The sequence below is a fragment of the Mytilus trossulus genome, chromosome 11 (genome assembly GCF_036588685.1).
Source record: "Mytilus trossulus isolate FHL-02 chromosome 11, PNRI_Mtr1.1.1.hap1, whole genome shotgun sequence".
In the NCBI taxonomy this organism is placed as follows: Eukaryota; Metazoa; Mollusca; class Bivalvia; order Mytilida; family Mytilidae; genus Mytilus; species Mytilus trossulus.
Genome location: NC_086383.1, coordinates 24,017,774 through 24,089,862, shown reverse-complemented (window position 1 = coordinate 24,089,862; position 72,089 = coordinate 24,017,774). Strand labels below are relative to the sequence as shown.

The window sequence follows — 72,089 nt, the reverse complement described above, 5'->3', positions numbered from 1 at the left end:
TTAACTTAAACAAAAGTTATAGTGCGAAAACCAAGAAAATGCTTATTTGGGCCCTTTTTGGCCCCTAATTCCTAAAATATTGGGACCAAAACTCCCAAAATCAATCCCAACCTTCCTTTTGTGGTCCTAAACCTTGTGTTAAAATTTCATAGATGTCTATTCACTTTTACTTAAGTTAGAGTGCGAAAACTAAAAATATTCGGACGACGACGACGACGACGCAGACGACGACGCCAACGTGATAGCAATATACGACGAATTTTTTTTCAAATTTTGCGGTCGTATAAAAACGGATGAAATTTATCAGCAAATAATGCTTTTTCGAATACAATAACTTTCATTAAGATATTGAGGGAAAACAACTAAAAATCATTTTATATTCTTATAACTTCCATATACATGTATTACCACATCATGTAAAAATCATGACGTCTAACAGAACGTTAAACTACACATTCACCAGGCTACTAGTAAGATATTTCAGTTTTACATTGTGAAAATAACAATTTACATTAGCAACGTCATTACCTTCCCTTTAACTGTATTGTATGACCTTACCAATGAGAAGATCATGCAATTTCAAAAGTCGTCACAGATAACAAATGGACATTCTTTCTCATTTAACACTAAAATAAAAATGATTTTTAGAAAAACATCAGTTTGAAACATACATATTTAAATTCTATCTGAAAATGAAACATCTATGAATCATTTCAAAATACTTACTATTTGTTCCTAAAGGCATAGGATGAAAATGTTGAGGCCATATTGTTCCTGGAATACCTCGTAGTTTGTCGAACTGGACTGCATTTATTATTTTCCAATTGAATAAATTGATAATGGCAGGTACATGACTATTGATAGTTTGAGCTAAGTTTGTTGGTGGGAAGACCTTGTCGAAGAATCGATTGACAATTTCAGCTGATACTTTAAAGTTAAGGAAGAAAAATCTAGCAAAGTTTTTTTCTTCTTCTTTAAGTTGTGACATTGAAGTCATGATTAAATTTCAAAGCCTCATTGGAAAAAACTTAATCCAATAATTCATTTTTTTTCAAATGATGCCAGCACCAATGACCTGTTACAAACATAAACAAAAGTTAATATTTAAAACATTGTTTAGATATGAGTTATATAATGATGTTGTCATCTTGTCTACATGTATAGCCTCTGCCTAAGAATTTGTTTATTCCATCCTGTTCTCTTTTTGATTGAAGATAAAAAAAAAAAGAACTGTGAAAATGTGCTGATATGAACACCAACTATAACTATATCCTCTTAGAGTCATTACCAATATTTATTTATTGTATTTACATTAAAGAAGTGATGTATCCATGGTATACAGATAATATGCCCCTGCTTGCATACAATGTAATAAAGGACTTAACTCAAGAACTGTTAAAGTGATACTTTTCAAATCTGTACTTTGTGGTAATTAGTATGCTGTATACGTTTCATAACAAGTGGTTGAGGCAAAACTACAGTTAGAGAAATTAAACGAAAAAATCAGCATGTTTTCTGTTTGTAAAGGGGTATATAACTCGAGAAAGTGGTAAAAATGACGCTACCTAAAATGAGGAAAACTAAAGTCAGAGAAAGAAACCAATTTATTATACGTACGTAAAGACAGACTTAAGACAAACCTTGATGCCCCCCTCCCCCCCCCCCCGCTACGACGGGGGCATATCCAGATGGTTTCTGCGCTCCGTAGACTTACGGTTTCAGATATCATTAATTGATCATCATCAATAATGTCAGTTTCTTGTAAAATATTTGTATTTCCATCTTGATTGTCACCTTCTTTTGTACGTTTTTTACCTGATTGGTCAACGTTGATTACGTTGATTTAGGGTTCTTTTTCATTCATCAAATAACAACTTTATTTGGAAGCTCAAGGTCAGTAATAAAAGAATGGAATGTAATTGGTCATACCTTTAATTAAAGATCATTAAAATCCATTAAATAATCACAATCTTCTTTGCGTACCCGAATCTGGTTTTATAGTAAAATGGCATCTTTCAGTCATGCAAGATGCATTAAACTTTAATATATCTAGTGCCAGGCCTTAAACTTTCCAATCTGCACAGGTAAGTCTGTACACATAGCAGGTTTTTTGGGGGTGAAAATACAGCCATATTTACCCATATGTTATCATGGTTATGATGAACCTTTAGCATAATTTCAAAATAATAACATATTAAATCACAATATAGCTACATTATATAATGAGACCTCAGTCTACAGGCTTCACATATTTCTGGAATTTCTGGAAGTTAAACTTATTCACGTAATCAGTATTTTTTTTATTTTTTTTGGGGGTGTTAATGAGTATTCGTGTTCAAAACCTTTACGGTTACAAGAGCGCAATTATTTGTAATGCATTTTCCATAGGACCCCAGTGGTATTCAAAAATTTATTTCTTGAAGAATAAACAAACAAGAAAAAAAAGGGAAGCAGTTCCTGAGACTATAGATGTCAGCCTTTTATTACAGCAAAAAAAAAGTATATGGTCATGCGGCACAAAGTGCCGTAAAATGCAGTTGTTATGGAGGCTTCCTAATTCCGCACTTAATTGGAAAGGCTAATTTTGAATGGATCCTCAGTTAATACAAACATTCTATCTTCTACACATTGTGAATTATGAATTTAATTTTCACCAATTTTCAAACCTAAATGGATAAGCTTTCAAATAAAAATTAATTCAAACTTGCATCATCCAATCAGGAGCTTCAAAGTTTTTTTTCTGAGTACCATCTTGGGGTAAAAAAGTTGCCGGTTGAATGTAAACAAATAATTGCGCTCTTGTAACCTATAGAAAGAATAAAATGGACTCAAATCATGACAAAAATGCATCTGTTTAACACAGACCTTATATTAGGAAGAAATACCAAGTTTGGAAGAAATAAATTGAGGTTCTTAAGAGAAATAACCAGATGAAGGAGCAACTCGTGCCTTGTGGCCACAGAGAAATATCATCTACAGATTTCAAGAATGCTTTTATGAAAATAAAAAAAATACAATTAAATAACATTAAAAATTCATTTGTTTAGTGTTTTTGTTTATAAAATTAACATGTCTCTTTCTGCATGTACAAGTTGAATCAAATATTCATTCAGGGTGGAATCTACCCTTACTTTTCTGAAAGTTGTCAAAATTAGCAAAATTTTGGACTTTTCCTCATATATTTTTTGAAAATAAAGTTTACTAAAGATGCACTCTGGATCTTTATAATTTATATTTTTATTACTGAAGATAAGAGATACAGGAATGATAGCAATTAAAAATGGTTGTCTGCATAGTGGCTATAAAAAAATCCAAAGTTCATCATATGGCCTGATTAGAGAATATGTCAAATTCTGAGGGAGGCATGTGGTTATTCTCATTTTTTTTAATTACTGAATGAACTTTTCTTTCAACTTGTATTGCAAAAAGATAAAATACTGTCCTAATTAACAAGGGTATATAAAAACTTTACAAACACTACAAAATTAAATAGAAAACTGTAAAATTCCAATATGTCTGGGTTCAAAAAAGGAAATATCTTTAAATTTAAGGCTGGAAGTATACCTCATAACAAACAAAGGACTAAACTATTACCAGTGAAAAGTGACTATGACACACCTAAATATACAAGACTTACCATGAAAAAGTACAATTTAGTAGTAAATGATCCATACACTGATCAAGAGGAAAAAGCCAGGCGGTCTGCTCGTGCGGCCAAACTACTGCGACCAAAGTCTGAGGAGGTCTCTGTTCCCAAAAAAAACAGGAATCCTGCTGTAAAAGACAAAAGGTAAGGCAAACAAATAAAATCTAGCTTTTAAATACAGAAAACAGTAACAGATGAACAATTAAGGGATATCACAGTACCAAATATGTCTAAAACTGCTAAAAAATACTGAAAATTCATAAAATTTTACAGTTCTTACACTAAAAATATATTAAACCAGAACTTACTTTGCCTTTTCCTTCTAAAATTAAGTAATTTAATGTTTTGTTTATATGAAACAAAGATAATTAGCCATATAAAACTATGTGAAAGTGTCCAACAGTCAGTTTAAACTAATTCATACCAAAGCAAGGGGCAGGTAACTCTAATTCAGAAAAACTATTTGTTGAAAATATCCTTGATACAAGTGTAAATGTGCATTTTTTTGGTGTTTTTTCAGGCCTGACTTCAATTTTTATCGTACGGTGTGTGTGTATAAGATGGAAGAAATGTGGAACAAGGCCTTTAGGGAACACCAGCAAAAAAGTCCTGCCTGTGAGGGTAAATTGTCCTGTGATTTACAGAAAGAGGAGAAAAGAGGATTATCTTCGCGTCAAACATTAATTTGTGAAAGATACAGCTATATATCCAATAAGTATAGCCTTTATGAAGAGTAAGACACAGGAAAACCAGGCAGAAAACCCTCAAAACTTGATACAGCTGTACATGTAGGCCCGAGTCAGACACCAATAGCCTCTTCCAGTATGCGCAAAATCATTCTGAGTGGTAATATGCAGGCACCAGCAGCATCCAGTCTACAAAGAAGAGCAAATAAAGTGCTGAAAAACATTATAGATGTGAATAAAATGGACCTGCGAAAAAGAAAAAATGAAATTATTGAAATCAATAGGCTCAGAGGCAAGGAAGATCCAAATACAATCAGTGTACAGATGGACGGGATGTATAATAATCCACTGTATTCCGGTGTTCGACGCACTCCATTTCAGCCAGCAACACAAACAGTCTACACCGCAGCTGAAAATATAACAACAGATCATAATATACTGAGCATCAATATAAAAAAATAAGCTTTGTTCCAAACATTCAAGTCTTGAAGTGGATCCTGACTCAGGCCGCCTACATGCAGAGTGTACAGATGAAGGTAGTGCCCACATTCCAATGGTCAAAAGTATTGGGGATGAATATACTTGGGCCAAAGAATGTATTCAAGATCTAAAGGCAGACAACACTGAGGTTGAGCACCTGGTGACTAATCCTGACAGCTCTGCATACAGGGCTGCACAAGACTTGTACGAAGAAGGCACAACCAGTACTCAGCCTGAACATTTCCTGGATCCAAGACATGTGTCTGAGAACATACGTAAACGTACCAAGAATGATAAGAACCTATTACAGATCATGCCAGCAAGAACTCAAGTTAAAAGACAAAAACTACTGAATTGTTTTTCAGTGGATTTGACAGAAAGATGAAATGCAGAGCTGGCTCAGGCAAGGAAATATTACAGCAAAAACTTTCTTAAAATCAAATGTAAAATTTCACATCTCGTTGACGCAATCGTCAATTGTTACACAGGAAATCATTTGTTGGGTAAAAAGCATTCATTTTTATGTAATGGATTACAGAAAGCATGGCTCAGAGGAAGGTCACTACTACCACAAACATTCAAAATTGCACATTCACAGCAAAATATAGACTTTATAGGAAAAACAGTCAACCTGCGTCTTGGTCCAAATATGCTAGAGAAGACAAGACTAAATATGAACAATAATTTTGTTGAGGGATTTAACTGTAGCCTGAGGTGTTCTTTACCGTCAAATGTAACCTTTAAAAGAAATGTTACCGGTCGTGCTCATTCAGCAGCCCACAGTGTTAATTTTGGTCCAGGGGAATCAGTTTTAGAACATTGTACTGCTCTTCATTGTGAAGTCCCAGTTGTAGAATCTGCATATAAGGCTCTAAAAGAAATACAAAAAGTGGACATTTTACAAAAACAGCACAAAAAGACTAAGCAATATAAGCAATTTAGAAGTGATAAAAGGGCTAAACTTTACAAACTGTATGAAAAACTAAGTGAAATAATAGAATATGAAAAAAAATATGTTGCTAAAAAGTGATGAAGGACTGAAATATACGCCGAAGAAACATAGTGACCATTCATACAGTAGAAATGACCGAAAGCGGAAAAGATCTGTCAGAAAATAAATATTTATTTATTAAATTACATATTAAACAATATGGCTTCTGACTTTTAGAGCAATGGCCCTGATTTTTACAATGAAGGCGGTCTTGGTTTATAGCATGAGGTTCAATAAGTATGTGTTCAGGATTGACACAGAGAGTTTGGTGACAAATATGGCTACATTCTACTTTATTGTTGTTCTCATCTATTTGTGGCATATCATATCGTGTCAATCTATGCTCAATCATGTATGCCAGTCTATGTGCAGTCTCCCTTTTTTCCTCTCCCCCTGGCCATTTCACAACCTGTATGCCATAACCAGATTTCCCCTTTTTTGCTCCGACCCATTCAACACATCCCGTCCCATTCCCCATAACTTCAGTTTTCTTTAAAAATTTGAGTCCAATATTGTCCCAAAAGGCATTCATTGTGACAGAGTATTGATCCAAATCACTCGAGTGTTTAAAAAAGTTCCCAAAATAATTATTTTTCAAAAGTGAAAGTAAAAGTCCATTTTCAGTATAGGTTACAAGAGCGCAATTATTTGTATTGCATTTTTACATAGGAACCCAGTGGTATTCAAAAATCTATTTCTTGAAGAATAAACAAACTAGAAAAAAAAGGGAAGCAATTCCTGAGACTACAAAAAAAGTATATGGTCATGCGGCACAAAGTGCCCTAAAATGCAGTTGTTATGGAAGCTTCCTAATTCCGCACTTAATTGGAAAGGCTAATTTTGAATGGATCCTCAGTTAATAAAAAAATTCTATCTTCTACACATTGTGAATTATGAATTTAATTTTCACCAATGTTCAAACCTAAATGGATAAGCTTTCAAATAAAAAATAATTCAAACTTGCATCATCCAATCAGGAGCTTCAAAGGTTTTGTCTGAGTACCATCTTAAAAAAAGTTGCCGGTTGAATGTTAACAAATAATTGCGCTCTTGTAACCTTACGACTAAACTTCAATCAAACTTATCTCCCATGAACTAAGTACTTATAAAACTTATTCCGTAGTAAATATGATAAGTTCCGTAATTTAGTAGTGTTCTCTTTTTTAAACATTTAACCTTTTAATTACTTTCAAAACTGATATCTTTAAAACTTTTAACAACTCAAATGTAACATAAAACTTATTTACAGTTAACTTTAACATGTCAAGACTTATTCAAGAGAATAGATTCCTTTTGCATTTAAAAATATAATATAGTATTTGTCCTTAACGCCGTACGACAGATATTAAGAAATCTTGATTCAAATTAATTATGAATTTAGTATTAACTTATTTAATTCAAAATCATATATTAAATCAAATGTAACATTCATTCACCTAAAATAGACAGAATTAAGGTATGTAAGTTGAGATGTTTTATGTTCAGGTTCCAAAGATAAAGTGACGCTACAACATAATTTTGGATATTTGAAATTTTAGTCACAAATCATGACCTTTGGATTTAAGAACGTTTTCTATTTTCTCCAATCAAATGTCAAATATTTATCAAAACTACTTCACATACATACCCGAAGCAAGGGGGTGGGGTCGGGCGGACGATTCCCACTTGCAAACAAATAAGCACTGTTAAAGTCAACGTACTGTTCGAATTGAGATTGTAAAGGCCGAGTTCGTGAGTCCAAAATCCCCTCCCCTTTTCAAAATCCGCGACAATCAAAGCTTCTGTCAATCATTCTGTCTTAATTCTTAGAGCCCTATTAAACGGGATTATCTAACCTTATCTATTATTTACTTTATTAACAGTCTTGCTCGGACTTCTCTTGAACTAAATGTCAAATGTGCGTATTGTTATGCGTTTACTTTTATACATTTGCTAGAGGTATAGGGGAACGGAGGGTTGAGATCTCATAAACATGTTTAACCCCGCCTGTCTCAATTAAGGAGCCTCTGGCCTTTGTTAGTCTTGTATTATTCTAATTTTAGTTTCTTGTGTACCATTTGGAAATTAGTATGGCGTTCATTGTCATTGAACAAGTATATATTTGTTTAGGGGCCAGTTGAAGGACGCCTCCGGATGCGGGAAAATTTTCGCTACATTGAAGACCTGTTGGTGACCTTCTACTGATGTTTTTCTATGGTCGGGTTTTTGTCTCTATGACACATTCCCTATTTCTATTCTAAATTTTAGGTATAGCTAAAATTATTTGACATCTACTTCCAAAAGAGACGTAATTAACATGCTCTTTACATTGATACAAAACTTCACGCAATACTATGTACACAATATACATGTATGTGAAGTTATATAATTAACTTTCAATTATATCTACAAGTTTCCGACTTCAAGTTATATTTAAAATTATATTCGTTATCAAAAATCCTTTGCATAGAGTAACAGAAATTGTATTTAATTCTTTTTGTATGAATTTTCTTTATATGTTAAGTATTATAATGTCACTTTCTTTTAAAATCTACATCATTTTCTACTTTATTAAAATTAACCATTCTTTCTTTATCTTTCTTTTAATGAAAATATAAAAATTCCATATTTTCTTTATCTTTCTTTTAATGGAAATAAAAAAAATCTATATTTTGTGTATTTTTCTCTCACTATACAACAGTAAAACACGTTCTTACAAGTGTGAGGTTGTATTAAATAGTATATTGTAATTTGATCTCTGAATACAGTTTACATTGGAACTAATATCGATTTTGTCATTAGCAAATTAAAACATAACTAAATTGTATTTTCTTTTCAAGCAGGATGTATAGAGACACACACACACGTTAATCTCTATCTCTAAAAGAAGTCGCTACTCACTATCCTACTACCCGTCGATACATTTATTTTTGGCATTGTAACAGTCATGTTTTCTCTTACAGTTCATGACGTTAAAATACTAAAACCCTTGCATGTGTTTTAGTTTATTTTATTCTCTGATGCATGATGTTCTTTTGGCTTTAGCTAGCTGTCCGTAAATGAGAGTGCTCTCCAATCGTACTTTCTTTGTTTGTCCCTAATATTTTTTTTTACTGTGTTTTTGCATTCAGGTTTCGTAGATCAAATTTATTCGTTCCTTGTGTGTTAATTTACGTTTTTTGTTTGAGTGAAGCCTTCCAATTGATATGTTATGGTGTGTTTTCTATGTTGTGATGTTATGTTATTGTTTCAGAAAAACGGAGAAGGTTTGGTACTATTAAAACGTTTAATCCCTGCAAATGTTCGCACCTGACCCAAGTTAGGAATCTGATGAGCAATTATTTTCGTGTGTTTATGTAATTTATACGTGTTTCTTTTATATAGATTTTATAACTGTTGGTTTTCCCGTTTGAATGGTTTTACTAAATTTAGTCCTGGTATCTATGATGAGATTATTTACAACCACTGGGTCGATGCAACTACTGGTGGAGATTTATTTCCCCGAGGGTATCACAAGTCCAGTAGTCAGCACTTTTTGTGCTGACATGAATTGTCATTGATATGGTAATATTAATAAATTTATTGTTTACAAAGTTTAGAATTTTTTGAAATACTAAGACTTTTCTTCCTCAGGCATAGATTACCTTAGCTATAATTGGCAAAACTTTTAGGAATTTTGATTCTCAATGCTCTTCAGTTTCGTACTTTATTTGGCCTTTTTAACTTTTTGGGATTCGAGCTTCACTGATGAGTCTTTTCATAGACGAAACGCGCGTCTAGCGTATAGACTAAATTTAGTCCTGGTATCTTTGATGAGTTTATTTACATAAGAAATTTGGGGCCATTTAGCTTGTTGATCGGTGTGATCCAAGGCTCCGTATTGATCGATTGATTGTTGGTTGCTTTACGCCGCATTAGCACAAAAAGGCAGTGAGTCATATTGAAGGTCGTACCTTGACATACAATGTATAACGGTTTACTTTTATAAATTGTTATTTGGATACAATTTAATTTTGGATGTAACGCGTCTTCTGATTGGTTGACGTTATTTTGTTATCAGCCCATAGACATTATTTAGTCATGTGACCGTGACGTCATCAACGTTTTTTCGTGGTTTTCTACGGTTTAAAATGGAATTTACACTTAAAATTATAAGAAATGACTGTAATATTTTTTCTGTCGATTCGAACTAACATAACAAATGTGGTGCACACTGTTAAATAACCCGCTACGCGCGTTATTCAGTGTGCACCAAATTGTTTATGTTATTTCTTCATAAACAGAAAAAATATTACAGTCATTCCTTAAAGAACGTTGTCTCATTGGCACTTATACCACTTTCTATATCTAAATTAAAGGTGAAGGTGTCCTGAATATTATCTCATGATCAGTGTTCAATAGAAAAAAAAATTTGATCTAAACTATATTGCTATATTGTCGTTGTTAGGTAATGCTCTCGACAGTCCGGGCGTCTCTCGTTAGAACTGATATTTACAGTTAAAAAAGACATAATGTTCAACGTCCACAGCAGGTTTTTTTCCAAAAGGTCTTAAACCTATAAGGTTTATCCCAAAAACATGTTATTACATCCCTGCACCTTTGTTCTACCAGGAGTGATCTAAACCGGATCATCCCAACCACATCACCCTAGCTAGAGTTTTTCTTGTTCTGCATGTTTTCTTTTGTTGTGCAACTTTTAGGCGGGAATGTTAAATCCACCATGAACTAAGAAAATCAAATATCTATACGGAAAAGACTAACTTTCAAAATTTGTGTAGAAAAAATCCAATGTCTATGCTGATATTCTAACTCTTACACATACAAACCCACAAATCAAACCCCTACTCCATGATGATTGTATACAATCTCTCAGTAATTTAACAAGTTTAAAGGAAGCAAGATATGTTCAAAGTTAGGCGAGTTGGCAGACCTTTATTCAGTGAGATTTTATCCCTTTTCGTAAATAAGAATGGTTGTCAGGCTGGTCATTTTTTGCTGGTTGTTCGATGGGATTTTACCATTTTTAATAAGTGGGGCGATTTTTAGAACGTTGCGATTAAATATTGAACCGATTGTTCAATGGGACGAGTTGGCATGGTTTCATATTTAAACATCGTTTTCGCGGGTAATAAAGAGTATATATTATAAAGTGGTATATAAAGTATATATTAATGGTTGCGTGGCGTTCTCAACCAGATTTTACTGAATTGTACACGATTTTTCGTCTAATCTAAAACATGCTAAACAGCTGGTATGTAAAATAGTTATCCCCTTCTGACTTGGTCTGTTAGTGTAAGATAACCCTCTGGTCTCCGGTTAGATTTAAAAAAAATAATTTAAACAAAATATACCATAAGTATCTACAAGGGAAAGTCCTTTATCAAATGAAAAAAAGCACAAGCACATCACACGAATGGGAACCACATATCACATTCCTGACTAGGTACAGCCATTTTTTGGGAGAAAATAGTGAAACAAACCTAATTGTATACATGGTATAGCTAGCTACTAAGCCTCTCATTTATATGAAAGGATATATTTACAGCAATATATGAGTAAAATAAACAGACACATTAGCACACATTAGGTAAAAAAGTCGACGGAGATTTGGGTACAGCAAAAAACTATTTATTGTGCATGTCATTGTACTATGACTTAAAGATATTTAGTTGATTGTTACAGAGAAATTATTATTCAATGAAACAATGAAGGTTTAAAATATTTCGTAGAAGGAAAGCCTAGATATTTTTTTCAAAGTTGAAGCATAAGAAATCGGTATATACCCCAAGACGAAACGTAAATTTTAAAGGATTTTTTTGTTGTCATATATATAATGGACGTCACAGTAACATATATACAGGCGGCATCCGGCCATTTTCTTATTGTTTTCTCGAAACTAGGATGAGAACTTAATATGCTATACACTTGTTTCGTCTACAGAGAAACTTAATATTGTTCCTCGACAATGCTGGAATAAAAGAAGTTGAAAAGACCAACTACTTGTCGTTGAAGAGCATGTTTTTGATATTAATAAATATATTTCAGACTTCTGTTTCGTTAATCAAGTTCTTTGTGTTCAAGGTATCACTGTCATATTGGGATTGTGGTTTAAAATTGTAGTATCTACTTACATTTTTTCTACATAAATATTTTCACTAACTATGATCACTTCGTCAACTGTTGATAACATGGTCTACTTAGGAAACGCACATGTATTCATGTGTAGTAGCTGTTGTGTATTTGTATGTTAAATTACATCCTACTTATTTATATCATGTCAAGGATTAAGTTAATTATATTATACTAAGGTCCTTGACAAACTCGAAGTTTGTACATACTGTATAGGTCACAGGAAGTCAATACTTTTATAAACTTTAATTAAGACAACGGCGGAATCTTAGTTCTCAGTGTCAACACATGGATAAGAGAGCCGAATCGATAATGAGAGAGACAAATATTATATATTGGGATTGTTATTATTGCTATTTGTATATATAATAGGAAAAGTAATGTACATAAACATATTAAAACGCGATACAGATTATTATGCAAATGGGCAACCTCATATTCAAACATTGTTTTTCATTCGAATAAACATACATACAAACATAATATAACAGCTTTAAAAATCGGCTAAAAAGATAATGTTTCTTCTAACTTATAAATACATGAAATAAAAAAAATACCGAACCTCAACGAAAATTCCGAATGCAAAGTCTTTTCTCAAGAGAAAAGAAAAGTTCAAGCACATCAAATGGGAATCAACTGTTATAATCCTGACTAAGTACAACCATTTTCTTGTAAAAACTAGTGAACTAAACCAGGTAGTATAGCTTAACCAGATACTCCGCAGGGCGCAGCTTTATAAGACCGCAGAGGTTGAACCCTGAACGGTTGGGGCAAGTATGGACACAACATTCAAGCTGGATTCAGCTCTTAATTTGGATTGTGATTAAATAGTTGACACACCATAAGTTTCTGACACAGAATGAATGTGATCAAATGAACATAAATTTGTTTTTGCCTATGAGCAATTCACTATGCTGTTGAATATTAATCCTCTCAAAAAAATGTTTAAAGAAATTTTCTTTTTATTTATGAAATCTAAAATGAGAAAAATTAAACCCTCCCCCCTCTAATTTTTTTTTCACATCCCCCATTCCCTTATTCCAAAACTGATCACAATTCAAGTTTCTAATGGAGTTTGCAACAATAACTACTCACTAAAATACATCATAAAATATTAAAATGTAAAAAAAGTGCTTGTTATCACTGAATGGTAAACAATGGTAAAGATTGTTTTGATTTATCAGTTGGTTGTAAAAGTTAATTTACATTCTATATTGTATAAAAAAAATGATTTAAGTTGATTCAACTACTATTCTGGACAAAAAAAAGATAACTCCAATAGGAAATTTCTTTCTATTGCGCAATATTGTGCAATTAGATATTTCTTGCTATTGCGCAATACTATGCAATTGAAAATACTTGCTATTGTACAACACCATGCAATTGAAGATTTCTTGCTATTGCGCAATACTGTGCAATTGAAAATTTCTTGTCATTGCACAATACTGTGCAACTTAAGATTTCTTGCCATTGCTGAATACTGTGTAATTGAAAATTTCTTGCTATTGCACAATACTTAATATAATAATTTTGGATCCTGATTTGCACCAACTTGAAAACTGGGCCCATAATCTAAAATCTAAGTACATTTTTAGATTCGGCATATCAAAGAGGCCCAATCATTCAATTTTTGTTAAAATCAAACTTAGTTTAATTTTGGACCCTTTGGACCTTTATCATGTTTATGTAGACCAATCTGAAAACGGGACCAAAAATTCAGAATCTACATACACAGTTAGATTTGGCATATATCAAAGAACCCCAATTATTCAATTTTTGATGAAATCAAACAAAAAAGTTTATTTTTGGACCCCGATTTGGACCAACTTGAAAACTGGGCCAATAATAAAAAATCTAAGTACATTTTTAGATTCAGCATATCAAAGAACCCGTAGGATTCAATGTTTGTTAAAATCAAACTAAGTTTAATGTTGGACCCTTTGGAGCTTAATTTAGACCAATTTGAAAACGGGACCAAAAATTAAGAATCTACATACACAGTTAGATTGGGCATATCAAAGAACCCCAATTATTCATTTTATTATGAAATCAAACAAAGTTTAATTTTGGACCCTTTGCACCCTTATTCCTAAACTGTTGTTACCAAAACTCCCAAAATCAATCCCAACCTTTCTTTTATAGTCATAAACCTTGTGTTCGAATTTCATAGATTTCTATTGACTTCTACTAAAGTAATGGTGCCAAAATCGAGAAAAATGCTTATTTGGGCCCCTTTTTGGCCCCTAATTCCTAAAATGTTGGAAACTCAACTCCCAAAATCAATCCCAAACTTCCCTTTGTGGTCATAAACATTGTTTTTTAATTTCATTGATTTCTATTTAGTTATACTAAAGTTATGGTGCGAAAACCAAGAATAATGCTTATTTGGGCCCTTTTTTTGGCCCTTAATTCCTAAACTGATGGAACCAAAACTCCCAAAATCAATCCTAATCTTACTTTTGTGGTCATAAACCTTGTCTCAAAATTTCTTAGATTTCTATTTACTTAAACTAAAGTTATAGTGCGAAAACAAAGAAAATGCTTATTTGGACCCTTTTTGGACCCTAATTCCTAATCTGTTGGGACCAAAACTCCTAAAATCAATCCCAACCTTCCTTTTGTGTTCATAAACCTTGTGTTCAAATTTCATAGATTTCTGTTTACTTATACTAAAGTTATAGTGCGAAAACCAAATGTCTTCGGACGACGACGACGAAGACGACGACGTTGCCAACGGATACCAATATACGACCTACAATTTTTCAATTTTTGCGGTCGTATAAAAATTGCTTTAACTCTCAGTTTTATGAGAATAGCATAGAATTCCATTATATTAACAACAATGTGTGAGCAAAATAATACATATTATGTAAAAATGTCAACTGTCAAAGATCGGGGTACAACATAAAACAATTTAATTTTAATACTATTATACATGTTCTGCATTGGCACTGCCGCCTTACAGTTAGTTTACCAGTAATAATGTAACTACATGTGAATTATAGAAATTATTCCATTATGATGTGGTTTTGTAACTGTTTATTTCTTCCTCTGTGATATAGTATCCTGGGGATGATTTGTAGAAATTAAATAAATCAAATAAAAAGTGTATAGAGTAATACTAGTAGTAACAATTTCCAATGTGAAATGCGCTTAAAAACATTAAAAAATTTTCACCTCAAAGTGCACTTATTGCGTTCCATAGATTTTGTCTTTAAATAAAGTATGACGTATCAATATGCTGTTAAGGTTATCTCGTGATCTCTCGTGTATCAATACCAAAAATAAACAAAAGTTTATTATATAATGCAGATACAAAACTAATATAAACAATAATAAGTATGCAAACTTATTCAATTACATCTTCTTGACATTCGTGCAATATTAAAAAAAAAGTCCTTAAAATAACTACAAAGCGTGTTTCATTGGTTATGATACCACGATGTAAAAGTGTATACGTGGGATGTGTAACGAAGTTGAATAAAGAAAACTCGTAATCAAAGTAATTAAAATGATTACTGAACTTACCATAATATACAAAAATACATTTGTAATAATTGCAAATTAAATTAATTAATTACTTACTCCGTGATAGGCCGTAGATCAAGAAATTTAACAATAAGATGAGAACAAAACAAACACGTGATATGATTTTGATGTGGCTGCTGTCGAATGTACGGCCAACGTGATTAATAAAAAGGTTTCAAAGTGATAGAAAAAATAGTCAATTATTCGAAAGAAAAAATCTACTTCCTAAAGATATTTTCTAGTTTGTTGTCAATTGGAATTTGTTTTAAGTTCATGATGAAACACTAAATAAAGTTTGGTAAAAATATATCATAAAGGACAGCCTTGATAATTTTAAAAAGTAGAAGCAAAAGGAATCGAAAAAAATCCTTAGACGAAAACGATTTTTGTTGTCATATATCAAGGAAAATAACACGTAAAGGCGGCATCCGACAATATTCCTACTGTTGTACCTTTGTTAAACAACAAATGAATTCTCATTTAAACCTGGATGAGAAGTACATGTAAATGAGTATGCTATACATGCACTTGTTTAGTCTACAAAGAAACTTAAAAGTCCTCGATAATGCTGGTAAAAAAGAAGTTAAAAAGGTCAACTACCTATCGTTGAAGAGTATGTTTTTGGTATTTATATATATATATATATATATATATATTTCAGACTTCTGTTATGTTTAGCAAATTCTTTGTGTTAAAGGTATCACTGTCATATTGGGGTTGTGGTTTAAAATTGTAGTATCTTCTTACATCTTTTTCTGGAGATATATTTTCACTAACTATGTCACTTCGTCAACTGTTGATAGCATGGTCTACTTAGGAAAAGGACATGTGCTTATGTGTATTAGCTCTTGTGTATTTATATTTTAAATTACATCCTACATATTCGTATCATGTCAATGATTAAGGTCCTTGAAAAATTCAAAACTATAGCATGTTTAGGTCACAGGAAGTCAATACTTTTATACACTTCAATAAAGACAAACGCCGGCGGAACTTAATTATCAGTGTCATCACATGGATGAGAGGGATAAATCGATAATAAGAGAGAAAAATATGATATATTGGGATTGTTATTAAGGTCTTTCCTCTCCGTGAGGAAAGACCTTATTGTTTTCGTTTTCTTTTTTTTCTTCCAACATGATGCCCCCACCCCCCTCGTTGGTTTCAAAGATATCATGACTTCAATTGGACATAACGTAGATCTCATCATGATGTATTACCATGTGAGGCTGATTAGGATTTCATTGTTCCCTATGAGAGTTATATCCCCTTGAAGCAATTTTTTTCCTTTGCATTTTTCTCAAAAAGTATAAGAGATAGAATCAATTTGAAAACGGCAACACGTACCTGAACAAAGTTAATGAACATGTACAATCATTTTATTATTAACCCTTATAAGGAGTTATTCCCCTTTTAGAAAAATTGTATTTCCAGAACCGTAAGTCGTAGAGACTTGGGACCTTCACCAATAATCTTTAATGCATGTGCACTTTAATATGCACCCAAGGTCAAAGGTCAGTGAATGCAAAAAAAATTACGCTGCAATTTCAAGCTTTCATATTTATAGTAAAACGATAAGTCTTTGCTGCATACATACAGCGTATAAAACGTTCCTCTACGAGCTCTACATTTTATATGATTAGTTGAATGGTGTAATCCCAAGTCTCTACGACTTCCGGTTCTTAAGTTTGGTATTGCATCATATATTTGATGATTAATTGGGACCTTGGTGAACTTTGAAATTGTCCCAATTCTTTTTCTATAATGTTGTCCTTTAACTGTAGATAATTTATCATTTAAGAGATTTGAGATATCTATTGTCGTTTTAGAGATAATGCAGTTTGAAGTTTTGCGAGCGGAGGCATGTATTTCTGAATCAACAAGAGCTTATCGATTTAAATGTTTGAGAAATTGAAGAGGTTAACATAGTAATATGTTTGACCAAATACCATAAACATTCCATGGAAAAAAACACCAAAAATTCAATTTGAAATTTTCATGTTTTGCATTGACTTTATAAGTTCATAACTTCTATTTATATAGTTGGTACATGTATTGCATCATTATTTGCACTTTGTCAAAAGGGGTCATCAGATATATCAAATTGAAGGTCTTAATAAACTCTACTTAAAAATGAAAATTTTGAACCCTCTTTTCATCCCAGGGGGACGGGTGGGGTCATTTAGTGCAATCATTCAAATTTATCAGATGGTAAGGTTGTCGCATATTAAATGAAAAAACATAAAGCGTACATTTTTAATTTCAAATTGACGTCTCCCAAAAATGGGTTGGATGGGGTTATTGAGTGCAAAAAATAAATTTTCTTTTAAGATAGGGTTGTTGTACATGTATATCAAATGAAAGGTCATGATGTGTACATCAAATTCCCGACCTCTAAAAGTTAGTTGGATAGGGTTATTAAGTGCAAAAAACAAACTTTCTATAACATGGCGTTGTCCCATATCAAATGAAAGCTCAACTTCTCTATGTAACATATATCATACTTCCGATCTAAAAAAAAAAATTGGCGGATGAGGTCATTAAGTGTCAAAAGCGAAAAGTTTCAGAAGGTATGCTTGTCGTATATCAAACGAAAGGTCGTACAAAGAACATTGCGAAAACATCACTTTTACAGGAAAGACCTTTATGATTGTTATTCGTACATATATTTAAGAATTGAATGCTTCATTATGTAACTTTAAGGTGTAAAAGCGTTGACTGAAGTACATTTTGTATGAATCGCGGAAATGTGCGTATTGTCAACGCCTTAAAACCCTATAAAGTTACAAAAAGAAGCATTCAATACTTATAATCATTTTTTTAGCTGGAATCATGAAAACACGATTTACATCAAGTTTTTTTTTAATTTACCTGTGCACTTTATTATGAGACCTCATGTCATTATGCATGATCAAACCCGGACTGCTCTTGAATTGAATTTTATATGTACGTATTGTTATGCGTTTACTGTTCTACATTGGCTAGAGGTATAGGGGGAGGGTTGAGATCTCATAAACATGTTTAACCCCGCCGCATTTTTGCGCTGTTCCAAGTCAGTATATATAGTCTCTGGTCTTTGTTAGTCTTGTATTATTTTAATTTTAGTTTCTTGTGTACAATTTGGAAATTAGTATGGCGTTTATAATCACTGAACTAGTATATATTTGTTGAGGGACCAGCTGAAGGACGCCTCCGGGTGCGGAAATTTATTGTTACATTGAAGACCTGTTGGTGACCTTCTGCTGTTGTTTTTTCTATGGTCGGGTTGTTGTCTCTTTGAAACATTCCCCATTCCATTCTCAATCTTATTTATTGTGTAATGCCATTGCTTACGTGATAACATGTGCAATTACCCGATCAGAATATCGTGTTATAATGAGACATACATCTAATGTTATTAAATGGAAAAGTTATGTACGTAAACATATAAAAACGCGATACAAATTTATTATGCAAAACATGTAAAAGGGCAACCTCATATTCCATGTATTCAAAGATTGTTTTTCATTCGACTAAACACATTGAAACATAATATTACAGCTTTAAAAATTGAATTGACTTAACAAAAAGTAATAATAAAAATCTGTATTTAGGAGCAGCATCTACATACATTCTTTCTCAAGTATAGAAACATGACATAATATGTCAATACACAGAATGAAAACAACACAGTCAGCAATATCCAAACAATAAGAAACTGCCTGTACAGAGTCAGGAATATTGGAGTTTTTATCTTTTCGCTTCATGTATTGAATTTTCCTCAAAGTTCATAATCAGTATTTTAGTTATTTTACGTATTAAAGGCACATGTTCATAAAGCAAAATGCAATTAAAAAAGATGCATAGATAAACGATACATGGCTCGTTAATTATTACCCTGCATCCCCATACTTTTCCCTTTTCGTCATTATTTAGTCCTTATATCTCTATTCTATTAGTCTTTTGTCATGATCATGAAGTGATAATTAATTGAAGCAAGATGCACAAAAACAATCGAACAAAAAATGCACACGTCTTGTGGGAATCCGAGCTTTTTATTACTATTATATTCGTTTATGTTTCATGCAATTTGTCTAACTTTATGTATTCCCCATTAGTTTTCTGTTTAACTATTCTTTATTTATCATTGTAAAGCTCTTGTTTCTCTATACCTTTTTTTTACCTATTGTTCTCTTGACTGTAAATCCATAAAAAAAACCTTTGATGATATTATAGAGAGTGAGCAAAGTTTGTAAGAATACACATAAAACCACCTTATTTGATACGGCATTTGCAGTTGACTTCTTTGATCCTGTATGAATTTCGAAATCCTGACCTCATCGATAATTACACCTAGATGTAACAATAAAGACCTGTTATACACATTATAATGGTATGCCGTTAACTAAGTACTAGTTCAGTGGTATACCAAAAAATGTTTTATTTAGGTCACTTCGTCATGTTAGTCGCCATCTAGCTGGCGCGATATGGGTACTAGGAGGAAGAAGTATCAAGGAATTTAGAAAGATTGAAATCACACGTGTTTTCTCTATATCATGTTACGAATTTTCTAGTTGAAAAGGGCTAATAGAATACGAGTTTTACATGCCAGTAAAGATTTAACAGTATCGTCGATACTAAAATAATAGTTCTTTATTTTTGTGCTATTTTAACAAATATTTCTCCTCACTAGTGAAAAATCTGTGCTTGGCAACTGATTGGTTGGAATTTATTTATGACGCTAAATTTTCTTGTTTTCATCTGAATTTTCTTATTACGACGTCATAAAAAGACGACCATGCCTCAAATATTTGACAAGGAAGGATAAGAATCATTATATTAGAGAAACAGATTCCACCACTGTAACTCGTGTATTACGATACTTCTCCACTCTCAACATTTAAATTTTAATTATTTAAAAAGCTCGGCAAGCCTCGCGCTTTAAATATTAAAATCAAACTGCCTCGAGGGAAGAAATATCGTAATACACTTGTTGCAGTTGTGGAATATTTATTTTTACCTTCCCCGAATGTAATTTTTAATCACTCTGAAAATAAGGATTTTAATTCAATAGGGACTGACAGGGAGGTGTTAAATTGAAAACATTATACAGTTACGTCCAGTTGAAAAAGTAAATACCCAAAATTGTCAACACAAAAAGTTTATTTCAGTGAGGGTTGACAATTTTGGATATTCATTGCTTCTAAGGGCCACAACTGTTTTAATATACCGAAGTAACAGTGGAAAGACATTTTGAATCATTGTAAGGGCACATAACCTTTATTCTTGAAAAAGTATCAAACACAAGTTGAAGTTTAAAAATACATGTTATTTGTGTCTTTAAATTTTTGACGTATAAGCATAAGCATAAAAGATGTATTGTTATACATGTTATATGTATAAACACATGAATCTGTTATGCCTATGCTTTATTTTCTCTTCTCTCGATCACCGGGCTTACAGTAACTTGAATTTTGTCATTCTATTTATTACGTCTAGATCTGTGACATCATTTTCATGGGTACAATGCAACAAACCAGAAAGGTTATTATAGGATTAAACACATTTTCTAGAGGTTATTGATGTGTTAACCGGGGCGATTAACTCACAGCCTGAATAAAAGTCCGAAGGACTTTTACGTTAAGTTTGTGAGTAAGAGCCCCGGTTTACACATCAATAACATCTAGAAAAAATGTGTTTAATCCTTATAATTCTTTTGCCAAAAATTCGCGAATTTTAATTAACACCTTTTTTCACTGCTACTATATTTACTATCTAAAGCACAATGACATGTCGTTACTAAGAAGTAAGCCGCCATCTTGAATTTCTAAAAAACCATAAATGCAACAGAATATTAAATGAAATAGCACCTACCTCAAAAACTTCATTTTAATTAGATGTTATCCGAATTTGAAGCGTACAAGTAGCGAAATAATCTTTCGCTTGAAATTTTTCCTGCGTATGACGTCCTATTGCGCAATAACGTAAATTCGCCAAATCATTCGTGAACTTCCCTGGAATTTTATACAAATTTTGTTGTTATTTTTCATTTTCAAAGCTTTAATGCATTTAATTTGTTTCTTTTCTGTTATGTTTGCATTAAATTAGAAACAAATTTTATGTTTTGGGTTTCCAATTTCAATTTGCTGAAAATCCAAGGTTCCCTGCATGCATGTGTATCGCGTTTGAATAGTTTACGAAAGTAGTTTCGGAAAAATGGTTTATCGAAGTAAAACAAAAAAAAAATATAATTGACCAATCTAATTCAAGTATTTATCAACATGCAAATCATAATATTTTATAAGAATTATTCGCCTGTGAATAATAGCGTTTGCAGCTGATGTACATTTTATACAATTACTGTCTTTTGATGAGCAATGATGAGGTAAAATAAATATAGTTTCAATGACTTTGAAAAATTTAATATTTACCAAAATCTTAAAACAGGAGCATTTGTTATACAAGTGGTTAGCTTTGCCACTCTTCATGAAAGGGTGTGGCGATTATTTAGCAGGATTTTTTATGACACTATCATGACTTAGTCAACCTATGTCAGTTATTGTCGTGTGTAGGTACATGCAATCAGTTGTCGCCTTAATGCCGAAACTAATATAATTGTAGAATACTATGCGTGTATCTGAATGTATGCCACACAGACAAAATGAACATATGAGTAGCACTAGTATGCACATACAAGTTTGTGTAATAACATATATCATTACTAATGAATTTATAGTTTTAAAAAAACAGGTTCAACTCACCATTTTCTACATTGATAATGCTTATACCAAGCAGGAATATGACAGTATTTGTCAATTTGTTTTGATGTGTTTTGTCATTTGAATTTGCCATGTAATTAGGAACTTTCCGATTGAATTTTCCTCAGAGTTCAATATTTTTGTGATTTTACTTTATACACATTGAACTACAGGTAAAGACACTTTAAAAAATTGTGTCAATTCCTATAATATGTATATAAAATGCACTTTTATTTCAGTATTTGTGAGTGACAATAAGAACAAACAAAGAAAGAAAAACAACTCTTACTTATTATCGGCGACATACAATATTGTACAGTATACATTTAATTTTGTATGTGCACCATATGTGTTTTTGACTCAGTGACGCTCGAATCAAAAAAAAACAAGTAGAGAACGCAGTTGAAAAGGATTGAGTACCAAATACACCTACAGGAATGTATTCCTTACTGAGGAGAAAAGGCTTTAATTTTACGAAGAAACGAAACATATGCATAATGAGTCCTCAAGTTAATACAACTCGTACTTGTGGTTTGAAACATAATTTTTACGGTTATTGTTGAGTGAACTATAAATTGTACAATAAAATCATCAATATTGAATTATTAAACAAAGAGTGTCGGCTGTTTTCACGGAATATAAGTTAATTGAAAAAATAGAACATAATGGAAATTAACTCAATCTAACTATTTTTAAAAATCGTTTATTCAGATTATGATTTATAAAAGACATTTGGCTCATCAATGAATATTTATTATATTGTAGATGACAATGGGGACATTTGGTCACAGGAAGCTAATTATCCAAAACATAAATAAATACTGTAAACCAAATTATTTTAGCAAACGATTTATTTTCACATTTATTTTCACGACTCATTTGTTTTCATGACTATTCTTTGAAATCTAAAAAAAATTAACTCAAATAGATTATAAAGCAAGGGTTATTATAATGAGATTTGACCTCGTTCAAATAAAATTCGCTTGATTTAATTTAAAATTATTTGTAATTGATAGAAAACCAATTTATACCAATCAGTCATATATGTCGTTTTTGTGGTGAAAACAAAAACAAAATGGATTTTACATATCCAAAGGTATTCTTAATTGAATTGTATGATCTACATAAACATACATATTATTTACTGTTCTACATTGGCTAGAGGTATAGGGCGAGGATTGAGATCTCATAAACAAGTTTAACCCCGCCGCAATTTTGTGCTTGTCCCATGTCAGGAGCCTCTGGCCTTTGTTAGTCTTGTATTAATTTAACTTTAGTTTCTTGTGTACAATTTCGAAATTAGTATGGCGTTCATTATCTCTGAACTAGTATACATTTGTTTAGGGGCCATCTAAAGGACGCCTCCAGGTGCGGAAATTTCTCGCTTCATTGAAGACTTGTTGATGACCTTTTGGTGTTGTTTTATCTATGGTCGGGTTGTTAATATTTTTGTATTTTAGCATGAAGGGAAAATTTAATAGGAATATGGTTTATTTTTTCCAAATAGTCTCAGTATAGCAGTTCAAACTCTTACATGTTAAAGTTTCATGTATACACATGTCATTAATTTAAAATTGTAACATACTATATTCGCACTCATACCAAAAAATATGGTAATAAGCAGAATATCAAGAGCTTGCAGACATGTATAAAACATTGTGATGAACTGTATTATTTCTTTAAAAATATTATTGTATGATAAAAGTAAAATACTAAAAATATCGAACTCCAAGGAAAAATAAAAATAAAAAGTTCCTTATCATATGGTAAAACCAAACACAAACGAATGTGAAATTCCTGACTTGCTACAGACGAGTTAAACCTCTCACGTGTATTACAGTCGAATAAATATGATAAATTGTTATTATATTGACAACGATGTGTGAACTCACAAAATTAACATAATTGTCAAAAATATCAAAAAGGATGTTCAATAAACTCGTCATAGGTACCAGGATTCAAATTTTGTATTTGCTCCAGACTCGCGGTTCATCTACAAAAGACTCATCAGTAACGCTCTAATAACAAAAAAGTGAAAAAGGCCGAAAAAAGTACAACCGTCAACATTGTGCTATAATTTTAATCACCATAAAAACTAACAACTAAGCTGTGAGAACTGCTCAATGATGATACCCTTGTCGAAATATTTCGGTGAACAGGAAGTTATTGAGTGATGAATTTGAAGCCGATCACACGGTATAGCGGACTTATATAAACATTGAAACAAAATTTCAGAAATCCTTGTATTGTAGTTCCTTAGAAAAATGTTACGAAAGTTTTCAACTTTGCTATCTTATGTAAAATGATACAAGTGTTCGGTAAACAGGAAGTTATTTAGTAATGAATTAGAAAACGCATCACACAGTAAAGCTGACTAATATAAACCCTAAAACTAAATTTCAGAAATCCTTGTCAAGTTTCTGTAAAATATTCGACGAAAATTTTCGACTGACGGATGGATGGACTGAGGGATGGACAGTCAGAGGTAAAACAGTATAACCCCACTTTTTTAAAGCAGGGGGTATAAAAAATATGTAAATAAATAAAAATGACATACTAGTATTGACAATGCACATCAACAAACATCATGAACATGACAGACAGAAATAAAAAAGGTATGTGCAACAAACCACTTTTTTTATAATATTTGAATTTTTGAAATACTAAGGCTTTTCTACTTCAGGGATAGATAGATTTAGCTGTATTTGGCAAAACTTTTAGGAAGTTTGGTCCTCAATGCTCTCCAACTTCGTACTTTATTTGGCCTTTTTTATCTTTTTTTTTATTCTAGCGTCACTGATGAGTCTTTTGTAGATGAAACGCGCGTCTGGTGTAATTAGAAAATGTAATCCTGGTATATGTGATTAGTTTTTCTTTATTAGTGTTATACTTTTTTTTTTAACCCAATATGAGAGCATGAGGGCAAATTTAGCGTTTAAATGTTTTATTGATTTTGAAATGTTTAGTATTTAAAATATGCAGTATTCTCCCAACGTAAAACATCTAAAATATTGCCAGTTATTTCCTTTTGAAATATTGTTTCTACTGTTGCATTTTAGATAACATAATAAATTTCATAGCTTTAAAAAGCATTGAAGAGATGTACTACAATAGTATCCACTAGACACTGCATTTTCGCTCAGGAGTGTGCATCTCAATAGAGAAATATCGTAAATAAAGGCCAAACATTCTGTATCAATGTGGCAAAAATAAGCACATCTAATACGTGTCGGCACTGGTACAACAATATTCATTTCTGAAAACGAGGTTCCAGAATACTTGAGCTCAAATGTCCCCATGGTGTTTCCATCTAGAAATACATAATTATAGCATGTATAGTTTAATAATTGTTGACAAGCAAAACAAACAGAAAAAGAAAACTGCATATCAACCATCATTCTGAAATATATCAATAAAAGCACTTTAACCGACGTGTCATTTCTTATATTTTTATTACTAAATTAAAAATTGTCCATGCGGAATCATTAGCGGGTAATAATGGCTTCGGTCGAGTTGTTAAAAAACAATGCAACCAATATAAAAGCAAGGGCGCTTTACTCAAGGTTCTACATCTTTAATTTTCTGTGTTCTGTTTAAGTTAGATATATTTATAAACAGAGAGCCCTAACTTCAAATCTTCTTTTTTTAGAATGATAAGATTAAATCAGTTCTTTAGTTCATCCTCAAGAATGAATGTTCACCGCTTGTAAGACTAGTTTTTAAATTGAATCTCCATGATAAGTCTGTGACTACTAAGAAGTATTTAAAATTTTGATACAAATATACTGTTGGTTTTGATGCTCATTTATATTACCTGAATGAGGCTGTTGTTAAGATAGTCTGAAATGTGTTATTAAATTGTGTGTTGTTATAAATCAGTTTGCACTGAAAAATCATATTCAGCTGATTTTTGCATCGCTTTCTTGGTGAACAGTGGCAATATAACTCATATAAATTTATTGATAAATGCAATCCGTAGGTTCACACTGTGAGCTGAACGGGTTGAATGGCAGAACATTTGGACTGCTACTAATTATAAAAAAATGCATATAGATACAGCAACGATTTTAAACAAGACACTTTCATTAGCAGTCAAGTTGGCGTTTTAAAAAAAAAAACGCTCGGCTTAAACGCCCTCATTCTGGCTAAAACGTACGCTCAGACTTAGTTTTAACGTAAAATTGGGAAAGATCGGGAACTTTATTCCTATACCCTAGCATACCACGTTCGTTTATTAAAATGTGTGAAATATTGTGGTCATGCAATTTATTATATCGCCTCTGTTTGACCAAGAAATTTTAACGCATGGATAACTTTTCATACCTGAACAATCCCTAATGTACACGGAATAAGATGGGTTTAGTAATGAATACATGCTGCTAACGCTTTCAAATAGCTTGCACCTTCCTCCAGTTCTGTATTCAATGTGGGAACACTTTGATCTCACCAAACAGGTGTAGAGACACGTGTCTTTGTCAACATCATTATATACAACTATTTCAACTCCATCTCCGTTTCCAACTTGGTAGGTTTCACCGAGTAACTCCATTGTACAGCCTAACAATCAAATATGAATGATTGTATGTTGCATTACGTAAAAGACTTAAAGATTTGTTTTATTAGTTGGAAGTGGCTATGAATTAGTTGTCAGTATCTGCGATTACCCTAAGATCTGTACTTATTGTCTTTTTGTTGTTGGATTATACAAGTACCCGGACACGTCCTCTGTGTTTTTATAAGATGTATTTATATTTGTAGCCATCTGATATTAAAACCTTTTTCAACAGATTTTTATAGTTCGTTCTTATGTTGTACTGTTACACCACTGTCACATGTTAGGGGAGGGTTGAGATCTCGCTAACATGTTTAGCCCTGCCACATTCTGTATGTATGTATATATAATTTATCTGTCCTAATTCAGGAGCCTGTAATTCATTAGTCGTCGTTTGAGAAACAGAGATTATTCTGCGTTTGATTTTTTCAGAAACTCTTATTTTTTCCTGAGAACTTTCTCATAGACAAGCAAGTAACCAGAACTTTAATTCAGTTAGTGTCTTTCGTATATTGTATTCAACTTATTACTATGCCAAAAAAATGTTAAAACTAAATTTTACTATAGTACATGTTATTCTGAATTTGTGAATTCGTCCAATAGAATATTGATCAATATATGAATATGAAATATGAATATAATCAATATCATAAATAAACATGTTAAACAAACAGATACATACAAAGATCAAAAAGAAAAATAATTAACACAACTGGTATAAGTTACAATCTTAAGAAACAAAACAACAAGAATGTGTCCATAGTATACGGATTCCCAACTCGCACTTTCATTTTTTATGTTCAGTGGATCATGGAATTGGGGGACAAAACTCTCATTTTGGAATTATATGGAACATGTGTAGTTAGTTTCAAGTTGATTGGACTTCAACTTCTTCAAAAACTACCTTGACCAAAAACGTTAACGCAAATACTTTATCCTGAACCGGGAAAGACAGATAATGTAGTGGACGAACGGACGGACGGACGAAAAGACGCAAAGATCGAAAAACATAGTGCCTAAAAAATTAGGGCATACAAAGAAAATGAATTGTAATTAAGAATTAAAAAATACTCACCTGTACAAACGCTAATAATAAATATCAGCAGGATCAAACATTGAAATACATTGAATTTCATGATGACAAAAGCAGTACTCCAGTATTTGACAGCGTTAACAATATGAGTAAGACTACAATTAAATATCATACTTTATTTGGTCGATGACATTTTAAATAAATAAAATCATTTAGATTGTGAATTAACATGATTAAGGACTTCAAAAATCAATCAATGCTTTTTTTATTCAAATTGTTCAAAATAATTATATACAAACGTTATTTGTTTGCATTTGAAATCATTGTTATATTGAAAAATCATTAGCCTTAATCAAGTATCTACAGTTTCTGTATGGAAACATCATTTAACACAGAATGATAACTCCTGGTTTTGATCTATTTGTTTTACCAATAGTCTATTAGTTAAGTAAATAAAAACGACAATAGATTTCATAAGCAACTAATTTATAGTCTGTTCCAACTTCATAGGTGTAATGTATTTGTGATTAAACTAGATTAAATATTCAGGTATCTTTCATCGCGAAGAAGCATTTTCACTTGCATGTCTAAATTAATAGATCAAATATATTTTTGATAGGAAAATAGAATTCATTTTAAGTTCATCTTTATAATTCATCTTTAATTAAAGTTTCGAGTACTAATATAATGATACAAAAAAGCTAATATATGTTACAGTTTTCTTTTCTTTTACTCATCATCTGTGACGCTGCGATCAAAACAGTAGAAGCAATATATTTACAAAGTCACAAATCACAATATCTAATGCAGACGTGCATTCAAAATGAAGTAAATGATATTCTGCGTCTTAGTAGTCTATGAATCCATGCTGGTCACTGTCTTCCAAACATCGTTGTTAATATAATGGAGTTTGATGCGCCTGGCAAACAAGTGAGAGGTTTAGCTATCTATTAAAACAGGTTCAATCCACCATTTTCTACATAAGAATGAACCAAGTCAGGCATATGACAGGTGTTATCCATCCGTTTAATATGTTTGAGCTTTTGATTTTGTCATTTGATCATTTTCTCCGGAATTCGGTATTTTTTTAGTAATCTTTTAAGTAACTAAGACTGGTATCTTGTACTCTGTCATGGCGAATTTTTGTTTGACGGCCATCTCCTGCTGTGAACTAAATTATTGCGCATCATGCAAATACTCAAAACTTCTTTTAGTAGCTCCTTGGGTAGATATGGTTAAGTCTAGTCTCAATAGTTTCCTTGAAATTTAAACAAAAAAACAAGTGCTCCTTCCTTCTGGTGAATTTGATAATATAAAGTAGTACGTTTGTTGTATACTGTATATGGTTTGAAATTAAGGACACATGACTTCGATACTCAGCTCAATATGAGAATTCGAATGGTAAGATAAATGATAAAGAACTGTTTAGTGTGTACATATATGGAGTCATATATGTCAGCAGTATATTTGCAGAGCCGTCTTCTATGTTATTAATAATATGTTGAAAAAATTGTAATGGAGTTTTTTTCATCTGTTTAAAAATTTCATATTCATCTTTAATATTAATTAATATTTTGTTTTTTTTAATTTCATCAAATTTTCAGGTTCTTCTACAGTTGGTCTCGTAAAAAGAGTATTACATACTGTGATCACTACATAACGTTATTACGGAAGCCCTGGAGTGCCATGTAAAAAAAAAATTCAACTTGTGCGCACAAGTTGAATTTTTTTTTTTTGCATGGCACTCCAGGGCTTCCGTACGTTATGGTTAATTCTAAAATAAAATAAACTTCCTCCCAAGTTCCTTGGATCTTTTCACAAAAACAAATTATGATGAAAATTGATCAAAAGTTAAATGTATACTAGAGATGTGTTTGACTTTCGAATGTTATCGATTGTACATAGTAGTAAAACAATAAGAAATTAAAATACCATATATATTAAATGCTTTATTTATTTTAATTTAGCTTCAAATCAATCTAATTTAAATAAAATCTTCAATTTAATAGATTATTTCTGTATTGCTTGCTATTATAAAGTGTTGAGCGATCCGTAAACTTATTTTAAAATTAACACTGTCATTATAGACTTGTCTGCATTACAACAATACATGTAATCTAAAACTTTTGTTTTACTTTTCGTTCATTGTTCTTGTGTTTGAAATTAATTGTCCGTAAAGTGGATCCGATGTTATGTTTTACTTAATAATTTTAAATGTATTTGGTTTAATTTTTTTAAAAATCAAAGTGTCACGTTAGTGGTGAATCCAAAATGGTTACAAATTATATAAAGAGTTAGTACATTCCGAATTGTAAAGGTTTCCCACAAGAAAACATGAAATGTGTTGACATCATTGGGATTATTTTGATGTTCAGATCTTCTTATGGTAAGCATGATGATAAGATATTCGTTTAAAGGTGTGTTTTTTTTTTTTGATTACGTAAAATTGAGAATGGAAATCGGGAATGTGTCAAATAGACAACAGACCGACCATAGAACAGACAACCGTGGGTCACCTACACAGGTTTTAAATGCAGCGTCTCTTTTAATTTTGTGTTTTAAAATTTAATATCCATCAAAAAGTGTTATACTAGTAGCATCAAACGGACTTCCGATATCTTATATAAAACAACTGTGGTGCACTAACTTGTCTAGAACTGTGTTGCCGTTTATTTCAGGGAAATACAAAAAAAAGTTTGCATTTTTTTACACTGCAAGACACCTTATAACGGTTACCGTTTAAAAAAGTTGATGCTCAAAATAGACATTTTTAAAGACTGGTAGTGTTAAATGTGCAATGGCAAATATTACAGACATAAACAAAAATTACTTATTTTAATACCAAATGTATACGGATCCTCCTTTAGAGTATCTTGAAAATGACACATCCAATATTTAAGGCTTATGGATGGTAAATACACAGTGAAAAAATATTTCAATATAAAAAAAAAGAAGTTTTGGTATGATTTTCAATTTACATGTACTAAGACGTTTCGGCAAATACAAAGACGGTAAAAAAGTTCTCGTTGTGGATAGATATTTTTTCTAAATAAATATTCTGATCCCCAATTTGATGTGAAAAAAAACAACATTTTGGTCAAGCAGATGACAAACAAAAAATGTCCTGAATTTCCTTATACCTTATAGTGTTAAATACTGAGAGAAAAGAAAATACTATTATTGATTGCATCACAAAAACTAAATAAATATTTTCGCGCTGAGACCCTCCCCCCCCCCTCTCCCCCTCCCCCGTTTTTTAGAAGTTACTGGTGGTTTCCTAACCACTTTTTAACTATATTTTGTAGCATTTAGTAAATGTACACTAACAGGAGAGATAATAGGTAACAATCCTGTAACCTCGTTTGCGTCAACTATTACAACTACTGGTAGAGGTTATCTATTGGAGGACGAGATTTACCAGGTCACGTGTTGTGGTTCTATAAGTCGATGGGAAATATGGACGAACAGTGGAGGGACAGTTCAATTACAGATATGGCGAAAAACTGGAACATACTCGTATACGCTTAAAGGAAAGAATGAATTAACAGCAGGTTAGAGTAAAAACAACGACATACTATCAAAATCATTGCATATCATAAAATCATGACATATTAATATATAAACCATGACTATCATCAAAACTATGGCACACTATCAAAACCATGACCTATAATCAAAACCATGACATACTATCAAAACCATGGCATATAAAAAAAAATGAGGCATAAAAAAACATGTAGGCCGTATGGTGACCTATAGTTGCTAATGTCTGTGTCTTTTTGGTCTCTTATGGACAGTTGTCTCATTGTTAATCATACCACATTTTCTTTTTTATATGACATATTATAAAAAAAAACATTTCAATATTTTCCATCTGGAGGCTACATGTATAAAGACAAAGTGTGTATCCTTTGAGCAAATTACATTTCCATGTTATAATTACCTTATAAGTAAGGGTATTTTTTGTGTATTTTTTTTTATATACATTATGTAAATGTTTTATAAGAGGTGAGACTTACATAAGATAATTGTTTTGTCTTGTCTTGTCTACGACAAAAGCTCAAGGTACAATTACTCTTGATATTTTTTCTCTATTTTACATAAACATTAAGTATTCATCATATTTACACATTCCTTTTTTATTTTTTGTTGTTTTTGTACTGCTATTTACACTTAGTATTTATAAAAGATCAATGTGTGTATACTTTTTTTTCAAATGCAGGCGCTGGTGGATCTCACACACTAGATGTCGCTTCGGTTGACAGAATATCTGTACAACATGGGGATATGATAGGATGGTAGGTGTATACAATAATGGAATTTACTATTTGGAGTGACAATTTTAAACATCTTAAGGAACTTAGGATAAATTATGTGATTCTGATGCATGGTCCGTTTTGAAGGATGTCAATAATTATTTGTTTTCGACTCACAACATGAGCATATAATTTTATCAAACAAAAGTTTCACACGGGAAATCTCTTTACTAACATTCATGAGAAAAGAGACGATCTTTCGTTCCTTTTTCGAACGATAATGTCCCTTTAGCCGCTTATCAAACTGTAGAAGGATGTAAATTTAACACAGTAGTTTTACTTGTTATAATTAGCTTCAAACTGGCTATCAGTAGCTGTGAGTGCACTTATATGACAGGCACTTTGTCTATTGTTTGTGTATCTCTTGCATGTTCGGATTTAATTTAAGTCAACTACGTTTTAAAGTTTGCTTATGTGTTGTGCATTTTCATCACTATGTCAGGTTAGGAAAGGTCATTTGCTTACAAACATGCTAAACTCGATCACAATCATTCTTTATGCACCTAGTACCACAAGCCAAGAACCATAAGTGCAGGATTGTCATTGGGTCGTGTAAATATGAATATATAAAAAAGAAGATGTGGTAGGATTGGCAATGAGACAACTCTCAAAAAGGGACCGAATAACACATACATTAACAATTATAGGTCACCGTACAGCCTTCAACGATGAACAAAGCCAATACCGCAAAGTCAACTATAAAAGTTCCCAAGAATAACTTGGCAATGTAAAACAATTCAAACGAGAAAACTAACGGCTTAGTTGTACAAAAAATGAAATAACTAGTCCGCCGATTTCCTCATTTTAAAAGTTTTACATTTTTCATGTCGGGGCCCCTTATAGCTGACTATGGTATGTTTTTGTCATTGTTGACGGCTTACGACCACTTTATTTCAAATCTGGGGAATAGTTTTTTTAATGGCAATCATATCACATCTACTAATTTTTATATCGAAAATAACATGGAAACTGCATGTGAACACATCACACATGGAAACTGCTTGTGAACACATCACATATAGAATCTGCATGTGAACACATCACACATGGAAACTGCATGTGAACACATCACACATAGAAACTCCATGTGAACACATCACCTATAGAAACTGCGTGTGAACACATTACCTATAGAAATGCATGTGAACACATCACACATAGAAACTGCATGTGAAAACATCACACTAAGAAACTGCATGTGAACACATTACACATGGAAACTGCATTTGAACACACCACATATAGCAACTGCATGTGAACACATTACACATGGAAACTGCATGTGAACACATCACACATAGAAACCGCATGTGAACACATCACACATAGAAACTTCTGTGAACACCTCACACACAGAAACTGCATGTGAACACATTACACATGGAAACTGCATGTGAACACATCACACATATAAACTGCATGTGAACACATCACACATAGAAACTGCATGTGAACACATCACATATGAGAACTGCATGTCAACACATCACCCATAGAAACTGCATGTGAACACATCACCCATAGAATCTGCATGTGAACACATCATCCATAGAAACTGCATGTGAACACATCACGCATGGAAACTGCATGTGAACACATTACATTTGAGAACTGCATGTCAACACATCACCCATAGAAAATGCATGTGAACACATCACTCATAGAATCTGCATGTGAACACATCACACATGGAAACTGCATGTTAACACATCACACATATAAACTGCATGTGAACACATCACCTATAGAAACTGCATGTGAACACATCACCCATAGAAACTGCATGTGAACACATCACTCATAGAAACTGCATGTAAACACATCATCCATAGAAACTGCATCTGAACACATCACTCATGGAAACTGCAAGTGCACACATCACACATATAAACTGCATGTGAACACATTACACAAGGAAACTGCATGTGAACACATAACACATGGAAACTGCATGTGAACACATCACACATAGAAACTGCATGTGAATAAATTACCCATAGAAACTGCATGTGAACACATCACATATGGAAACTGCATGTAAACACATCACACATAAAAATAGCATGTGAACATATCACACATAGAAACTGCATGTGAACACATAACACATAGAAACTGCATGTGAACACATTACACATATAAACTGCATTTGAACACATTACACATGGAAACTGCATGTGAACACATTACACATGGAAACTGCATGTGAACACATCACACATAGAAACTGCATTTGAATAAATTACCCATAGAAACTGCATGTGAACACATCACATATGGAAACTGCATGTGAACACATCTCACATAAAAATTGCATGAGAACATATCACACATAGAAACTGCATGTGAACACATAACACATAGAAACTGCATGTGAACACATTACACATGGAAACTGCATGTGAACACATTACCCATGGAAATTGCATGTGAAAACATCACACATAGAAACTGTATGTTAATAAATTACCCATAGAAACTGCATGTGAACACATCACACATGGAAACTGCATGTGAACACATCACACATAAAAATTGCATGTGAACATATCACACAAAGAAACTGCATGTGAACACATAACACATAGAAACTGCATGTGAACACATAACACATAGAAACTGCATGTGGATACATAAAACATAGCAACTGCATGTGGATACATCAGATTTGATGTTGAAAGCTATATGAATGAAATCACCGATCACATATTTCTCTCAGTTTTAATAGTTTGGTCGATGATGAAATATAGTTTAGTTATTTTTTTCGGCATTCTTATAATCTTCAGGCAGTTTAGTTATAATAGTCAATATGTTTTGGGAGTTCTTCCCTCTCTATGATACTTCTGTCTGTCCGCACGGAATAAAATGAATGTCAACAGTTGTGGTCTTGTTCCTTTGACACTTTTCCCATTGCCATTCTCCATTTCATTGTTTCCCATTACAATTAAGATGAATCCGATTGTAAACTTGTTTCCTCGAACAGACATGATAATCATGGTTTACTTTTATAAATTGTGACTTGGATGGGGAGTTGGCTCATTGACACGCATACCATACATTCTATAATAATTGATGCAGGTTATTTGCAAAATGATTCCAGAGCACAAAAAATTAAGTATGCAACCTTTTCTTACAACTTAATCCTGAAAAAAATATATAAATGTTTTACATTATATCATTATTTCATCTATCATTTGTTTCCCTAGGTATGCGTCACCAAATATCATAATGCATACTGCTTCAAGTGGATATCCAGTCACAAATCGTCGCTCATCATCGATAACGGACTTAGCTGTTGGCAGTATTTATGACTGGGCTTCTGAAAATACCTTTTCAACTGCACTTAAATTTGCAATAAAGGCAACGACAATTGCAAGTATGTATTGTATTCAAGTTATATTGTTTATGGATTCTAGATACTTAAATTATTCTGCTAACCGGCTTATAAAATAATTTCACATACTTTGTAATTGATTTTAAAAAATAAATTGATAAAAGTGAGAACAGAAATGAGGAATGCGTCAAAGAGACAACAACCCGACCATAGAGCAAAAACACAGACGAAGTACCCTGATGCATCATAACCGTAACCCCCCCTTGAAAACAAATAAGCACTGTTACATTCAATGTTCTGTTTGAATTGTGACTGTTAAAGTCGAGTTTGTGAGTACAACGACCCCGCCCCCCCCCCCCCCCGCACCCCTTTGGAAATTTCTGGCTACGGGCCTGTGCATTTATCAATAAAACATTTATAATTGCACACATGTTGAAGGAAAACAATGTCTAACCGATTTGATCAAGAAACAGAAATTTTCATCACCAAAACTTTTTAAATTTTGTTTATGCAAAATGTTCATAAATAATTTTAAAATGGAGAATGAACTTCTATCAAGAAAACAAAATAGTAAAGGGCACGATAACAGAATTTCCGTTTATTTTTATGTTTTTTTTTAAATTCACGACTTGTAAACTGTAAATATATTGAAATGACATGAATTTTATTAAATCAATATGTAATGTACAATGTACATGTACCTGTGAATTATTCTGAGAAATTAAAAGGCTTATTCCGCAACAAATATTAATGCATAACTCGGATGCAAATCACGAGAGTTACAAAACATGCTAAAATGGTGTATTCTTTTGACGTACATGTATCAGTCTCATTGAAACCTCGTTCTGAAATTATTTCTAAAACATGTGATACAAATGAATGAAAAATTTCAGTGAATTAAAAAAACATTTTAACTAAACATTAGTCTGTGTAAAAATTGTAGTGTTTGGATAATATAAAAAATCAAATCTGAAATAAAAACAAATCAATACAGTATAATTTTCATACTCTAGGTACAGTACCAACATTTACAATTGGAACCGCAGAGGCTGTGTCGATAGATGACATCACACCAGCAGAGACAAATATCCTGTCCCTTATTGTTTCCGACGATGGTGGGGACACCATTGTGTATTCGACAAAGGCGAACGACAACCCATATTTCTACGTCGATACTAATAATGGTAATATAGTAAAACTGGTATGATGATTTGGTCAAGACAGCATGTGGCTATAATAAACGAGATGATCTTTCTCTGTATCTATTATTTTAATATAAGCCCTTTTTGCTAAAAACTCTGTTTTTTTTCAAGTTTTGCATGGTGATGTGACATCTGCAAAATGTTGGTGCTATCGTATGTTTCATTTATCAAGTCTACTATCGTATGCTATCAAGTCTCACAACATTTAAGAAATGAATGCTTCTTTTTTTCACTTTAACTTGTGTGTAAATTCAGAGGTAATCTGTATTCTATGTAATGCATATCCTCTGGACCATGCTTTTGACTTTACTCCCATTTAATTCCGTCATTTACATGCATGAAATAAAAATTATTTTCAGGGTTGATATTTTCATATCAGCAGGTGTCAATCTGTAAGGATACAGGTAAATTTTATGTAGCGGTTTCAAAGATAGGTAGTCTCCGAATGTGTTATTTGTTATAATATCATAAACCCTTAATAGTTTATAAAATGTAGCAATATGACTCACATAGTCTGATTTTCAATTGTTTGCTAAATAAGTCTTTGGTAAAGGCGTGTCAGTTTATCATTCGATGTCATTCGTCATAAGTCGGCCGATTCCGTACCAGTAGCGGATTTACCCGCAGATTGCCGATTGCATTCACTGTATGAACAACAATGTATAATCATGATTGAAATGTTTATTCTTTTTTTAGGCCAAGTGAAGACTTTACAGACAAACATACCAGAAGGCACTTATACTATCACACCAATGGTTACAGATGACTGCTATAATACAGCTACAACAGTTGTTACAATAACAGTAGAAAATGTGGTAAGAATTAAAAACCAATAATTCTTATTTCCAATATAATGGTCTTTAAGCAGAATGCATGTAGTCGTATCTAATAAAAATACATTATTCTTTTGTCTTCATTTATTACAGACTTATTGTAAACCAAGACCTTATACATTTCTGGATATAACAAAAATGGGCGTTGGTATCCCCCCCCCCCCCCCCAACTTTTGTTTTACTTAAAGTTTCTGCATATCTCTTCAACGGTTTGTGACCTTTGTCAAATTTTATTCGGCATGCACATATCATTATTCATGACATTCAGTCAGAATTGAAAAAAATAAATACAGTGAAGTGAAATACTTACCATCATCCTAAATTAGAATTAAGGGGATATATATATTTTGATCAGAAAACGAAAAACATATCAAATATGCATTACTTGTAAATAATGGTAAATGGCAAAATCATTAATTTCATAGTTTTTTCTTTGATTTCAAGTATTTAGAAAAGATGAACAAAAACAAATATTTTACACAGCAACAAACGACAACAACTAATTACAAGCTGCTGACTTGGGGCAGGCCCATGCATACATAATGTTGCTAGCCGCTGGCTTAAACTCGCTTGAAGGCACCAACACTTCCCTAAACCTGGGACAATGGTGTAATACTACAACACAAGAGCTGCAATGTAAAGAGAACAACCATACCAGCCCAAAAGACGATATTGTAACTTCATGATACAGTGTATAGTATACCATGCAATCATTACTATCAAGCCTAAATATACCTTTTCTGCTATTATAGGCCATTACTTCTGGTGGATTTACTGGAACTTCAGTAACTATTTCTCAAGATGATTATTTGGAAAAAAATCTAACGGATATTCTAATAACAGAACCAAATGACGGTTATTATTGTTACCTGACCAGTTCTGCTAGTTTTCCATTTAGTGTCAGACAGGCCAATAGCTTATCTCCAGGTAAATGTACACTTTAATGCTTGCAATATCCTTACACGCATGAAATACTCGATACTTGAACCTACATTTTTCAATGCATTCTTCGTCTATATATTTACAAAGGATTTTGCCTTGAAGTTAAATTTTTAACTATATGATAGTTTTAGTCTTTGTGTTTGAAATTATGTATTACCTTTTAATATTAATGTTGATGTTGCTCTTTGGGTTTCGAACGTGTTTCCCTTTTTAGAGAGATAATGACTATTTTTAGCTAAAATATACATGTATTATAATGTAAATTACTAGTAATAATAAATAAAAAATATACGTAATGTAGTACACCCGTTAAGAGTTAAAATACGTGTGTGGCTATCTGTGCGGACGAGCATGAGCCGTTGCTCGTGGCTTTGCAAAGGGACGAAAGTCTTGACCTTTTTGTAATGACTAAACAAACAGTCATGTCCGAAATCATCAAACATGTTGACATAAAACTTAGGTCGCTGCATTTCACGATATCGATTTCTTAATATCTTTTATCTTTGATCGTACCTTCTTGAACATTTATTTTTCAAGAGTATATTTAAAAAAATCAGAACCAGTTTGGAAGAATTTTGATTTTTTCTATCGTCAATCAGACATGTCTGTATTTTATATCTATTGCCTCCTTTTAGGTTATACATTATACCTTCAAGATTGGCCAGAGTTAAACGCAGCAACGACACCAAGTTATACATTAACTGCGGAATGTATAGAAGCGCATTCTGCATCACCCGCTAGTGTTAGTGTTGGTTCCTTTACAGTAAATGTTTCACCAAATAGTGGTCCGTCAATGGCTACTGCAACAGGTAAATTTACTTCAGTCATAAATTTAAAAAAACCTTTTAACAGCCAAATTTGACATGCGGTTGATTTTGATATTTATTAATGTCCCCTATGATCATTTAGTCCGCATCTACATGTAATTGAGTACTTATAGAGTTTTTGCTTTCAAGTTTTAATTAAGCGTTCGTTACGAAATGAAATCTTGAAAAGCGCTTTAGACACAAGATATATATGAATTGCTATCTTCTTTTTTTTTTATTTTATTAAAGCTTTATTTCATGTTTTTCCATTTTTTCCATTAAAGAAAAGATTTAATTATACATACAATTGAGAATGGAAATGGGGAATGTGCCAAAGAGACAACAACCCGATCATAGAGCAGACAACAGCAGAAGGTAACCAACAGGTCTTCAATGTATTTCATACATAGACTGTCCTTTTTTTTTACGTCAACATGTAAAAAAAAGTCCTTTCTTTAAAGGAGTAGGTCCGGTAAGACCTCTTTTTGGCCCCAAAAATAGCGGTTTTACAAAATTGTTGAAATGTAAACTTTTACTTAGTTAATGGATAGCAGAATGGTTCTGCTACATAAATATGGGCTGTTTTTTACACTACAATGAACATATATTGGGTACTAGCACCGTGAAGTCGTGCTAAATTACTGAAATCTTCATAATTCCATCATTTTAGTTAAATTTTAGACGGTTTCCGGGTAAAACGAAAGTGGCCGCATTCGTGTTCATCCAAAATATTGAAATGGAAGTTGTATTGGATGATAATACATAACATATGTAAAGATTGAGGATGAACACGGATGCGGCCACTTCCGTTTTTGACAAAAACCTTCTGAAAAGTGACATTTTTTCGGATATTTGTTAGATTTTCCATATTTGAGCTTGAATCGGATCATTTTTAATGACTTAATAAGTTAAAATCTTGCACATAAACTAATTGAATCATATGAAATAGACACTTAAGTGTTTAAACAGTGGTCAAAATCTTTCGTCAGATGAAACTGAAATTTGAGGCCAAAATCGGTCCTTACCGGACCTACTCCTTTAATTATCCGTTCTCAAAAGTACATCATTTTCAGAATGACTACTAAGTCATCAAGCTCATGCTATTTATTTTTACCGTAGCCACGGCAACGCTTGACGCCATTACCGATTGGACTGGTACCTTGGTTTATACTGTAGTTGCTTCAGATCCAGAAAATGATCCATTTACATTTACCCTTGCTGGTGGAGGACCATTCACAATAACTGACGGTAAGATAGCATATCAAATAGTCGCAAAAGATTAGTATTTCATTTTTAGCGTAGAAACAATTAAAATGCGACCGTTGCAAAAGTTGTTGCATTGATCTATCTTTTTGCTACGATTATTCGTCCTTATTAATAATATTTTTATTTTGCGTTCCTTGATCTTATCATCAATCAATCGTCAAGCTTAGGCTGAGACAGAAACAAGGTGGCGAGTCATGTAGGAACTTATTTATACAGAGACTTATTTTGGAGGACTTATTTCTTTACGAAGGTCTCTTTTTCTCTCTGGGGATTTTGGCTTCCTCAACCAACAAAAACTGACCACAACGAAATAGCACGATAGTGCTGAAATGGTAATTAAACACCAAACAATCAATAAGTTAATCAATCTTATTTATTTGCATACCACAATATGTATCTGATCTTGAAATCTACCGATAGTGTTCTATTCCTGATTGCGAAATTTTAATTCAGCGTGGATTCCCATGACAACTGATCCTTGTATAAAACGAGACACCTATACATACCTGTACATGACCCAGTCTCGCTCCTTTTTGAACGCATGTGTCAGTTTTCCTCGGGCGTTCCTGATGAAGGTAAATCCAGAAAAGCGTTTCGGACGCAAGAAAATATTAGACTTGTTGTTTTCAATCTTTGTTTATTATAATTTAAAACATCATTAAACTATATTATTGCCTGTAAACATAATAAGCATAACATATCGCTTTCAAAACAATTTTTCAGCTGGTAAGATAGTATTGACAGAAAATCTTGTACGTCATGGTCAGGGTAGTTATACACTTACTGCAACTGTAGCAGATAACCGTGGTAACTCTGATGCAACGACAGTAACTGTTACCATTAACAGTAAGTGGTGTTATCTTTGATATATAATCTATGGGAAAAGGTGGGTTGGTTGGTAACATGGGATATATGAACCATAAGGCAAACAAAAACACGAAATGTCAGCATTTAATTTGCAATACAAGATGACTTTTTGTAATTGTTGATAAAGTTTGAAGAAGAAGAAAAAGAATTTGAAAAATGAATTTATCTTTACAGAAAATCATTAGATACATACTAAATAATGGTAATTGATAATTCCATAAAGTTAAATTTTGAGTTAATTCAGTAATTTAATCAAAATTCGAAACTAGCGATTACTTTTTTATTAATTGTCTATCAACGCAATGATGCTACTTGGCTGAATCTCATCTAAGAGATATCGCTCTTTGATGAGTTTGTAGATTAGAAACACTTAATTGGTTATACAACTATCGATAATATATACAAAAATCAACCCAACATTCACCCATTTATTTAGTGCTTCTTACTTTGTATGTCAATGATAGAAACATCGACCCGATGTCACATATTTACTAACTTGTTCCGACTTTATATGTTAAAGATAGAAATGTTGACCCGACGTTTACCAATTTACTTATTTGTTCTGACTTTATATGTGTCCTGTTAAATTGTTATACGATGATGACTCATGTTCCCATATTTTGACTATTTTATTGATTGTGACTGTTTATTTAACGCATCATGTAAATGTAACGGAATTTGATGAGACTGTTATTAATGTGAGAGGGTTAGCGCTATAGAACCAGGTTTAATCCACCATTTTCTACATTTGAAAATGCCTGTACCAAGTCAGGAATATGACAGTTCTTGTCCATTCGTTTTTGATGCGTTTTGTTTTTTTTGATTTTGCCATGTGATTATGGACTTCCCAAATTGATTTTCCTCTGAGTTCAGTATTTTTGTGATTTTACTTTTTAAAGATAGAAATGTGGACCCAACATTCACCAATTTACCTACATCCGAAAGTATCACAGAAAACGTAGCCGTTGGAACGACTGTATTCCAGCCTGTTGCAGCAGATACTGACGTCACTGATGTTCTTGAGTATTATGCACAATTTAATCCATCGTATGGCGCCAAATTATTTACAGTCAATCCAAATAGTAAGTAATAATTGAAAGGAAGAACTGAAATGCAAACATGCTCTTTTACCTTTTTATTTGAAAGCTTACATACTTATTCTTTGGCAATTATACCTTCTATTTTGATTGTTTACACCATTCAAAATTTTGGAAGTAAGAGACAAACTGATGTTGATTGGTCGGGAAAAAAATCATTACATGCAGTACATGGTAAAATTAAAAACAAGTTGATAAACAATAATGACTCAAATTATCACATACTATTTACTTTAAAAAGGAAATGGTCAAAGGTTCAAGATCATACATTTGGGAAGAAAACTTCTATAAAAGATGATAAGCTAATGTATTGGATAAAAATTGACCAGCGGTTTAGCGTAACGTGGACATTTAATAAGAGAAGTGTATGGCGAAATACATTCCTTAACACTATACATATTTTCCATCACTAAAATAGCAGCAATAAACATTTTAATAAAAAAAAAATCATACTACTTGAAATTGATAGGACTGTCATTCATGCGAGAGGTTTAGCTAGCTATAAAACTAGATTTAAAACAAAATTTTCTACATAAGAACATGCCTGTACTGAGTTAGGAATATGACAGTTGGTATCCATTAGTTTGATGTATTTGAGCTTTATATTTTGCCATTCGGTTAGGGTCGTTTCTTTTTGTGTTTTCCTCAGAGTTCATTATTGCCATTATTTTTTGGTTTTAATTTTCACTTCAAATTTCTCCATGTTAATATCGATAGATAATTATAAGAAGATGTAAACAATGTCTCCGTTTTCAGGGTTTTATGTAATTTTGTTGAATAATTCCTTGCATTACAATTAATTTTCAATATAGTTTTCAAACTAAATTCTATATATGTCGATGTATTATAGCTGGAGAAGTCTTGACCGCAGCAAATATTGATTATGACGTCATCGGTGACCCTTCCATTGCTATTTTCATCACAGTTTCTGACGGAAAATGGTTTGACACGCAACGTTTGATTGTAAATATTGGCAATGAAAATGAAACCCCAGTAATAGCACAAAAATATTTCAAAATTATGAGAGACGAGGGAGTGGTGAGTTAACATTATTTGTTTTTGTTTAAACGCCAATTTTAAGAAAACAAACATTACTAGTCAATTAAGATTAAATTCGAGTGTACCAGCTCGAGCTGGGATAGAACTGACAACCTCAGTGCTGACTGGCTAGTAATTGCAGTAGTAACTGCTAAGATCACTTGGCCACTGAGGCCTCTCCATTAAATAAAAACAAATAATGATATCGTCTTACAAATGCAAATATATTACAATACGTATAGAGGAAGTACACTGTATTACTGCCAATGGGACAAAGATCCACATTTTTCTAGAAAGTGAATGTACACAATTTTAAACAACTGTCTGCCATTCAACAATTAGAAAAAAACAATACCGTATATGATATAGTCGGCAATAAAAGACCCGACATGAAAAATGTGAATCAATTAGATTGAAAAAACTTATGATCGTAATAACGATAAATATTATTCGAATATCAAATATATATTTTTATTATTATGATACCTAATATAAACGGTGTACTGATGTTAACCAACCTGATTTGATTCCAAATATTTAATTTTTTCTGCAACTGCATTAGATAAAATATACAAGTCACATAAAAAAAACTCACATACGCAACACGACGGGTGCCGCATTTGGGGCAGGATCTGCGTACTCTTCCGGAGCACATGAGATCACCCCTAGTTTTTTGCGGGGTTCGTGTTGTTTATTCCTTAGTTTTCTATGTTGTGTCATGTGTACTATTGTTTTTCTGTTTGTCTTTTTCATTTTTAGCCATGGCGATGTCAGTTTGTTTTAGATTTACGATTTTGACTGTCCCTTTGGTATCTTTCGTCCCCCTTTTATCTGATTTTCAATCAATAAATTGAAGCAAGAAGATGTTTGGTTAACGATTAACAGACATCAACCAATCGCAATAGAAACAATATATATTTATCCATAAAAGAGGGGTGAAGGATACCAGAGGGACAAACTCATAGATCGAAAATAAACTGATAACATCATGGCTAAAAATGAAAAAGACAAACAGACACAACACAGAAAACTAAAGGCTAAGAAGCAAGAACCACCAAAAACTCTTGAAGGGTTGTTTATATTATTAATAACCCGGTAAAGAGTCTAATCCGAATGGTCACATTCTGCAAAAGAGCCTTCCGTTTAAAAGATGTATGTTTTTTCAATATCTATAATTTGGTCATTTTTATAAATTTCCTGTTTACGAAACTTTGATTTTTTCGAAAAACCAAGGATTCTTTTTAGCCCATGCATAGATTACTTTAGCCGTATTTGGCACAACTTTTTGGAATTTAGAATCTTCAATGCTCGTCAGTCAACTTTGTACTAGTTTGGTTTTATGAATATTTTGATATGAGCGTCACTGATGAGTCTTATGTAAACGAAACGCGCGTCTGGCGTACTAAATTATAATCATGGTACCTTTGATAATTATTTACACCACTGGGTAGATGCCACTGCTGGTGGAAGTTTTGTCCCAGAGGGTATCACCAGCTCAGTAGTCAACACTCCGGTGTTGACATGAATATCAACAATGTGGTCATTTTTATAAATTTCCTGTGTACAAAACTTTGAATTTTCGAAAAACTAAGGGTTTTCTTATCCGAAGCATAGATTACCTAAGCCGTATTTAGTACAACTTTATGGGTGGATCTTTAATGCTCTCTATCTTTGTACTAGTTTGATTTTATAAAATAGTGTATATGAGCGTCACTAATGAGTCTTTTGCAGACGAAACGCGCGTCTGGCGCACCAAATTATAATCCTGGTACCTATGATAACTATTTTCTTTATTATGTTTGCATTGAAGCTATTGTTACATGGAATAAAAATTTAAAACCAACAGCATATACGATTTGAAATTAAAACTCATTTGATATTTTACAGTCTGGCGATTCCTTTCCTGTGATACGTTACGATGTTGAAGATCCGGACATAGCTTCAGTGAATGATGTTATGATATATACAAAGGATTGTGGAGCTGACAACAGCAGGGTGGCCATTTCATCATCTACAGGAGTTTTCTCCTTTAACGGAGATTACGACCTGGACGACGCATCAAACCCAACAGATTTTACCTGTACCGTCACAGTGACTGATAGTGGTGGATTAACTGACACGTGCATCGTTGACGTGCGTGTTGATTATGTAAACGAGTTTACTCCAACATTTACCCAATCGTCGTATGATATAACTGTTTTATATACAGAATTAGTCGGTACAATTATTCTTTCTGTCAGTGCCTCTGATCAAGATTTAGGCGATCACGGGGATTTTTATTATGAAATTATCAACGCTGAAAAATTGTTTGGAATATTTCAAAACGGCAGTATTTTTGTGAATACAGATCTAATTATACATTATCCGAATGGACACGTGGTATTTATGACAGTAAAAGCCGAAGACACTGGTGGCTTGTTTTCAACAATTACAGTAAATGTAACCATCCCATCATCAATTGTAGAAAGTACGACCACAGAAAAGCCATTAACTTTCTTCGAGTACCAGATGAACATGGTTGCATATGAAATTGCAGCAGCAGTAGTCGCAGCTTGTTTACTGGTATCGATATTTTTTGCATGCAGATATATAAGGAGAAAGTAAGATTTAATTTTTCACCATGTTTACAATGATGTCTTTATATGTAGCTGATTAGTTAGACTATAACACGTGATAATGTACATAACATCATATTCCCCTCTGATTATCGTACCAACCTCTCGCGATTTAGACTATGACATGTGGTTCATATATCGTTTAAGCACCTTTGAAACAGCGTCATCTCAGTTATAAAGGCAAAATATGAAAAAAAAAATGAGCAATTATCATCTTTACAAGGCGTAAATTGTATTTCATTTTGATTAGAATAACTTGTTTGGTACATGTCAATTGGAAAAAAAAACACAAAACACATATTGTTATTAATATAAACATTACAATGCCAGCTTTTGATTGGATGGTACTAGTGAGATAATTCACTCCAGCACATGGTTCAAAGAAAGACAGTCATTTCTGTTTCATAGAATGTAAAAATAAAGAAATGTATCTGCTACATTTACAGTTATTTTCTTATAGTATAAATGTAAACTTGTTATATATACGAACATGACTTTATATTCAAAAACTTTCAGTTTAAAATTCAAAAGACAATAATAATGACTCATTTTTAGTTTGTAAGCCGGATTTGTTTTCTCTAAATCGATTTATGACCGAATTTCAAACAACTATATACTACTCTTGCCTTTATATAGTACATTCAGCATAATACGTTTCATAATACATAGCTGAAAGGGAGATACAACAGATAGGTACCTCTCAAAACACATCGTTAACCTTGGATTTGACTCCGAATACCAACATACTCTATCATATTATAAACTAGCTTTTCCGCTATTTATATGATAGCTTAAAGAAACAATTTTCATTCACAGCCATATATATTTACCTTTGTTTACCATTTTCATTTTTGCAGACCTCCTGTGACTGAGGTTAAGCCATTAACTTTGCCGCAAGTACCTGAAAATAAGGCTAAAAAGGGAATCGTAGACAACATGGACAAGTCGAATGAACATGGTAATAACATTGATAACATAGATGAATCAACTGTTTATTGTAAACTAGTGATTCGTCGTATTTTCTTCTTGTTCTTCATTTATTGTTAGAACTGTACTAAAAAGATATATAAAGATGTGATATGAATGCCAATGAGACAAATCTCCATCCAAATAACAATTTATAAAAGTAAACCATTATAGGTTAATGTACGGCCTTCAACATGGAGCCGTGTCTCACACCAAACAGAATTCTATTAAAGACCCAAAAAATTATTCAAACTAACGGTCTTATCTATATAAAAAACGAGAAACGAGAAATAAACGCTGTTAAATAATCCGTGTCGAATTTTCTTCCAATGGTGATAAATGATCCATCTTAATCCATTGATAGTATCGTTTGATTCAGAGTGTTAACAAATAAGCTTTTGAATTCAATTTTGGAATTTAGCTAGATTTACCAAGCCCTGATCAAAGATCAAAGATGGCTTATATTTGAGTTCGGCAGACGCATGTTTTGTCTACAAAAGACACTTAAACGTAAACGTAAGAAGGTTACATAGAATGTACGAATGCGCAATATTGAATTTATAAAAATTTTCTTTTTTTTTAAACATTTATTTCACTAAGTGTCCATAATTTTAAAAAATATTTCTTCGGTGTGTTCGGAGCCCGGTATGAAAGCATTTGAAACTTCTTGTAAATATCTCACAATTTTTGAACCCAATCGTTTGCTCTTCGATTCGTTATCGGTAATATTTACCAATTTGTATAGGCTATCTTTACGAGTCTTTAAAAACATATTTTATTTCGCATTATTGAATAGACTAAAGACAATATCGACATTTAAAACAATTTACTACAATTGCTTGTTCAACCTAGACATTTTGAATTCAAATTAAATTATACATGTATGCTTTGTCATATCGTTTATTTCGATGTATAATTATAAATTCAGTGTTTCTGTTTTCCATTTTAGGGGATGGCAACAGTGTGAACAACACTCCGTCAAATAATGAAGAACCTCAAATTCGTGTTAAACCATTGTTTAACATAGAAGGCCCCAGGACAGCGGATGGAGGAATGCGGAGTCCTCCACCGGCATATAACCTATAATGTTACTAATGTCTTCGGGATCTGTTTTATTTGTATCTAAAATTTAATATAAATGATGTCAAATGATGTAGTAACCTTCTGATTACCACACGCTTAACAATATTAAAAGAGAAAAAAATCATATAGTAAATCTAACATTTAAAACAAATAGTGTCAACCGCTTACGGACACAAGAAATTCAGTCTATATGACTACTGGTAAGGTGAAAACAGATAATGTACTGGTATCTTAACCTCTATTATATAACATTGTGCACGCATCTTTGCAAACAATGCATGTTAACATTAAAAACATTAAACCCGGATTGCTGGTTACTTTTTGAATGTGCCGTTTGCTTATTGTTGTTAGTTCATACTTGTGCTTTGTATTGTTTTTTAGTCTGAAATTATTAACTGATCAATTTTCTTGTACGGATAAACAATGGCAATATTCAACAGCCCTTGTTGATTTCGTGTCATTCTGGAAAAAACACTGTTTATCGAATGTAATCAATCGCTGCTTTTATCTTAGAATAAGCAGGACGACGTATATTACTAGATTAGAAGATGATTGTGATTTCACTTTTGCTTTGCTAAATAGGATCCGTCTTATTTACATTTAGTTTAGTTTTAAGGGTTGTAATTGTTGAAATTGATAATGGATGTATAGCTGTATCATTTTAGCAGTGATTGTTTCCATCCCTATTGTCACAACAAATTAAAAGTTTTTACTATCATATTTGGTCATGTACGCATTCTGGTCGATTTACATCAATCGAAACTAGATACATTGTACGTTACTGAATGGTACTGAATATACTTTTATGACTTCCAAAATAAGAGTGAAGCAACGGATACCAATGGACAGCAAATCACATGAGTTACCGAATGTTAAGATCATTGGTATCAGTGAAACTAACTGAAGTTGTTGCAGTCCATGATTAGTGTAAACTACATATCAAAGGTACCATGATTATAATTAAGTACGACAGACGCGTGTTACGTCTACACAAAACTCATCCTTGACGCTCAGATTAAAATAGATATAAAGCTACAAATGTAAACAAGTCCAAAGTTGAAGAGCATCGAGGACCCCAAATTCCAAAATGTTGTGCGGAATTCGGTTAAGGTAAACTACTCCTGTGATAAGAAAATCACTAGTTTTTCGAAAAAATATATGTGTTTCCTTTTTAAAATCAAACCGTTATATACAAAAAGTGTTTTAACCTTCCACTGATTTATTATACATGCTACTACATCAATAAAAAATATCTGCATGAAAGGTTTTTACAGAATAATTGTGCGCTAAGAAATTTCGATAATTTTAAAGAAAACAAAGTGAAAAGAATGTGTAACACCAAAAGATTATCGTCATTTGTTCAGATTCATCACAATTCTTTGTACAAAACCTCATTTCGTTTTGCACCATTCACCATATGCATTCCAGTTACACTAAACACGTGTACCTAGTAAGTGTACACCCTTCAAGGACCATAACTAAATAATGTTACTTTTGTGCAAAAGAACTCGATATAATGTACATAAATTGTACTTTTTATTGGATCCAGTTATACCTTCTACCTGATATGACAGATTCGTCAGCTGGATATTGTCTTATAGTATAAATGACAACAATTGGCCTTCAAACTTTGAGGTCATAATGAACTATAATACATTCTGCAATCTCATAAATATGTTGTATATAAAAAAGATGATTGATTTAGTTTTTTTTGCGTTCGCGCGTGTACTCATATACTCAAGCACTAACTTAAATACAGTAAGTAAATACAATTTATTATAAAGATTTTTCAATCAATATACATATGAATTGAAACCCAAAGAATGCCTGTTCGTCACAAACATGACAAAGATATTCCAACATTTGCGTTGTACTTGTCAGTAGATAGTAATGGTACATTTTACAGCTGTGCCGATTGGTTGCTATTTACTTCCTTGTCTACGGTTAACATCCATTTATTAGGATCACCTGCTTGACTATTGCTGTATGTTTGTTCATAAATTCGTTCATCTCGACTGTTGTTCCGACCTTTTAAGTTAGTTGGAGGATCTTTTCCAGTAATGTAAACTGAAGAACAGATGCAAATATTTACTTTACACAACAAATTAATCATAAGTCATGATATAATGCAAAATATTGTTTCGCTGCTCATTTAAGTTTGCCCGTTCTCTAGTTTTCAATCTTGTGTTTTGTGAAATATGTTGGTCTTTTTGTCGATTTTCCAATTGAGTGGTCGCTGTCATCGTTATCGTTGTATAATGCGTTCAAATTTATGTGTTGTTTTTTCTGATAAGTTGTTGTCTCACTCAGGTATATCTATTACTAAAAAATGTTTTTACTAGGGAAATGTTTACTATACTACCTCTTTCGTCTGCTGGCTCCCCCAACAGTATACCCCTTGGCAGAGGCATTGCTTCCATCGGTGTGTACACTGGCGGTGGCAGTGGTGGCGTTTTTACTTTTGGTTTAGGTGGCTTTGGTTTTCGTTTACTACAAAGAACATGAAGTGCTGTTTTTTAAAAAAAACTTACCATAAACGTTTTCATCATATACAATTATTATGTAATAAAAATAACAAAAATACAGAGCTCCAGAGAAAATTCAAAATGGCAAAATCAAAAGCATTCACACATCAAACTAATGGAAAACAACTGTCATATCCCTGAGTAGGTATTTTGTAAAAACAACAACAATTCAAAACACAATACAACACAACAAAGCGATAATAAATAATGACTTTTGTTTTGTAAAAATGAAACCAATAAATGATAATGACGCTTTTACATGGAAGTCATAGTTTATTTATTAGAATTGTTGAAATAATAGATAGTACGATTATGTCAGTTCTCAATCTGTAACAATTCAGGAATAGAGCACATTTTTGTGTGCGTAAAATTCATTTATAAAAGAGGTCACAGTAGTTATCGTACAAAAAAGCTCTTAAATGCATTTAGAATACATAAAAGAACATTAATATCAATATGTACATAAACACAGCCAGATACTTTAATTGGAGTCTTTAATAGTATACAAGTTAGGGAGAACTATATTTCTATATGTCCAACTACAGTTTGGTTTTGTCAAAGAATTCATTCATGGTCTTCCTTCATGAAAAATGTTTTACACGATTTCATTAATGTAAATATTTGCAAATCACTTAAGAATCCTATCTTAAATGTAGCATTTTTATTTAGCAAGGACATTTAAAAAATTATTAGGCTAAAAGAGAAAATACACTTACCAGCAATTACATTTTGGCCTATTGCACGTTGGTAATGTAAAATAAGTGAATAACAAGCAACCAATCAAAAGTATTACAACTATTCCTCCTACAACACCGAATGATAGAAGTGATGTATTCACTATATCTTCTGTATACCGTAATGGCGTCTCGGTAGTGGTTGTAGTCGTTGTTGGCGCAGGAATAGTCACTTGTATTGTCGCTGTTCCTATGAGACCACCAGTGTCTGTAGCTAACATGAGCACATCAAATGTTGCTCCATTGTCATATATACTAAAATCACTTTTAATATATACACTGCCGTTGTTTAATACGCCAAAAAGTTCGGCACTTCCGTTGAACGTTTGAACAAGTGAATAATAAAATGTACCATGCTCTGTCAGGTCACTGTCAGTGGCTGTTATAGTGATTATAATGGTACCAATTATATCATAACTATATACCGTAACTGGATACTGTCGCAATGGCGCCCACGGTGAATATGGAAAAAATGGGGTATATTCATTAACGTATCTGATATTGACTGCTATTTGACACGTGTCAGTTAAACCATCGATGTCAGTGACGTTTACTATGCAACTAATATCTGTTGGAGTTCCTTCAATATCAAGATCATATCCGTCTCTAAAACTTATCTGTCCGGTGTTGTTGTTAATTGATAACCTAGACGTGTTTGTACCACAGTCGATAAAGTATTCGTGGACATCCCCATCTCTAGCAACATCTGGGTCATAAACATGATACCTTGTCAAGGGAAATGATAGACTTTCCTAAAATACAAGTAACATCAAGTCAAAACAAATATTTACAACAATCTTTAACATGTTTAAGGTGGTACCTAACACTACAGGGAGATAACTCTGTAAAATCAGCTAAACGTTTAAATTACGTTGTGTTGTTAAGGGAATATTAAGCTTCTCAATGATCAAAATTAGTGTTTGTCAATTTGCTATATAACCAGTGTAATTTTTCTGACAAAACGGTTGGTTCAAAATTTTTGAAATTTTTATATTTTTATTAGAGGGTAAATGTAAATACTTTAGCAAAATTTTATGAAAATTAAACGAGCCAAATAAATTTTAGAAAAAGTGTTGGGTACCACCTTAATATATATTATAAGCGAAGTTTTGGTATATCTATTTTTACACAAACAAGCTGGATATCTTTTCATTCTATTGTTATCTTCTCTTGCCTTAGACCGTTTTAGAAAAACGTTAAAATATAACGGTGCGTTAGCAACAGCAGCCCGTTTTAACTAAATAAGACACGTTGTTTTCTTTCCTATATCAGTGTAGCTCGATTCAAACATGTGGACGGTCAAAGCACAGATTACAATTTTGTCTATAAATACTTTTTTCCTTGTGAAAATAAAACATATTTCAGCCACCTTATATAATTCAAAAAGTATTGATATTCCAAATAGCTATATAATTTATAATGCCTTTTAAAGTTCATCTTAAACTAATATATACAAGGCTGATTGTTGGCCTTGTTTTGATGAGTTTATTTGCACGCGTTACGTCTTCACAAAGAGTATAATGATATGTTTAACAAAAATACCGAACTCCTTTGCATATACAAAACGAAAAGTCTTTTATAAAATGGCAAAATCATAAGATCAATCCCATCCAACTTGTCTAACAAATGAAAAACAACTGTCATATTCCTAACTCTGTACAGGCATTTCCCGTTTTAGAAATGATGGCTTAATCCTAGTTTTATAGCTAGCTAAAAACTCATTGAGTATCAAACAATTTCAAAAATGAAGAAAACACATATACGGCTAAGGATGACAGTGTGAATCAGACGAACCATAAAAACGTGAATGAAAAAAGTCAAATAAATATGGGCAAGTGTACAAAAGAGTTTGGCATAACATATTTGCGTAATTTAGCCCAAACGGTGTTGTAGACACTATGCGATAAATAAACCATAATCTGATAAAAAATATTGAAATGGTTTATTTTCCACTGTTACGCAAATACTAGCTCTTTGAAGTTGTGGTTTGTGTATGTTTGTTTGCGTTTGGTAGTTTTCCGGATTATGCCATATTGCTTTATCGTGGATTTTTTTTTTCAAGTTATGAGTTTGAATATCCCTTTGTGATCTTATGCCTCTCTTATTCGGCAATCCTCGGTAGAATCCGCTACTCTCCTTCTATGATGAGGGTACGGAATCGGCCGAGTTGAGACGAATGATGCCTCTCTATAATACACTTACGTTGCTTTCATCTCTAGATATCGAGTAATGAGTCTGAGAAAATGAGGGCGCCTCGTTCTGATTTTTAATTTGAATCGTCAGTAATTGTTCGTCATGTTCTTTTTCATCTGTAACCATGACCCATACTCTTATTGACGTGGACTCGATGTAATCATAATCTATGTTGTGTACCGCTGAAGTCCAAATAACTCCATCTAGAATTTTTAAATTAATAAATAAAATTAATAACGATATAAGTTAATGTTATAGCAATCAAATAATATATATCAAAATCTATATTTCTTGTTCGATACCAAAGCAGTATACTGAACAAAAGCAATGACAATTCTACGACAGAGGCCACATGTGAAGCAGAACCTCAGGTTTTGGTGGGGTTTGTTTTCTTAGTCTTCCGTTTTCTGTGTTGTGTCTTGTATACTTATATCTGTCTGTTTAATTTTTTTTATTTTGAGCCATGGCGTTGTCAGTTTATTTTCAATCTATGAGTGTGACTGTCCCTCTGATATCGTTCGCCTCTCTTTTACAACAATATTGAAAGTCATTTGTGCGTTTGAACATAGTAGTTATTGCACCGATGAACAAGTATTCATTTTTGGATGTATATGTGTGTGCTAATCATAAAGCAGCAGCATCTACACAAATAGGACAAACATTGGATTTATCAAAAATAAAGTTTAGAGTAAAAATTCAAATGCTAAAAAGGTAGAAAATTAACATACATGCATAAAAAGCCTTTAAAAAAGGTATGATCTAAGTACTCCTGACACAAATGAGATACATTTTACGAGGTTTAAAAAATTTAATAGTAACAACTTATATCTAATAACAAAATTATAATGTATCAATGCTTAGCAAATTGAGTACTTAACTGTATTTCGTTGTTTTTTAGAAACAAACTGTAATATGTATCATCCTAGTAAAAGCTAATACTAAAATGTTTAGTAGGTAGTACAATTTAGAATCAAATTGGGAATGTGTGAAAGAGACAACAACCCAACCATAGAACAAACAACAGCAGAAGGTCACAAATACGTCTTCAATGCAGCGTGAAACTCCCGCACCTGGAGGTGTCATTCAGGTGGTCCCTAAACAAATATCTATACTATTCCAGTGACAATAGATGTCAAACTAAACTCCGAATTATACACAAGAAACTAAAATTAAGAATCATACAAGACTAACAAAGTCCAGAGGCTCCTGACTTTGGACTTAACTAATACAGTACTTAGATAGTGACTGACTATTTGTCTTTAGAAGACATAATTTCTATATGATTTCAAAACTTTGTAACCCAATCTAATGCAATTAGTTTGCAAGTTATACTTTTGATAATAGTATGTTAATAAGTAGTGTATACGGTAGAAAAGTAATACTCTTAACTAAAATAATTCATTATTCTATTCCATTGTGTTCTAAAGAGTCTGAAAAACGTTATCAAAACAAATGAGACCTTTGCTTTGATATTTTTAATTGAAATACTGAATGATAAAAGTGCACTTGTCAAATAACCAGAGATAAGATGGTCACATAACTTCTAAAACCTGAAATAAGGCAACATTTATGAATTTTCGATGTTATGTAGGTGACTAAGACTTACTACTATCAATTGAAAAGTACTTTGCACCCTGTCTTGGACCAAACGTTGCTGTAAAAACACGTGGATCTGATATGTCAAGGTCATCGACAGAGACAGTAAATAATGACGTTGATAATGCTGCATTTTCTAACAAGTTCATGTCTGCTGGTAAATTTGATAAAACAGGTTTATCATTGATATCTACAAAAATTAAACAACGTGTGTGTTATATATGACTGTAATGTATACCACTCTTCTGAATCTCCACCTGAAAATTTGGATCCTCAATAATTTTCAAGCTTTTACTTTATTTTGACCTTTTTTGGGGACATTTTTTTTATTAGAGTGTCACTAATAAGTCTATTGTAGACGAAACGATCACCGAATCTATGATAAGTTTATTTCCCTATATACAAAAAGTAAAAAATCACAACAATACTGAACTCCTAGGAAAATTCAATCGAAAAGTCCCTAATCAAATAGCAAAATCAAATGACATAACACGAATGGACAACTACTGTCATATTCCTGACTAGGTTCAGGCATTTTCAAACGAAGGAAATGGTTGATTGAACATAGTTTTACAGCGCTTAACCTCTCAATTGTACGACAGTCACATCAAATTCTGTTATATTTACAACGATGCGTGAACAAAACAGACATAATACATACAATAGTCAAAATATGGGTACAGCAGTCACTGTGATACAAATTATTATTAGATAAAATCATTATATTGTCTACCGAAGTTCTTTTAAACGTTGTTTGTACAGTGGAGATCACTTCTAACCTCTCATTAGAACTGTCAGGAGAACTGTCATAGAACTGTTCTAACCTGTCCTAGAACAGTTCTACCTAGAACAGTTCTACCCTAGAACTGTTCTAAGTAGAACTGTCAGAATCAGTTCTAGGTAGAACTGACTAAATCAGTTCTAGTTAGAACTGTCAGGATCAGTTCTAGGGTAGAACTGTCAGGATCAGTTCTAGGTAGAACTGTCCAAATCAGTTCTAACCGTAGAACTGTCAGCAGAACTGACTAAATCAGTCAGGACTGTAGAACAGTTCTAAATGACGTCACTGCAGTAAGGGCACTTTAGAATTTAGAAGAAATAAATTACTTCCAATCACTTTGCTAGATAATAGCAGATTTTCTATATTTTTTACTGATCAAACGTTACATGTACAAATATCGCAATGAATAGGAGGTTATCCAACTCATCGGAGAAATATTTTTATAAGATTGCATAGGAAACATCATTGTTTACGTTTCTTCGTTCCCCGTTTTTAACAGTCTCTTCATAAATATAACTCTACATTTGATTCATGGAGTTTTAATCGTAATTTACCTTGTTTGCCTTGGATTTACATTCATTTAAGATTCTGTTTTGACAAATGTTCAAACGAAAATTGTACAGTGGATGAATTATGGAATATTAATGAAAAAAGTGTTGTAATTTATAACGTAAAAAAGCTATATTCATTTGCACCATCTCGTCAATTTAGCCAGACTTATCCATAACGATTATAAATGATATCTCGGAGTCTGAAACTCAGAAAAATATACTCATCTGAACATAAATGAAGCATTTGCCACTGGACGTTCGGCTACAAACAAAATCATGCATTTTTCTTTGCCTTCTTCCATTTGTCTTCAAATTATATTTATAATAACAGTATATTATTCCAAGAAGAGAACTTCCCATACATGTACTTTTTATTTTAAAATAAAGTATATGAATCAGTCATGCGAGTGTTTGATGATGCCGTAAAATAGTTTTGCTTACAAAAAAAACCCATTACAATCTAACTGACTTACAAAGTCACTTCAGCAGTTTAGTGACGGTTCATTATTATGGATACAGAGAGGAAATAAAGGCGCGTTAAATTTTAGATATGGTATAAATATACCTTATCGCTATTTGTCTGCCATTACTGAATATCACACGGGTTCCCGTAAAAAAATGACATCATAAAGCAAAATATCTGACGCCACAATGGAAAAGTGATTGTTGTATGCTTCAAAAGTTCATGAGGCCGGGTCAGCCAGGATTCGCAATAAATAGTGTATTGTGTTCCAAAGTTGGTGTCATTTTTATCTTACAATCTGTCCTGACATAGAAATATTATTGGTTTACAATCAGAGACATATAATACAATTGTATTATATGTCTCTGTTACAATGAGGCCATATATATTTAAATAAGTTCAGTTTTGGTTGATGTGGTCAAATAATTTGTTAAAACGACTCAGTCTGATACATGTACATGTATATCGAAACTACTGAAATTTTTTTACAATTCAATATTTTGAATGAAAAGAGGACTTGCAGCAAATTGTTTGTTCTCTAAATTGAAATGAAAAATGTTGTTTAGCCAATATGTTACAATATTGCTGTCATTTGAATTATACAATCCATCGTGATATGTAACTACAAATGTACATGTATAAGTGATTTATTATGCGGCTTTATATATATATATATTAAGATTTACATTATAAAGTGTAAATATGGTCAGTTTTGGTTGATGCTGTAACATATCATGGTCAGTTTTGGTTGATGCGGTCAAATATGGTCCGTTTTCATGGTTTTGGTTGATGCGGACAAATAATTTTGTTATACATGTATCCATGAGTCAGACTGAGATATCAAAACTACTGAAATTAGTTTATGATTCAAAATTTTGATTAAAAAGAGGTCATGCTGGCACTATAAACTGATGCGAGCATAATTTTGTTTTCTAATGTTGCTTTCCTTTATATTGAACAATCCATCCTGATACATCATACATGTATAAAAAATATAAGCACGTGCAATATAAAATTCTACTTGGAACAATATTCCCCAATATTCATGCAATAACCCTATAATATAGATCATTTGTATTATAATGATTATTCACTCCATCCTTACATAAAAATATTACAGATATACTATGCGACTATACATGCTATAAGAGTTGTATAAAAAAGAGCAAATATGGTCAGTTTTTGTTGATGTGGTCAAATATGGTTAGTTTTGGTTGATGCTGTCAAATATGGTCAGTTTTGATTGATACAGACAAATAATTTTGTTACATGAGTCAGTCTGAGGTATGAAAACTACTGAGATTTTTTTCTAATGCTATATTTTGAATAAAAATAGGAAATGCTGGCACCCTCAATTAATGCGAAAAAAAATTGTGGTCATTGATTTCCAATACTGCAGTTATTTATATACTACAGTTCCTCTCGAACTAAAATTATAACTGAATTGCTGTGCAGCTATATAGATTTACATAATAAAAAACAAATATGGTAAGTTTTGGTTGATTCAGTCAAAAGATTTTATTACACGACTCAGTCTGAAGTATAAAAACTACATGTACTGATATTTGTGATGATTCAATATTTTGAATAAAATAAGAACATGCTCATTGGAGGATCAAGGGGAGGGGTCCAGGGGCAAATAATGGCAGTTTAGATTGATGCGGTCAAAAGATTTTTGTTAAACAGGTCGTCCAAGGTATGAAAACTACTCGTAAACAGATATTATATTGGTTAATGAGGTCCGATAATTTTGTTATGTGATAACAAGCCATCCTGACTCCTGGAATAACAAATGTAAAACAATTCAAATAATAATGCCCCCCCCCCCCTAATACTAACGGCCTAATTTATGTAAAAAAATGAAAGAAAAACGAATAATTTATGTATATAAAAAAGAGAATGTGGTATGATTGTCAATGAAACAACTATACACAATAGACCAAAATGACACAGACATTAACAACTTTAGGTCACCGTACGGCCTTCAACAATGAGCAAAGCCCATACCGCATAGTCAGCAATAAAAGGCATGATAAGACAATGTAAAGCGATTCAAATGAGATAACTAACGGCCTACACATCAACAAAAGAAAATCACTGAATGAGGCAGCAACCATATGATTTTCTGGGGCTATGGATTTTTTTCTGGACAAACTTCGCCATCAAGGAAAATATTTTTTTGGCCACAAGTTAAAAACATTTTTTTCTTTCAATTTGAGCATTACATATAGTAGAATGTGAGGGTGAAACAAACAATTTGTTTGCTCAGGGTTGAAACAAAAATAATTCAAAATCCATAGCCCCCCCCCCCCCCCCCCCCGAACATCAAATGGTTGAGGCCTTACATGCTCCTGACCTGGAACAGGAACATACATGCAGAATATGGCGGGGTTAACAGGTTATAAATCTGAAATAAAACCGGCAAAATAGCAAACTCTACATAATTTAAACCGCTTTTTATACCAAGCCTTTATATAATTAAGGTAAAGAGTTCTTAAAACTTATAAATCAACTCTAGCCGTAGGATTTTTAATCAATTTTACCCGTAGAATTTATAATTCAATTTTAGCCGTAGAATTTATAAATCAATTCTGGCCGTAGAATTTATAAAAATCAATTCTAGCCGTAGAATTAGAAATCAATTCTAACCGTAGAACTGTTCTGAATATTTGGTCAGTTCTAGCTAGAACTGTCAGGATCAGTTCTAGGTAGAACTGTTCTAAATATTTGGTCAGTTCTAGCTAGAACTGTCTAAAACTGTTCTAGGGTAGAACTGTCAGGATCAGTTCTAGGTAGAACTGTCCAAATCAGTTCTAGGTAGAACTGACCAAATCAGTTCTAGCTAGAACAGTTCTAACCTAGAACTGACTAAAAGGTGTCAGGCTGACAGTTCTACATACTGTTCTAGAACAGTTCTCCTGACAGATTTAATGAGAGGTTAGAAGTGATCTCCACTGTACATGTTGTAAGAATACTCATGCAATTTATGATCCAATTATTAAATACAGTGAAGACAGATCTAGTTCTTCCGTTTTGGTTTAAATTCTTAATAAATATCGAACAGACCTATGATTATTCGGGATGTTAGACATAAAGCTTGTTTTTGTATCTAGCATTAAATCAAAACCAAGAACGATAAAATTGATGAAGCATTATTGTAGTAGGCATCCTCTGATGAAGTCATTGCGCCCCCTTAAGAACATTTCTTAATCCACCACTGTGTGTTGCGTCTTTAATCAATTCATGACATATCTTGATTTGTATGTTTTCTACTTTTTGTCTTTAAGCAATATGATTTAACATACCATTAATATTTACTGTTAGTGTTCGAGGTCCAATAGTATTATAACCATCATTTGCAGTTATTGATAGATCATATGTTGCACTAGCATGGTGACGCAATACATTTTCTGTTAAAACAACTTTTCCCGCTGAAAAAAAAGTTGCTTGTTTTATATATGTCATGTTATATGTGAAAGAGAAAAATAACGTTTAAGAGACTCAATATTCCATAATATCTTTATACCCATTGTCAATATTACCTGTAGCACCAACTTCAAACACCAAATGGTACCTATTACACTGCACTAATGTCACTTTGGTGATGAATTAGGCCAAAATTTCGGACACTTCTACTATTCATTCAAAGCTTTATGAGAGGAAAAAATTGGAAAGAACAACACAGCGGATATAATAAGTACGGAGAAACGTGTATGTTTAAGTTGATATTAATAAGTGATTTAATGCAAAAAATAAATAAAATCACAAACAAAATGTAAGGTCAGTTTCGTACTAGACAGTTACGAAGTCGACTTAAACATGATAGCTTACAAGAAAAATTCCCACATAGAGACCTACTACATTTCGAATTTTCTTTAAATTTATGGCATACACTTTTGTGTAGAAATATATGACATTATAAAGTTTAAGGTTAATTTACAAAGGCATATATATTTTTTTTCAAAGCAAAATGCATGTGAAAGGTTGCTTATTAATTTGACAAAGTGGTGTATTGAAATGGTTTATTTATGCCCAAAACATTACTTATTCATAAACAGTATGAACTATAGAAATAGTGCCAACCGAGCCGAGATTAGAATAGGACAATTTTAACCGATACTAGATTTTGAAATGTTTCACAGAGACAGACATTTCGGCTTTATAAAAGTCTATATCCAATTTAACCTGGCTTTGATTCTATTCATCAGGGTGCAACAAACACACATCACTTTTGTATGTATCTTTGTAACAGTTAGGAGATGTTCAGGCAACCTTTAATGTTTGTGTAATTCATGGACATTCGATTAAAAAAGGAAAAAAATATAATCATTTAAAAATGTTACTTGTCAAATTATTATTCAATTATATATACTAAAGGCAATGGCAACACAATCAAGGCATGTGAAAGGTTGGTACCTATTTAAAGTTTAAACCCACTGCATTTGTTTACATCTGTCCTAAGTCAAGAATCTGATGTTCAAGAGTTGTCTTTTGTTGACGTTGTTCATAAGTATTTCTCGTTTCTCGTTTTTTTATAGGTTAGACCGCTGGTTTTCCCGTTTGAATAATTTTACACATGTTATTTTGGAGGCCCTTTATAGTTTGCTGTTCGGTGTGAGCCACGGCTCTGTGTTGAAGACCGTACTTTGACCTATAATAATTTACTAGTACAAATTGTTACTTTGGATGAAAGAGTTGTACCATTGGCACTCATATCACACCTTTTTACATCTATGCGAACTATCAGTGAATAATTTAAATTGTAACATACAATAATCAAGTATATCAAATGGTCCGCCAGCTGGTGAAGTCGTCATTGTAAAAATGATCTGGTCATTTTCATCGTCGGTAACACTAACAGTGAATACAATATCACTGTTAACCTGTGTTAATGCATCAACAGTCACTGAATCTAAAAATAGAATTAAACAATTAACTACTGTGGTCTTACATTTAAAAAATAAATGAAACAAACAGGAAAAACGATTAAACACTGTAACAGGAAATATGTTTAGATTTTAAATCAAGATGTATACTATGATAAACATATTCAAACATAACGACACTTTTGGAAGTATTTCATATCTCTTGCAATTATATGGTTTAATGATTTTTCTTTAAAAGCGCTAAAACAGATGAAGAGATTGGAAAAGTCTATTTCAAAAAGGATTTGACAAATACAAGAAAAAGTATTTATCATCAAAGCAGAATACTATAAAATCACAGATTGAACAAATGACGGTGAATTATCAAGAAAGCTGCTTGGGAAGCACAAAATTTATAGAATAGTGTTTTAATTTGTAACGTCAGAGAAATTCAGAATTTTCCGATTTCCAGAATACGTCATTCAAAAGCCAAGGATATTTTCTATAAAATTGAAGAAAGTTGTTGAAAAATTAGAAAATTGAACAAATAGAGTACAAAGTTCATCAGTTACGCTCAAATCCAAAATGTTAATAAGCCAAATAAAAAAAAAAGTTAAAGTTTGATCCACGTGTTTTCCTGATATTTTGTAGAATCTTTCCCTAAGTATAACAGATACATCACTCACTATCAAGATTGGTGAAGACAGGATCTGTGTTCTTTATAATTGAGATAGTAGCTGTTCCACTCGCTGTATGGTGATCATCGTAACATTTCACCGTCAATAGATATTTATTGTTGGCATCATAATCTAGTTGAGGCCAAGGATTCAAATATATTGCATAATCTGAATTATAAATGACAAAAATTAGTAGGGGTTGGGTGGACATGCTATTGTTAAATCGACAAAAGTATAAATCAAGTTTTTGTTTAAGTTGAGGAAATTAAGGTTAAATAAATCACTAGAAATAAATATAATAGTTGACCATTTAGCATATACTATTTGACTTAATATTGGATTGGATTTCTTTCGGATACAGTTCAGGTACTGCCATATTATATGAATATCTTTAATAAAAAAGTATGCATCTGATGTTAGTCTACGTTAATTTTAAATGGAGAATGAACTTTTGCGAGGTGTTAATTTCACGATTTCATTTCTATAGCGAACATTCAAAAACTAGACACAAAAGATCATAAAAAAACATTTTATTAAAATAAAGTGTGTCAATAAAGGTTTTGATTTTGTAAATATTGCCGGTATTTATAACTACGGGTCCTACTAAAATGCGCCCGGGAGCGCCCGGGTGAAGAAAAAGCGCCCGGGGAAAAGAAAAAGCGCCCGGGTAAGAACAAATAGCGCCCGGGGGAAAAGAAAATGCGCCCGGGGAAAATATATAGATATTATATTGGCATGAGACAACTTTGTGTCGATGAAATAAGTTATGTTCATTGATTTTTTTTTTAAATTTTATACGCTGAAGTAATTTGCAAATTCAGATAATAGACATGTATAATAAAGCACAATACAAGTACATGTATGAATGTTTCAATTTTAACAATAATATATGAATACTGTTTCGAAAGACAGATAATAATAGATCACAGTTTATGCGGAAGATTTATAAAATGTAAAATTCAAAAGACATGTTTTTCAAAAATAATATTTAAATGAAAAATGTAAAAAAAACACTTAAATTTCACAGATAAATATTTATCTAATCAAAATTAAAAAAGTAACACATGATAAATCAGCAAATAAAGCAGTACTATACATGTACAGTCGTTAAGGGAAGGGGGTAAAAAGCAGGAGTTTGGTTTAATTCAAAAACTAAGCATTAAATTCCTGATAAGCATAGGCATTAAAACAGTCAAAGTTTTAGTTTTATAAAAGATATAAACAACACTTTCGATGTAGCATCGTACATATCCCCATTTATATTAAGGACAAAACAAGCAACGATTTTTTTTTAGGAACTTGAAAACTTTTTATTGTTATAAAATATTATTATTTTATTCTCCCGGGCGCTAATTTTCCTTCCCCGGGCGCTTTTTCTTTTCCCGGGCGCTCGCGGGCGCTCCCGGGCGCTTTTTAGTAGGACCGTTAACTACCATTATGTTAGAGAACAAATTCCGGGATATTTTGATATCCCTCTTATTTGTTAAATTTACAAGAAATCTATTCGGAAATTTGTGTTTAATTGTAGCCAATTGTGTAAAGATGTTACTATCAGTGAAAATACCCCTACTTCATGTAATTGCAGTAATTCCGAATACATTTATGCACCCATTTCAACAGGAGATCTTAACATCGTTCAAGACCGGGAGTAACAATTATTCCTCAGTAAAGGACCTAAATATCGTCCCCCGTCAATTATTAATTGGAATGAGTGTCGTAATATCATAAACTAAAAAGACTAGCCAAGGAATTTGATTTTGTCCTGGCCGATAAAGCTGCTAATAATATTATTATTGTTTGACGTAAATTACATTGAGGTTTTACAAAAAGAAATCACCAATTCACCAACATTTCAACTGACGCCATTTTTCAGAAAACGAAATCTGTAACAAACATAAACATTTAGCTACCGCTTTACAAGCAGAACCAAAAAAAATGAAAGTCCCAACTATGTATTGGCTTCCGAAGCTACACAAAACACCTTACAAATATAGATTTATTTCGTCTTCAAGCCATTGTTCCACTACTAAATTAACTATTCTTCTTACCAGTACACCTGGTACAATCAAAAACCTGATAATAAATTGTTCAAATAAGGCCTTCGAAAATAGTGGAACTAATAACCTTTGGAGTGTCAAAAACTCATTGGAAGTACCTGATAAATTGCATGCTTATATTGGTTATTTTGGATCTGTTCAAAGTTTCGATTTTTCTATCCTATATACCACATTGCCTCACATTCTCATTAAGAAAAAATTCACACACCTAATTAAATGGGCATTTAAAAGTCAGAATGTGATTATATATGTTCAGACTCTTTTAGGTCATTTTTTAGTAGCAATAAACAAAAAAAAACAATGACAATTGGACATGCTTTGATACTATATCTGCCCTTGAAATTTTACTAGATAACATTTTTGTTTCTCTTGAACTGAATTCTAATGTGCGTACTGTTATGCGTTTACTTTTCTGCATTGGCTAGAGGTATAGGAGAAGGTTTGAGATCTCATCAACATGTTTAACCCCGCCGCATTTTTGCGCCTGTCCCAAGTCAGGAGCCTCTGGCCTTTGTTAGTCTTGTAATATTTTTAATTTTAGTTCCTTGTGTACAATTTGGAGTTTCGTATGGCGTTCATTATCACTGAACTAGTATATAAATTTGTTTATGGGCCAGCTGATGGACGCCTCCGGGTGTGTGAATTTGTCGGGTTGTTGTCTCTTTTACACATTCCCATGTCCATTCTCAATTTTACACAAAAACATTGATCGATATTTGGTACATTTACTTTGAATTGTTTTTGTCCATGCATAAAGAAAAACCTTATAATTTATTTATTTTTATACTTGCCTGGACTGGGTCCTCCGGCATCTTCTTGTCTTGTTAGGAAAGGTGTATCATTTGTATCCAGCATATCACAATACCATATATCAGTAGCTTCAGTTACTATTAGATCGTATATTTTTTCTTCGATATACAAATCTTCTCGAATTGTTATTGTGTGCGGCAAATTATCTATAGTGATAAGCTGGAATATATTTATAAAAACATTACATTGTAAGCTATTGCCATTCCTAACTGATGGTAATGAGTGAGTACAACGTCATACTACCTACAATGCAGTTTTATGATCAGACCTATTGTTCATTCCAATAGCTGTTTGACAACGTTTTAAACCAAAAGGTATGACAACACACAGGGATAACTACAGATAACAGAAAATCATTCAAACAGATCACAGTACATACAATTCAGTTGTAAACGGAAGGATAAAATCGTTTAAGAGCCTCCTTTAACTAGGAACACAAAAATCCAAAAAGGTTTTCCCATCCTGTCAATGCAAATAACACCGGCTCCATGAAGAGGGGATTTAAGGAAGATCGTGAAAAATTTGAATATTGTAAGCATCCTTTGGAAAGAAGGAAAAGCTATTGACACGTGTTGCTCTGGTTACTTAAGAGGAATAATATTGTAGAATAGCTTACAGTGTTTTGAACTGTTATGGCAACAGTTGATGTTGAGGTGTGGTAACACTCATCTATAACTTCTAGTTCCATTATATAAGTGGCTTCTGGTATCTCATCTTGTAGTGTCTCCAGCGCCACTACAACAAACATTAAGCAATTAGTTCAACCATATTAAATATTCGTACACCCAAATTAAGACAAGCAATAAATTTGCTTGTAGTTTTTGTAATTGTATTATTATGGTCCATTTTGAAATTACATTTTTTTTAAATGGTTCAATACCAGGATGAGATTCTTGGCTTACAACGACTATTTGTGTAACACTGCTTCAATGGTACCCTCTTGTACGTAGAGAGCAGTTAAAAATTTACTGTATGAAGAACAATTTCAAAAATTAACAACATTTAGTTTATCAAAAAGGTCGAAGGTCAATAGCATATTAAAATCATTCCCTTTTCTTCTTATTTTCTCTCACTTAAAATTCTGGGTTTTTTTCTCCAGGAAAATAATTACACTCTCAGCCATGTGTCATTTGTGTTTTAGTTTGTTGGTTAACATGTCAACATTTTTTTTCAATTAGTAATATTATTTTTTGATACACTTTTGATTGATTGAACAATAAAATCTATCTATTTATCTAATTTATATATAAAACACCATTATCAAATAAAAATAGTTTTATGCGTCTTATTTTACAACCAACTTACAAGAATTGAGCTCAAAGTATCCATTATCTGTGCTGAGTACGTTAATGGTATGTATATCTGAGACATCGTCATCGACCACGGATAGGGTGAGTATCGCTGTACCAACAACTGTTGATTCGTCAATAGTCATTTCATAATTGGTACCAATATTCAGAGTTGGAGTATCACCTAAATCGAATTTTTAATTGAATGAATATAAGCAACAAAAAAATACAAATGGATAGTATTAACGGAATACTAGTAGTATAGGGGAGAGGCTATATGTAGAATCAATGTTCTCCTGATCATTTTAAACAAAACCACTTTCGATCTTTTTTTATACGAAAGTTCACGGTATCACATAACAGTGTGTATGCTTTGAGGATCCAGCTTTTGAGAACAAATTAATAGCCAGATTACCAAAGCTCCGAAACTTTAACTGTGAGAATAAACAAGTTGCGTATCAACTTTTATTAAATAATCAACTGTCAAAATGGTAGCACTGGTGTTAAGTTATGTTTTGTTTTTTTGTTTGTTTTATTTTTAGGGTGGAGTGTATGGTGTTTTTTTTCTACATTTCAATGTTGTTGTTTTGTTTTTTCCTTGTTATTATTGTACCTGAGGCCGTCCGGGCACCAATAGCAAACTGTCTGTTTGTTATAGTATTTCTACTAGTAGTCCAGTCTCTAGTCTCTCCAACAGTAAAACTAGTCTGTCCCGTAAACTTTCTGTTCATGATTGGGTATGAACTATGCTCGTTGTACGAAATCACCTCTGAACCCGCTGTGAACCTGCAAATAAAGTCTCACCACGAATAAAACAAAGTTAGAAAAGAGGGTCTACATGGTGTTTACATAATAGAGAATAATAGGCGAGACAAACAGAATAGTTTGGAAAAGATGAATAGAAAAGATGCATTTGTAATAACGGTGTACCAAAATAAAAAAAAACTTTCAGACCCTCATTAAAAGAAACCAAATGAGCAATAAAAAATAATGTATTTCTAATAACTGTTATAATATAAGATTATTACTACACAAATAAGGAAAGACATGTCATCTTTTAGAGACGAGAAAGCATATATGTTTAGGAGAATATATCAGGCTGTTGAAAAGAAATCTCTTCGGTAATAAGTGTCGTATTTAACATATAACATCCAACAGATTTCTCTGTTTTACGTCCATACTTTCAAAGGGTACGTTCGGTTATATTTGGCCCCGAATATTAAGTCCAAATTGTAAGCTAAAAATGTTTCATGGAAACAAAAGAGACATAAGACATTGAAATAAGAGTATTTTTTAATAAAATTTCTAGTAAAATGTTTTCACACAAATAAACCAAAATTAGATATTTGTTTTAAATTTGACAAAAAAATCGGATTTTAAACTGTACTAGGAAACAAACATGAATATGGTAAACCGTATAACATCTCACTGAAAACCCGAAATATACGATTGATAAAACACTGCTGCATATATGAAAATTATTAGGAAAGTCTGTAACAAAAAGTATAACTGAAAAACAATACTAAACTTTTAGGCATATCTTAAAGGGGAAGTCCATACAAACTTTCAAAATCTAACGCTAGCTTACGCTATCTTACGCTATCTTACGCTATCTGACGCTATCAATAAAAAGAACAAATGAAAGTTATATTCAAACAATTGCCGTGTTCTTGACTTAATACATGCATTTTCCAAACAAAACGACGGGTTAACCTACACCTGCTTCTTTAGCCAGTTAGGCAGCAACCATTTGATTTTCTGGAGGGGGAGGGGGGGGGGGCTATTAGTTTTTTTTCTGTACAAACTTTTTCTTTCGCCTTTTGCGAAGAACAATCTATTTTTTTAGCGATAAACCGAAAACATTTTTTTTTTCCTTCAATTTTAACGAAGGGTGAAACGAACATTTTTTTTTTCTCCGGGTCCAAAACATTTTTTTCCCCCAAAAAAATAACTGCACGCTTTTTAGCAAAAACAATTGTGTATTTTTAAACTACATACTATCCGACATGTGGTGTGCCAACTTATTAATCAAAATTTAATTGAAAAAACAAGAAAATGCAACTACTAATTACCTTTCAAGCGGCGAGTTCGACTGTAACTTCCGGTGTGTGTACATTGTATATATCCATCATGTGAATTTGATTGTACCCCTTGAACTTGTAGAACTAAAGATCATTTGTATGGTTACATACATTATACGTGCTTTCAAAAAAATAATTGTTCCATTATTCAGGAACATAATTTCAATGACATATAAAGTATTTACATACCATCCTATGTAGTCACCATGTTTTACACTAATCCTCTCCGAGATAGGAACATCGTATTCAAAATGGCCAACATCTGTAAAAAAAAGTTATGTGTTTTATAAAAGTGTGATTTTTTATGTTTCAGTAGTAATATCCTGAATTATGTGTTTCCACTTATTTAGTTATCTATTTGTGTTCTCAAATATGTTTAAGCAAGGAAACAAGGTATGTGATTGAAAATTTGGCAAAAACTTTTGAACTCATTCTAGATATTTGTTGGTTGGTTTGTTTGTTTTGTTTGTTTGGGGTTTTTTTTGGGAGGGGACGGAAAGGTGTTATAATTTTTATTCAACAATCTTTTTACTTACCCATGGGTGTAACAGTATTGAACCCAACCAGTTCATATGAGTTTGACGACAACCTTCTCCATACGTGTAAATGAATGGTGGCCAGAGATCGAGCATTTATCTCCCAGTATGATATTACACCACAACATTTCACTTGGAAGTTCTCGTCTTCTACCATGTATACTGCGCCTATTGTTGGAGAAGGATACACATAAATAACTTAAAACACTTATGTTAACAGCAGCATATTTTCCCTTGTTACCGCCGATTGCATTTTGTGTGTAGGGATTTATAATTCATAAAAACATAATTTGTTCACATATAAATGATAACCAAAAGAGTTTATTTTTAAGATGTTCTCCAATAAGAAATACCTTTGTCAAGAAGTAATAAAACATTTAAAATAATTAATAAATGATTAAAAGAATTTAAATCTGTCAAGAATAAATGTTTCAAGAGAGTAAACTATAACCTTATCAAGACAGTTTTCTCATTTGCAATCAAACCACATCTTCTTTTTATATGTTATATGATTGCCAATGGCACCAATAATTAAATACCGGTCTGAGAATAGTGACACATATATTTAAAATAAAATCATCACAGATAACAGGATTAAATTCAGTAATTGCGCCAGACGCGCGTTTCATCTGTAAAAGACTCATCAGTCACGCTCGTATCAAACAAAGTTGAAAAGGCCAAATAAGTACAAAATTGAGGACCACAAATAAGAGGAGTCGGTATTTGCCTTTGAGAACTTTGTTTCCTCTTCGTTGGTATTTCATTCATGTTCGTCTGTGCTACATTTTTGTAGCTAAATGATTATTTTTTTTAATCTTACCAGTACTACTGTCCAGCAAATCTTTAAAGTCATAAGGAACAGACTCTCCAATGGTAGACGACACTGCGCATGTTGTTACATGATCTAAAGAAATTAAATATAACATGTAAATATTAAGAGATCTAACATTGTTGGGTTGATGTTTAGACGAGTTGTATATATATTTATATACATACATGTATGCTAAATCCGTGTACCATTAGTACTTTATTTTCTCACATAGAAATTTGACGGACTTCTTCCAATGCCAGGTCAAAATTTTGTATGGTCATTTTTTAATCTATATTCTGATAGAAAGCATTGAACGAGTAGGAAATTGGTTAGTCCACTTGATGTCATTGAATAAGGAAGTATGCACTAATAAGTTATAAAATGCATTTTTGCTTTTCTCATTGTTGAAGGCCGTATGGCGACCTATAGTTGTTAATTTCTGTGTCATTTTGGTCTCTTGTCAATGTGGAGAGTTGACTCATTTGCAATCATACCACATCTTCTTTTTTATCTATTCATGAAAAATGTGAATTCCTTTTCGACCACTCGCTCCGATATATCTCTTGAGAACTTATTATTTCTCATTCGTATGGAAGTTTTTGAAATGTTTAACTAGTGGATACAAGACAGCAGGACCATTAACATACAGGTATTTCTAGTAAAGAGGGGCGAAAGGTCAAACGTACTTGGGAAAGGACCATTATTCTTTATACGCATCCCCCTTTTTCAGTCGGTTTTTTTTTTCTTCTATTAATTTCAATTGTATTTTGCGTTTTTTCTGTATCATATGAACAAAAAAATGCTAGAAATAACTCTCTATCTTTTTTTCTTTCTATAACTATCAAGTTAAACTATAATAAATACATCAGCGAAAGCTGTGAATAGTACACATGGAATTGATAGAAAATAAATAGTAAATACAAATTATTTCTAGTATATTTATGTTCCTATAATACTGTAAAACGCGAAAACAATTCAAATGTATCGAAAAAATAACTAAAAGTAACGAACTGTGGAAAAAGGGGGAGGGTTAAAAATAATTGTCCTGTCTCAAAATACCTATGGTAAAAGTTAACGGATACACGCTCGTGTCGAATTGGCCAAATTATTATAAATATATAACTATTGACATACCACATAATGTACATACTATTACACATAACTATCAAAATTACCGATAATTTTGAGATAAATTGAGTAAATAAAAACATGTCATATTCGCGGAGAAACGATACCTAATAATTCTAATTTAAGTTTTGAAACTTTTCGAGCATAGTTCGTGACTTACCGTAAGTTAGTACTTTAGAAAATTTGTATACTAATAAAATGAAAAGGACAACAAAATTTATAAAGTCCATATCCGAATATTTTCAAATGTAGTCATATTTTTAAATTAGTGGTAGAACGAGATTTAGAAATCAATCTCACGATACTTTTTTGTTGAACTAATTTCTTTGTTTAAACTTCACGATGCGATATATAGTTAAATACAATTGTCTTTCGTTGCTATTGTTTTCAATTGATTTAAATTAATTTGACATATATATGTCAAAAAGAAATAAGATCAACAAGTTCAAACTGTTCTTTCATTACTTTTTTTTGTACCTATTTCTTTTTTGGTATAATCAAAATATTTAAGCTCTATAACCATATTATTTTATTTTTACATCACTTAGCTTAAAAAAAAAATTCTAAAAATATTAATTGTCAATTGTTTGCTTTTATGATGGAACTCTACGAAAATTTCCCATATTACTAACTTCTCAGTACTATTATTTAAAAAACTTTTTTTATTTATTCTTTTCTAAATATTTCATTTTTTTTGTATTTCACTTGTGTCCGTTTTATTTTGACCATTTTTAGTTGTTTTAGTCCAATTGTATTTAATTTGTATTAGTATATTGGTATGCATTATTATTATAACTGTATCTTAACAATTACATAAGTCAGTTGCGCAAGCGGAAGTATTCGTTATACTTCACACATTCTACATT

General features: G+C 32.3%; 4 protein-coding genes across 4 annotated transcripts in view; 1 reads left to right on the top strand and 3 right to left on the bottom strand.

Annotated features, from left to right (window-relative positions):
- The window catches only part of LOC134689874 (uncharacterized), a 10,083-nt gene extending 9,086 nt beyond the window's left edge, over window positions 1-997 (bottom strand). The window contains exon 1 of the mRNA XM_063549844.1: window positions 727-997. Coding sequence (XP_063405914.1) covers window positions 727-997 — 271 coding nt within the window. The remainder of the gene's footprint in view (window positions 1-726) is intronic.
- A 34,950-nt stretch (window positions 998-35,947) lies between these two features.
- LOC134689873 (protocadherin Fat 4-like) lies at window positions 35,948-48,330 on the top strand. The gene is made up of 12 exons (XM_063549843.1): window positions 35,948-35,981; window positions 36,425-36,595; window positions 37,310-37,428; window positions 38,199-38,373; window positions 39,024-39,197; window positions 40,314-40,442; window positions 41,184-41,306; window positions 42,227-42,409; window positions 43,275-43,462; window positions 45,350-46,062; window positions 46,935-47,035; window positions 47,993-48,330. The coding sequence occupies exons 1-12, from the start codon at window positions 35,948-35,950 to the stop codon at window positions 48,127-48,129; spliced, it is 2,247 nt and encodes a 748-aa protein (XP_063405913.1). The 3' UTR covers window positions 48,130-48,330.
- A 1,555-nt stretch (window positions 48,331-49,885) lies between these two features.
- Window positions 49,886-65,531, bottom strand: LOC134690905 (protocadherin-9-like). Its single transcript, XM_063551068.1, has 9 exons — window positions 65,360-65,531; window positions 62,521-62,679; window positions 61,741-61,881; window positions 60,275-60,400; window positions 55,185-55,364; window positions 53,588-53,781; window positions 51,368-52,137; window positions 50,489-50,616; window positions 49,886-50,193 (listed from the first exon to the last, which is right to left on the bottom strand). The coding sequence occupies exons 1-9, from the start codon at window positions 65,421-65,423 to the stop codon at window positions 50,027-50,029; spliced, it is 1,929 nt and encodes a 642-aa protein (XP_063407138.1). The 5' UTR covers window positions 65,424-65,531; the 3' UTR covers window positions 49,886-50,026.
- Window positions 65,532-65,621: 90 nt separating this feature from the next.
- LOC134689872 (uncharacterized) lies at window positions 65,622-71,485 on the bottom strand. The gene is made up of 8 exons (XM_063549842.1): window positions 71,384-71,485; window positions 70,105-70,188; window positions 69,285-69,452; window positions 68,938-69,010; window positions 67,281-67,453; window positions 66,684-66,851; window positions 65,995-66,113; window positions 65,622-65,714 (listed from the first exon to the last, which is right to left on the bottom strand). Exons 1-8 carry the CDS (start codon window positions 71,451-71,453, stop codon window positions 65,622-65,624), a joined length of 948 nt encoding a protein of 315 aa, XP_063405912.1. The 5' UTR covers window positions 71,454-71,485.
- Window positions 71,486-72,089: the final 604 nt, after the last annotated feature.

Excerpts from the sequence above, each read along its gene's own strand:
- LOC134689873 (XM_063549843.1), top strand. The coding sequence starts at position 35,948 with ATGGAGAATGAACTTCTATCAAGAAAACAAAATA. Across the intron at positions 41,307-42,226 it reads AGTAACTGTTACCATTAACA|ATAGAAATGTGGACCCAACA; the intron begins GTAAGTGGTGTT and ends TACTTTTTAAAG. Across the intron at positions 47,036-47,992 it reads GGACAAGTCGAATGAACATG|GGGATGGCAACAGTGTGAAC; the intron begins GTAATAACATTG and ends TTTCCATTTTAG.
- LOC134690905 (XM_063551068.1), bottom strand. The coding sequence starts at position 65,423 with ATGCTGGATACAAATGATACACCTTTCCTAACAAGACAAGAAGATGCC. Across the intron at positions 62,680-65,359 it reads TGCCGGAGGACCCAGTCCAG|ATTATGCAATATATTTGAAT; the intron begins GCAAGTATAAAA and ends TTTATAATTCAG. Across the intron at positions 61,882-62,520 it reads TGTCTTCACCAATCTTGATA|ATTCAGTGACTGTTGATGCA; the intron begins GTGAGTGATGTA and ends TTCTATTTTTAG.
- LOC134689872 (XM_063549842.1), bottom strand. The coding sequence starts at position 71,453 with ATGGACTTTATAAATTTTGTTGTCCTTTTCATTTTATTAGTATACAAA. Across the intron at positions 69,453-70,104 it reads TTTGCTGGACAGTAGTACTG|GCGCAGTATACATGGTAGAA; the intron begins GTAAGATTAAAA and ends CTCCAACAATAG. Across the intron at positions 69,011-69,284 it reads CAATACTGTTACACCCATGG|ATGTTGGCCATTTTGAATAC; the intron begins GTAAGTAAAAAG and ends TTTTTTTTACAG.